The sequence below is a fragment of the Squalius cephalus genome (genome assembly GCF_949319135.1).
Source record: "Squalius cephalus genome assembly, chromosome: 3".
NCBI lineage: Eukaryota > Metazoa > Chordata > Actinopteri > Cypriniformes > Leuciscidae > Squalius > Squalius cephalus.
In genome coordinates, this window is record NC_137124.1 from 5,823,297 (window position 1) to 5,895,385 (window position 72,089).

At 42.8% G+C, this 72,089-nt stretch overlaps 3 protein-coding genes across 3 annotated transcripts; 2 read left to right on the forward strand and 1 right to left on the reverse strand.

Moving 5' to 3' along the window:
* Positions 1-1,542: 1,542 nt before the first annotated feature.
* On the reverse strand, positions 1,543-5,353 carry LOC307155538 (C-type mannose receptor 2-like). Its single transcript, XM_079866242.1, has 5 exons — positions 5,277-5,353; positions 5,060-5,098; positions 4,614-4,967; positions 2,438-2,782; positions 1,543-2,273 (listed from the first exon to the last, which is right to left on the reverse strand). Exons 2-5 carry the CDS (start codon positions 5,094-5,096, stop codon positions 1,912-1,914), a joined length of 1,098 nt encoding a protein of 365 aa, XP_079722368.1. The 5' UTR covers positions 5,097-5,098; positions 5,277-5,353; the 3' UTR covers positions 1,543-1,911.
* A 15,332-nt stretch (positions 5,354-20,685) lies between these two features.
* Positions 20,686-41,630, forward strand: LOC307156257 (C-type mannose receptor 2-like; the record flags this gene model as incomplete). The annotated part of the gene is made up of 7 exons (XM_079867552.1): positions 20,686-20,722; positions 20,815-21,177; positions 22,235-22,579; positions 37,585-37,623; positions 37,716-38,072; positions 39,441-39,785; positions 39,950-41,630. The coding sequence occupies 7 exons, from the start codon at positions 20,686-20,688 to the stop codon at positions 40,309-40,311; spliced, it is 1,848 nt and encodes a 615-aa protein (XP_079723678.1). The 3' UTR covers positions 40,312-41,630.
* Positions 41,631-47,800: 6,170 nt separating this feature from the next.
* Positions 47,801-51,049, forward strand: LOC307155539 (C-type mannose receptor 2-like). Its single transcript, XM_079866243.1, has 5 exons — positions 47,801-47,904; positions 48,020-48,058; positions 48,151-48,513; positions 49,676-50,059; positions 50,224-51,049. Exons 2-5 carry the CDS (start codon positions 48,022-48,024, stop codon positions 50,583-50,585), a joined length of 1,146 nt encoding a protein of 381 aa, XP_079722369.1. The 5' UTR covers positions 47,801-47,904; positions 48,020-48,021; the 3' UTR covers positions 50,586-51,049.
* The last annotated feature ends 21,040 nt before the right edge of the window (positions 51,050-72,089 follow it).

A 72,089-nucleotide genomic window follows, 5' to 3' on the forward strand; every position in this document is an offset into this window, starting at 1 on the left:
TAACTTCTGTATGACCTGGCAATAAACATTTTTGTAAGTGTGTCTATAGTGTGATAGTCTAAACTGATTTTATTTCGGTTGCGGTCGGTTCTATTTTAAGCGGGGTGGGGCGGGTCGGGTGCGGATTTACAAAATCGGACCCGTGCAGGACTCTGCATCAGACTCCGGACAGAAACACACAACCTCTAAAGTAAGAACATGTTTATTCTTCAAACACAATTACACTTTGAGATGTTAATATTGTCTTAATGATTGTGGATTGTGTTATGCTGCTAAAATGTTTACATGATCATGTTTAACTTGATATTTGAGTTTTTCAACTCAGAAATGGACCAAACTCTATATTTGATTCTTCTTCTCATTGGTGAGTGTGTTTGTTGTATTATTTATGGTTTATAGTTTCATCAGGTTTGACCCTGTTATGAAAAGCATTAAATCAAACGCTCTTTTTCACAGCTCTCTGCTCCGTATCTGAATGTGTTCAGCGTCAGTATCACTTTATAAACGAGAAGAAGAACTGGACTGAAGCTCAGAGATTCTGCAGAGAGAATTACACAGATCTGGCCACCGTTGACAACATGAACGACATGAACGAGCTGAAGAAGAGTGTGAATGATGGACGTGTTCAGTATGTCCGGATTGGGCTGAAGAGGATGAGTGTTGATAAATGGCAGTGGTCTTCAGGTGAACCTGCGCTCTATCTGAACTGGAGATCTGGACAACCTGAAGCTGGAGATGAGTGTGCTATGATGAGAAATTCAAATTATATATTATTAGCCTGACTTTCATCGTATCAATACAGAGTTATTCCATTCGGCCTAGCCTGCCTGGTGTCTGCAACAACGAGTAATCCACAGTACACACATAATCCACAAATCTAATCCAAGCAATGGTAATAATCCACATAATGTTTATCAAAACTCAAGCATGGCTGCCACTGATAGTTGCATCGCTTGACTCAGGACATCATACACTGCAAACTCAAACCAAAATAAGGCTTAGATGAATGTAAGACAACACCAGTTCCTCATCAAGGGCATCAAATATGACAAAAGGTTCAGAATAAAACTCATTCACGTTCTTTACCACACACTCTCTTAAAAGGAAGATAGTTCATTAAAAAAAAATTAATTTCCTGATTAATTACTCGCACCAAAGCCATCAAATATATATATATATATATGATCTTCATTAGAGAAGAGAAGTTAGTTTTGGTGGAAAAACACTCGAAGATTGTGTTTCCAAGTGAATGGCGCCCAACCTGGGCCATTTTTGACAGTACAAAATCCATATTTAGGGCTTCAAACACCCAGCTGACGAATAAGGATCTTCTCTAATGAAAAGATTCACCATTTTCATAAAAAAAAAAAAAAAATATATATATATATATATATATATATATATATATATATATATATATATATATATATATATATATACACTTTTTAAACATTCTGAATGAAAATTAAATTAAATTAAATGTATGTTTCATTCAAAAGCCGGAGGGTAATCTCTCCCAGAAAATACAAAATGGACTCATATGAAGTTTCAGGAAGTCCTTTATATGGACAAATGAATCCAACAAACACGATTGCGACTATATATTGTTTGTGGTTGTATATTGGTTTTCAAGCAACATCGGTTTATTTTCATATCAGTAAATTATAAACAACGCAGTGCAAATTTCTACAGATAAGATTTGTGAAAAACATAAAGACACATAAACACACCAGATATGCCAGATTAAGAGATTCTTAAAACACACATATATTGTGTTAATATTTTAGACATCTAAAGAATAGTAATCATTGGTGTTAGACAACTTTGATAAGATCACATTATGTCATGACAATTAACAGAGAAATCAAAAAATAATGAATAATGAACACAAGCATTGACGTCTTCTCACTCCTAAGATCTGCTGCAGATGAAGTTGAGTTTGTGAGTCTCAGGAAGGCTGATCCAGCGCTGATCTCCTCCAGACTGAACTGCTCCTTTTCTCTTCGTAAGGCTGCAGTTTTCCGGTGTCGTTCCGTTCCCTGGAGCCCAGTTCTGATAGCACACCATCTCTCCGCTCAACCAGAGCCACATGTTCATTTGGCAGTAGTTGTGTAAACCCAACCACACCGCCTCAGTAGACGCACGTTTAACCACATTCATCACACGACGCTGCATCTCGACTGAATGAACCGAGACCAGATCCGTATAATTCTGTCTGCAGTATCTCAGAGCTTCAGGCCACGTCAGAGTCTCGTTGATCAGAATCAGTTTGTCTGGACACAAAACAAACCACAAGCAAAAACTAGAGAGAGACTGATCAAAAACAACATGCAGAACAAACACTGTGGAGGAATCTGTCATGTCAGACATGTAGCGTGAACTTTAAGATATCTGGAGGTGATGGATGGATTGTGTGTGTTTGTGAGGATCTGCTCACCTTCATGACACACAAAAGGAAATTGGTTGTTGCAAGAGATGTCATACCATTGACCCAGAGCGTTCAAATAGATCATTGTACAGTTTTCATTTCCTCCAGCATTATTAGGTTCACCAGAATGCCAGTATCTGAATGAGGAGTCACTCTGATCTGACCACTGCCATGAGTCTCTGAACAGACCGATCCAGACATCATTAGATATGTGACTATCATTGATGAACTTCTGAATCTGTTGATTCTCATTCTGGTTCCTCACACTGACCAGATCAGTGTGATTCTGTCTGCAGTAACTCTGAGCGTCTCTCCAGTTCTTCGTCTGATTGACAAAGATGAGTGCTGTGTTCACTTTAAGAAAAACACATGGAAACAGATTCATAAATCAGTTTCTTCATTATTCTTACGGCAGTTTATGGTTTGGAAGTAAAGAGGACCAGTGGTCATCGGAAACTAGTGATGTTACACATGACACTGAAGCTTCAAAGCGCATATCGAGTTTTCAGCGCAATATCTCATGAATCTCCGTGCCGGAACGCGTATTGCTTTCAGAGAAACACGTGATCAACGAAAAATGAAGCCTCACTTTCTGTCCAGTCTCGTGAATGCTTTACTTTGCGTGTCGGAATGTTTGAACCCAGACCACTACTCTACAGGTTTTTGGAAGTTTAAGTCCATTTACTATTTTTATTTTATTTTTTATAAATAGACCTATAGCCTGTGTTACATGATCACATATTCTGGCATATAAACATCATAGAAACCATAAAGTAATTAGACCACCATTTACTTGCATCAAGCAACTTTGTTGGTATTTTTATAAATAGTATTAATATAATTGTTAGATTTCATTTATTGCTACACTTTAATATGTGATTTATATTATCAGAAAACTGAACATTTAGCATTGTCAGGCTTTTATTTCCTCTCAATAGATAAAACAACGGCGCTGTGGACAGGGTTTATGGTGGCTATAAATTTGACCTGCCACAAGATGGCGCTGTTTTCGACACTCTTGATGCTTCCAATCTTTTCCCGGAACAATCGTGGAAATTCTCAGCGCTTCATGAGGCTTCATTTCTCTATCCCTATCAGAAACATGTGTCATTCATAGACTGATTTTGCTGATAACTGTTGTGACAAACTGCTGGCCCAGCCAGACTGCACCAGGTGGAGTTGATCTGCTCATTAGCAGGGTAGACACAGGCGGTGTACGAATACACCATTAAATAGGGCAATATTTGAGGAAACAGCCATTTGTAGTGGTGTGCAAAATCCTGTTTTATATCTTTGTATGCTCTTAAAGTGGTGTTTGTACTTGTGTTTAAAAGTTTTTCACCTGACTGATTGACTGCATCAAACTTTCAAAATAAAAAAGAAAGAGAGTAAAAGCGTGGTCAAAGAGTGAAGTCCAGTTTAATTATTATTGTAGGCTATTGGAAAGTGGCAGAGTTCTGCACACTGAGAACCGTGCAAAATATTGAGGAATCACTTGACAATAACATTAAGTACCATTTAATGAATTTTCATTACAATTTTATTGCAACTTTATATTTCTCCATTACGTGTCCTTACACATTTCTGTGGAAAACTGGATTCAGACACACAGAGCTGAATGAGAGACACATCAAACAGATGAAGATGTTACACTGCATATTAATGTTTGTTAACTAGTCCAAATGTGTCAGTAAAAAAAAAAAAAAAAAAAAAACAATTGTTGGATTGTAGACTTATAATTTAGGCTATTCAAATGATTATTGTTCCAAATTAAATTCCAGTTAATTCAATCATCAAAACAAAATTATTATATCATATTTACTTTCATACACATATCATACTGAAATTTGTTCTTGATGCAAGAGTTTTGTTCATATATATAATTCAAGATGCGTAAAGTTATTGTATGTCTATTATATGTTGACATTATATGCATTCATTAATTCATTACAATTTATTTTGAATTTATAATTTACAGTATATATTGTTGCTGAAAAAAATAAATCTGGTCTCTAATGTCAGATTCCCAGAGTTATCAACAACAGAAGATCAACATGTTCATTATCGGTTTATTTTCTATCCAGAAGTTGAAACTGTGACAAATTTAGTATTGCATTAATTTTGTACAGTATATTGTGCATCTTATAAATTAATATTTATTGTGATTGTATGGAGCTGCACTTACTGTTGTTAGATGAACTGCAGATGAAAGTCAGGCTGTCACTACATGACCAATCTTCCCATTGTCCATTTCTCATGAAAGCACACTCATCTCTGCCTTCAGGTTGTCCAGATCTCCAGTTCAGATAGAGCGCAGGTTCACCTGAAGACCACTGCCATTTCCTCTGCAGCCCAATCCAGACCCTCTCAACACCTCCACCATTCACACTCTTCTTCAGCTCGTTCATGTCGTTCATGTTGTCAACGGTGGCCAGATCTGTGTAATTCTCTCTGCAGAATCTCTGAGCTTCAGTCCAGGTCTTCAACACGTTTATAAAGTGATACTGACGCTGAACACATTCAGATACGGAGCAGAGAGCTGTGAAAGAGAGCGTTTGATTTAATGCTTTTCATAACAGGGTCAAACCTGATGAAACTATAAACCATAAATAATACAACAAACACACTCACCAATGAGAAGAAGAATCAAATATAGAGTTTGGTCCATTTCTGAGGAAGAAACACATTGAAAAACTCAGACAACAAACATTCCCTGATTCATTTTGGAGTAAAAAATGACAATTTCAGTGAGTATCTCAACAGCCGCATGAATGCACTGTACATAATCATTAAGACAATATTAACATCAGAAAGTCTAATTGTGTTTGAAGAATGAACATGTTCTTACTTTAGAGGTCGTGTGTTTCTGTCCTGAGTCTGATGTTTCTGTCTGCAGATTTACACTACGCTATTATTATATCTGCTCTCATCCCTCATTCAGCTCATCACATCATTTGTTTATTTCTGTGAAAACCCCTATTTCATATTTTACTTCCTCTTGTGTGTTTCTCCAACTCTTTCCCCTTATTTGCATCTTGGCGCCTGTCAGTGTGTATCAGTCTATGTTAATATGGACCTTATCAGAAAATTATATACATATGAACATTCATAATTTACATTTGAACATTAATAACTAAACAGTTTCTCTAATGTTATTGCTGGACTGTATAACTCGTGTATCATCCCTGTTCAACTCTATATGTATGTTTGTGTTTCTCTGCTTTTGGTCACTTTTTATCTGTTTGTGTGTGAACTGAACAAATCACTAATGATCTGATTTATGAGGGTTGAGTTCATTAGTGAAGGTGGGTGGGGGGTTGAGGGATTGAGGGATAGAAAAGGACAATATTAAAGCTACAATGTGTAAGATTTTTGTAATAAAATATCTAAAAATCACTTGCACACTGTGATATATTTCCTGCAGTTGTGTACTTACAATATCCCAAAAGTTCCCAGAGATTTTTAATTTCAGAGAAATTCCAATTTTAAATAATGGCTCGTTCCATGCTCACTTGTTGCCTGTCAATGACGTAATATCCGCGTTATCCCTGGTTTCCGCTCGCTCTGCCATAGTAATCATGGCGACAGACGTGGACAACTGCGTCACGTTTAGCTCACGCTGTTGTTGTTTCGTTCAAACATTATAGACCATGGCAAGCAGACTTTGGGACAAAAGGAGAACTAAAACGAGGATCAATATCAGCTGGCGTTTTCGAGATGGCGAGAGCTTCACATCCGCAAATAACTTTGACTTGGCAGAGACGGCGCTCTTGCATATGTACATAAAACTAATCAATGCCATACAGTGCGTGCAGAATTATCATATTTTTGTTTCATTTTTTTTTTTTTTTTTTAGGCACATTTTACCAATTCCAAACCACATTAATCATAATAACTACTATTAATTTTGTATTTAATAATTTATAAGTGAAATATAATTGTTCATGAAGGCTGGAAAGTTCATTTCTAATGTTAGTAAAGGTTGTTGGACTCTCATTATCTCACTGAAATAATATCATCATCTTCTGCTGCTGCTGTTTCAGAATAAACGTGTCTTTATTTCCTCTGTCTAAATACTTGATTGTGATTGGCTGGAATGCGGACATTAAAACATAAAAAATAAGCAAAATCTGTCTCTTTGTGAAAATTCTTTGTTTAATTTCATACTCCTGCCATTTACTGTTTTTTTGTTTTGTTTTGTTTTTTTTCGTGTTAATAAAACATGAACACATCTGCATGTAAACACATCCTCATCACTCATTTGTTTATGTCCACATTCAGATGTTCAGGCTGGACAATATTTACATCTCTGACGTGAAACAGGAGAAACAGAGTGTTATTGTTCTAGTCATATTTCATTCAGTCGTATTCATTTAGTTTTACTGAAACAACAGCAAAGTTACACTATAACTTTGTCCCAATTCAGAGCTGAATCCTTCAAAGTCCAAGAAGGTCGAAGAGGGTGCGGCTGCGTCCGAAAACTTAGGCAGTGACTTGTTGCCTCGCTGCCCTATCAGGCAATGACTTTGCAGGCAGACATGAAGGTACCTCACAAAACTGATTTCAGACACACTTCTTGCGTTTACAGCAAAATCTACAGCAAAAGAGAGCGAGCTTCAGTGAAAACGAAGTGAATATTTAATGACAATAATAGTAATATCTCACTAGAAATGCTCATGAGTGGAAAACGTTTATCAAAAATGTACATTTACACAAACTGACCACCGACCATAACTTTCAGACGCCATCTTTATTATTCTAGCTCAACCGTCACAGAATGGAAAGCACAGAATTATGGGATATCAAAGGCAGTGGAGGATGTATCTATGCTGCCTACACAAATCAATCAGATGAAGGCATCTCAGGAGACGGGAAGTGAAACTAACAATGGATTCGGACGTGCCTCGATGACTTCCGACCTTGGAATGTGTCCTCCGAAGGCAGCATTTACCAGTTTTCAGACACAGCCGTTATTAAACGAGACGATCTAACATATGGAGGATTTCCTGTTTACATCACCAGCTGTTCCCGCCCACCGCTCCTGTCGCCTAGCAACTGTGACAGATGCCATCAGGACACAGCAGAGACGTTTCTGACAGACTTTTAAAGTAACAACATGTAGTTTTTCAACCTTCATAATATATTTCCAAGACCCTTGTGATGGTACATCGACTTACAATAGGTTGAATGACACGTCTGCCAGAGCCTGACGGGGTCTGTATCGCTTTTACTGGCACTATGTAACTTCGGGGTGCGGGTAGTAACCAGAGCTCAAAAAGAACTACAAAATTCGACTGCTTTACGGCATACGTCACTTCGCCAATCACTTCCTCAAATTCGGCCGTGACAGGCCAACCAGCGCGTTTGTTTTCGTGCGTCATGGCTGAAGCAGGAGCGAAACGTAAGAAGTCCAAGGTTTTGTCGGAGTAGAGTCGGAAGAGGAAAAGGGAGAGTGATAAACTGAAAGGCAGGACGAGGATCAATATTGGTCGAGCGTTTGCTCGCTGGCGTGAGCTTATCGTCAGACCGATGCTGACTTGGCCGTCATGCTGTTGAACTAGTAAGTAAATTGCTTGCATACTATCTTTAGTTTTTCTAATCTGTTGTCTGCCTGGCTACGTTACGGAAACTATCTGGTCCTCCATTTATCTTCATGAATCAGTTAGTAGATGAGCGAATTATCAATCTGGTAGTTAGTAAACACTAACATGCTAGTTTTAGATGGTTAGGATGCTATCGCTATCATTCTCGTTCAGATTTGAGCATTGCAATCGACATGCAAATCGCAAATGTTTGAGTTAAAATGTTTAGTCTACTAAACATGTATAAATTATGAAAGGAGGAAGATTAATAATATTATCATTGCCCATATGAAAAAAAACCTGCATGCTTCATATACAGTAACAGCCCGTTCTCATCCCAAGTCGTCATATACTGACGCTTTCAAAATTTCTTCAATATCTGACGCACAAAGCACCCTTTAGCGTCCATATGAGACGCATTACCCTACCACAGACCTAAACCTACCCATAACCGAAGCGTCTCATATTGACGCTAAGGGTGCTTTGTGCGTCGGATATTGAAGAATGTTTGAAAGTGACGATTTGGGGATGAGAAGAATGCGTTGACAGTAACCGTAAATCATTTTACGACAGCGGTAATGGACAATTCCGCTTCCAACCTGTAGGGCGACCGCAGAGGAAAAGTTCCATGTTGTTGCTTTAAATACACTTTTATTTTTGAGATGCTTCACCGCTAGCACCATCGGGTAATGTATCTTCAGCTCAGACAAGAACATGGCCAGGTGAAATAACTATCTAATGTAAATTTAACCTAGTAAACAACAATAAATTTACTTAGATTATTATATTTCATTTCATATTTGAAAGCAGAGGTGGAATGACTCTCTAACAACACCTCATCCAGAGGGACGAACCACGGCCTAGTTGCAGAAGAGGAAATAAATTTCGCCAGTTAACATTTGTTTTTTTGGTTTTCAAGGGAGTCACTATACTCAGCATGCACATTTTTCTCCAGAATCATCCTAAATCAAGAGAAAAGGGAAACTTGTGAGAAATGTTAACAGAAGAATGCATACTTATAGATTAAAAAAGTATTGCTACTTAAGAAATAATTTATCTGAGTACAAGTAGAAGTACTGAAAAATAACATAACTCAAGTAAGAGTAAATAAGTAGTTTGCTGAAAAACTACTCAAGTTACTACGTTGTAAAGTAGGGATGAGCGGGGCACAAATTAACGTGGGGTTAGTTGTAACACACATGGTTGTGGTTATAAAACACAGTTCGTAGTTTTACCCTTGATTTATTTCTTTATTTAACTTATTTTGTAATATGACTAAAATTCTTGGTGTGGTTCTAATGCACAACAAAGCAAATCTTTCACATAAAAACTCGATTTCAATATATGAGAGATAGGCTACTCATTTTGTATTGAATGCTATTTATTCCATATCTATTCTAAGTTAGATCATATGAAACATTATTATTCTAATGTAAAGACAACAAACACAATTTAGTGTATAAAAACTATTAAAAAAAAAAACACAGGACAGGTTTCACTTTTGGATGCTGGCTCCATTTATTATCAAAACAAAAATTAATGACAGATTTAGGTGGGTGCGGGCGAGGGTGAACCTCGCGCCGGACTGTAGAGCGCGGGCTCGTCAGGCAGCGACCACTCGAGGCCGAGGCCTTATACGGCCTACGCTGTCCTCGTCAGCGTCCACACTGCGTTAGGTCCACCAAACGGTCAGCGAGTACAGCGACGATGTCCCCTACGCATCTGTTTCTGCTCTCCAGGGCATATACGAGCGGTGACTCTCTCGATTAATGCTAATTAAGGAGTCCTGCTTCCTGCTTTGCTACTGTTCGGACGCTTTTGCCTACTGCTCCGCACTTTGCTCTATCGCTTTCGTTATTATTACATTTTATCACCTAATTTTAACTTCAGTGAATCAGCACAGTGCTCAGGACGCTTGGATTACTATAAAAAAGCAGAATTAGTTTCATTCCTTCAGAATTCACTGAAGCTTACATTCCGAGGAAGAGAAAACTGAACTGCTTACATTCTGGCGGAAGAGAAAACATTCACAAGGATAAGAGAAAATGCGTCCTTTTGATTCTACTTGCTGTACTAACTGCCAAAAACTTTTACAAAGGATTACAGTTCTTGAAACAAAGCTAATGGTAGGATCAAACCAGACGGAACCCACAACAGAGTTTCATCATGGACAAATACAGCGCACAGCCGGTGAGTGTCATGAATTTAATGCTCCTCAACAGAACATACCTAGTGCAGAGAAACAAGCCGATCGACCTACAAACCGTTGGTACAAAGAGGGGGCAAAACCCAAAAATAGAGGCATTAGACTCTCTCAGGCAAAAATAGTTTCATCTACACCATACACAGCTACAAGGATTACAAACACTGGTCGTCTTCCACAACCTATTCATCTTAAGAACAGATTTGAAGTATTATTGAATGAGGAATGCTCAAATTTGTTAAATGTGGATGAACACAGACAGCCAGGAGCTCACTCTGATACTAACAGGCGCTCAAGGTCAAGCAGACAGCGGCACTCAGCTCAGAGCGCAGCCGAGGTCAAAACATTGATAGTTGGGGACTCTACGATCAGAGATATCAGCTCGAAAGATACAACTACATGCTGCCTTCCACAAGCAACAACCTCTGACGTAAACAGAGAAATTCAAAACATTTTGATGAAACATAAGACTGCAAATCGACTCATCATTCATGTGGGGAAGAATGATATCCATAAAGAGCAGTCAGAACAGCTTAAGAAGGATTTCAATGAACTTTTTGAAACACTCAAAAGACTGAAAGTACAAACATTCATCAGTGGACCACTTCCAGCTAGAGGAAGTAACAGGTTCTCACGGTTGCTTGGGCTTAATTCATGGCTGCAAAAAACCTGTAATATAAAAGGAGTGAACTTCATAGACAACTTTAATCTTTTCTGGAATCAGAGGCCACTGTTTCAACAAAATGGCCATCTTCCAAACAAACTGGGTTCAAGAGTGCTAAAGGACAATATCCTTTTCTCCCTTCACCATCCTTCTGCCAATCCAATCAACCAGAATGGCACACACTCACCTGGACACAGTTTGAATGACCACAGGACTTCACTTCAGGACTTGAATGGACATGCGGCTGACACATCTCACAAAGACAATGATAACACCATGCAGCCAAAACAACTTCTGCTCACGGACACAACTTCAGCTGAGCCCTGCCCACTGAGCTCACCAGAGTCAGACTGTGACATATTAGAAATGTCACAAGATTCAGCTCCCAAGGACAGCATATTACAGCCTCGAATAACAACAGATTCAGCACCCAAGAATGACCAGGGAAGCCAGGACAGCATATTACAGCCTCCAATAACAACAGATTCAGCACCCAAGAATGACCAGGGAAACCAGGACAGCATATTACAGCCTCCAATAACAACAGATTCAGCACCCAAGAATGACCAGGGAAGCCAGGACAGTACATTACAGCCACCAGTAACAACAGATTCAGCACCCAAACACGACCAGGAAAGCCAAGACAGCATATTACAGCCTCCATTAACACCACAGCCACTCTCACCGCTATCACTATCTCCTACATCCCCATTGATGTGTTTCTCAGAGAAAATGGAAAAACTAGTGTATGCTGGAACCCAATTCGCTGGAAGCCCCCAGATATCAACCAGAAAAACATCACTACCACCAAAGTCTATGGGCGCAGCTCGCCCTCTCCCCCCTCCCCCTCCTCCCCGAGCATTAAGGCCCCTTCCACAACGCCAGGGCCCACAACTTCCACCGTCTGCTCGAGGTGTTACAAAATCAACCGATACCAGCTCCAAGTGATTTGTGCCGGGTCCCCGCTGTGATAACAGTAACTTTCTCCAATGTTTACAGAACAAGCGGGAACCCAGTGTTCCTGTATCATCTGTTCATTCACATGTTAGAAAGTCTAAGGCCTTTAAAAGCCGTACAGCAAACCCATCTAATCTGGTGCCTATCACACGACAAACTAAGATTGTGGACACAAAAAGCAAGACTGTTAAGTTAGCACTTTTAAACATCCGCTCACTTAAAAATAAATCACTTCTAGTCAATGACTTTATAAGCACATACAACCTGGACTTTATATTTCTAAATGAAACTTGGCTAGAAGCCAGCTGCAGTGCAACAATTCTCAATGAAACATCTCCTCCGAACTTTACCTTTATGAGTGTCTCCAGAGCTGGAAGGAGAGGTGGGGGTGTAGCTGCTCTTTTTAAAGATGTCTATCAATGTAAGCAAATATCATTTGGTAATTACCCGTCTTTCGAATATCTGGGTATTGTGTTAAAAGGTGCTCCACGGATTTTACTTATCACTATTTACAGGCCTCCAAAATACTCTTCAGCCTTTGCTGAAGACTTTACAGAACTGTTATCAATAATTTCCTCAGAGTTTGACAGTTTCACTATTGCTGGAGATTTTAACATTCACATAGATAATGCAGAAAATAATATGGCAAAAGAAATCAATACTGTTTTAAAAACTTTTGATCTGATTCAACATGTACATGGGCCCACACACAATCGTGGACACACTCTAGATTTACTTATCAGTAAGGGTCTAAACATTTCATTGAATGATATTAAGGATGTCGCACTCTCTGATCATTACTGTATTTTCTTTGATATATTGATCTCTCCTGCCATTGAAGTTAGATCTGTGTCTGTCAAGAAGAGATGCCTAAATGAGAACACTAGTGTACTATTTATGAAGGCCATATCCCTAAGACCGAGCATATCTGCTGACTCGGTTGATTCTCTCCTTGATTCTTTTAACTCGAAGGTTAAAAATGTAATTGATGATATTGCTCCTGTGAAAGTCAGGAAGAATGGTAAACAAAAAGCACCTTGGAGAAACTCAACAGCAGTGCAAATTATGAAAAGACAATGCAGAAAATCAGAGCGCATGTGGCGAAAGACAAAACTTGTAATCCACTATAACATCTATAGAGACACCATTCGTGCTTTCAATATGGAACTAGGCAAAGCTAGACAGACTTTCTTCTCCGATATCATAAACAGAAACCTAAATAATACTCGAAATCTCTTCGCTACTGTCGACAGACTAACAAATCCCCCAAGCCAGATTCCCAGTGAAATGCTCTCCGATAGCAAGTGTAGTGAGTTTGCTACCTTTTTCTCTGAGAAAATCAATAATATTAGAAAGGTGATCAGCACATCCTTGAGTTGCGCTGGGGTCAGTCAGATCAGACTACAACCTGAGAAAGTAGTTACTATGTCTGATTTTGAAGAAATTGATGGCACAATTCTGAAAGAAACCGTTCAGCACCTTAAAACATCAACCTGCGCTCTTGACACACTTCCCACATCTTTTTTTAAAAGTGTGTTAGACTGTTTAGAAGCAGATCTCCTAGAAGTGGTAAATGCCTCACTTTTCTATGGAAGTTTTCCAAACTCCCTTAAAACTGCTGTTGTCAAACCCCTCCTGAAAAAGAGCAATCTGGATAAGACTATATTAAGCAACTATAGACCGATCTCAAATCTTCCTTTCACAGGCAAAATCATTGAAAAAGTTGTCTTCAACCAGCTGAACAAATTCTTAAACTCAAATGGATACTTTGATAATTTTCAATCTGGCTTCCGATCGCATCACAGCACAGAGACGGCGCTCATTAAGATAATAAACGATATTCGCTTAAATACGGATTCAGGCAAATTATCAGTGCTGGTTCTACTCGACCTCAGTGCTGCATTTGACACTGTCGATCACAAAATACTTCTAGACAGGCTGGAAAACTGGGTGGGGCTTTCTGGGACAGTTCTAAAATGGTTCAGGTCATACTTAGATGGGAGAGGTTATTATGTGAGTATAGGTGACCATAAGTCTGAGTGGACGCCCATGACATGCGGAGTCCCTCAAGGCTCAATTCTTGCGCCACTCCTGTTCAACCTGTATATGCTCCCAATGAGCAAAATAATGAGAAAGAACCAAATCTCTTACCACAGCTATGCAGACGACACACAGATCTACTTAGCCCTATCGCCTAATGATTACAGCCCCATTGACTCTCTGCTTCAATGCATTGATGAAGTCAACAGCTGGATGTGCCAAAACTTTCTACAGTTAAACAAAGACAAAACTGAAGTCATTGTGTTTGGAAACAAAGATGAAGTTCTCAAGGTGAACGCATACCTTCACTCTAAAGGTCAAACAACTAAAAATCAGGTCAAGAATCTTGGTGTGTCTTTAGAGTCAGACCTTAGTTTCAATAGTCATGTCAAAGCAATAACTAAATCAGCATACTATCATCTGAAAAATATTGCAAGAATTAGATGCTTTGTTTCCAGTCAAGACTTAGAAAAACTAGTGCATGCTTTCATCACCAGCAGGGTGGATTATTGTAATGGACTCCTCACTGGCCTTCCCAAAAAGACCATAAAACATTTGCAGCTCATACAGAACGCTGCCGCCAGGATTCTGAGCAGAACCAGAAAATATGATCATATCACACCAGTACTCAGGTCATTACACTGGCTGCCAGTTACTTATAGGATTGATTTTAAAGTATTATTACTAGTATATAAATCATTTAATGGCCTAGGACCTCAATACATTGCAGATATGCTCACGGAATACAAACCCAACAGATTACTCAGATCATTAGGATCACATCAGCTAGAAGTTCCAAGAGTTCACTCTAAGCATGGTGAGTCTGCTTTTAGCTATTATGCCAGCCGCAGCTGGAACCAGCTTCCAGAGGAGATCAGATGTGCTCCTACATTAGTCACATTCAAATCCAGACTCAAAACACTTCTGTTTAACTTTGCATTTAATGAATGAGCACTGTGTCACTGTTTGTCCGACTGTTTATACTGTGTCTTATTTTAGTCTTTATTCTAAACTGTTTTAATTATTTTTAGTTCTTTCTCGTTTCTTTATTTTAAACTGTTCTTTATTCTAAACTGTTTTAATTATTTTTAGTTCTTTCTTGTTTCTTTATTTTAAACTGTTTTGTATATTCTTATTTCTTCTGATTATTTTTAATAGTATGTAAAGCACTTTGAATTACCATTGTGTATGAAATGTGCTATATAAATAAACTTGCCTTGCCTTGCCTTGCCTAATGCTCGATTAACATCTAAAAAAGATGGCCGCCAACGGGATTCGAAACTTTCGCCTCCGGATTTCACCGGAAATTGTGAAATACAGAAATAATGAGTTCTTAATCTTACCTTTCTCTGTGCTTTCGCTCCACATGTCGATGGAAATTGGAAGTTGTTCCCTTTGCTTCGGTAATTGATGCACCGCAGAATTTACATGTTGCTGAATGTTTCTTTTTAAGAGTCTTACTGCACACAAATTCTGTGTGGCTCTTATATGCAAACTTAATTATGGATGATAAGGCAGACATTTTCAATAATACATAGTTGAGCTAGAGGCTCCACATCCCATCTGATCTGACCAGGCTCCTGCTGCATTTGCGTGGCGCGAACGAGTCTCAAGTCATGCGCAGTTGCGCACAAGAAAGTCAGCAATCATTGGACGTTTCAATCAAACAACAATTTAAAGAAATATTAACATACAGTAACAATCATGAAATATTTTGAATGGGACTCGAGTGGACTCGGGAATAAGTCCGAGTCCTAATATGTTCGAGTACGAGTCAATTCCGAGTCAAAATGCACACGAGTCCATGACAAGACCGAGACCATTAAAATATGGTCTCGAGACCGAGTCCGAGACCGAGTCCGAGTCTCGAGTACACAACACTGGTTCGTACCAAATATTTCTTAACAATACAGAAAATACAACTACATGAACAGAGTAAATTCTAAAACACTATATGATAAAAACATTTACCTGCACACAGAGCAGTGAAAGAGAGACGATAGTAAGTCGTAATGTTGGTTAAGCTCCACCTATTCAAAATACATTCACCTTGTTAGAAAGCACATGGAAAATGACGCAGATAGAAAGATCGTAGAGTGCATCCAAACGGACATAAAACGATCAAAATACTCATAAATATAAACAAAAAAACACTCTCTACAAATATATCATTGTCTACTGTGAGCAATTATTTTATAAAGTGTCAAACATTTTATATGAAATTATATATTTTTTTTTAACTTTTAGTGTGGAGCGACCACAGAAAGGACTCCCCCCACAGCAGTTCTCTTTAGCCCTGACACAGCGGCCCATAGACATTATAAATACATAGTAAATACCTAATAATAAATAATAATATAATAAATACCTAATAGGCCTTTTTCACGGAGGTTAGAACGCACATCCGGTTCAGCATTTGTTGTGTAAAGCGACTTCCAGTCGAAACAACAGTGGCTGAAGCAACATCGAGGTGTCATTGTAGCATCGCTCATTGCACAAATAATGAGCAGTGACAACCATATTTGAGTTTTCATGCTTTTCCAAGCGATGACTGTCTGACAAAGAAGTGGATGCATGCTATTCGACGCGTAGAAGGCCCGCCGTTTAAGATCCCTAGAGGTAGTCCAAATAGGTGGTTCGTGGAAAAACGGCCATACAAATAAGCTGCCATTGGACGCATAGTGCCCCGGATGGATCGCAGGGCGAATATGGATGACAATTGCCTGTTAAATAGTGGGCATTTGTCACTTCGCGATAACCCCTGCACTAACCTGTCGCCCCGGGAGTAGGTGCTATTCGGACACCTTAAGGGGGTGATAATGGGCAAATGCCCCCATAAACCACCCATGGACCCCCCCCCCCCCCCCCCCCACGACCCCTAAGCCACTCCCACATCCCACTAACCCACTATTTGTCCAATAACCCACTATAGTGGATAAATGTCCAATTGACATTACCCTTTACTACTGCTGGGATACCAGGGCTCCTTTAATAGTATTATACGAGTGTACCTGGCTGGGGAGGGTTACACAACCCTACCCTGCTTATTTCAAATATGAAATGAAATATCAGTTAAATAACATGAGAAATATACAATACTTATTTTAACTGTCTATGGTCTTGTCTCAGCCTGAGATATGCCGGGTGGCTTCTAATTTTTTTTTACAATATTCACTTTGACCTTACTGGACTTCGAATGATTCAGCTCTGAATTGGGAGTCAATTATAGTGTAACTTTCCTGTTGTTGCAATAAAACTAACAGACGAATCTCACTGTTTCTCCTGTTTCACATCAGAGATGTAAATATTGTCCATCCTGAACATCTGAATGTGGACATAAACAAATGAGTGATGAGGATGTTTACATGCAAATGTGTTCATGTTTTATTAACAAACAAAGAAACAGTAAACAGAAGAAGTATGACATTTTCACAAAGAGACAAATTCAAAAAAATGTAACAATGTTTTAATGTCCACATTCCAGCCATTCACAATCAAGTATTTAGACGGAGGAAATAAAGACATGTTTATTCTGAAACAGCAGCAGCAGAAGATGATGATATTAATTCAGTGAGATAATGAAAGTCCAACAACCTTTACTAATATTAGAAATGGACTTCAGGGGAATGAAAGCATGATATGAGCACTTTAATGTCTTTATCTCATCTCTGTTGTGAATGTCTGTCATGTCTCCACCTCAAAACCAGCAATCTCTGCTCTCAGAAGAGGAAAAATATTTTTCAAACCCTCCTCTCAACACAATGGGTGCTTCTCAATATCCCTCCTTGTTTCCTTGCTCATCCGTCCTCCATCATATGGCCTGGAAACCGATCGAGCTCAGCCATCTTGAAGGATATCTCAATTCTCTAATTGCACCGTGAGGAGTCGAGAATCGAGGAGTGAGGAGCAAGGAGTGAGGAGTCGAGGAGCGAGGAGTGATGATTAAGGAGTGAAAAGTCGAGGAGTCAAGGATCGAGGAGCGAGAAGTGAGTAGCGAGGATCGAGGAGTGAGGAGTCGAGGATCGAAGAGTGAGGAGCGAGGAGTGAGGAGTGAGGAGTGAGGAGTCGAGGAGTGAGGAGTGAGGAGTGAGGATCGAGGAGTGATGAATGAGGAGTGAGGAGTCGAGGAGTGAGGAGGGAGGAGGGAGGAGTCGATGAGTGAGAAGTGAGGAGTGAGGATCGAGGAGTGAGGAGTCGAGGAGTGAAGAGTGTGGATCGAGGAGTGAGGAGCGAGGATCGAGGAGTGATGAGTTGAGGAGCGAGGATCGGGGAGTGAGGAGCGAGGAGTGAAAATCGAGGAGTGAGGAGCGAGGAGTGAGGAGTGAGGATCGAGGAATGAGGAGCGAGGAGTGAGGAGTTGAGGAATGAGGAATGAGGAGCGAGGAGTGATGAGCGAGGAGTGAGGAGCGAGGAGTGAGGAGTGAGGATCGAGGAATGAGGAGCGAGGAGTGAAGAGTCGAGGAATGAGGAATGAGGAGCGAGGAGTGATGAGCGAGGAGTGAGGAGCGAGGAGTGAGGAGTGAGGATCGAGGAATGAGGAGCGAGGAGTGAGGAGTCGAGGAGTGAGGAGCGAGGAGTGAGGAGTGAGGAGCGAGGTGCCTAGGAGTGAGGATCGAGGAGTCGAGGAGTGAGGATCGGGGAGTGAGGAGCAAGGAGTCGAGGAGTGAGGATCGAGGAGTCGAGGAGTCGAGGAGTGAGGAGCAAGGCGCCTAGGAGTGAGGAGCAAGGAGCGAGGAGCAAGGAGCAAGGAGCGAGGAGTCGAGGAGCTGAGGAGTGAGGAGTCGAGGAGTGAGGAGCAAGGCGCCTAGGAGTGAGGAGCGAGGAGCGAGGAGTGAGGAGTGAGGAGCAAGGCGCCTAGGAGTGAGGAGCAAGGAGCGAGGAGCAAGGAGCAAGGAGCGAGGAGTCGAGGAGTGAGGAGTCGAGGAGTTGAGGAGTGAGGAGTCGAGGAGTGAGGAGCAAGGCGCCTAGGAGTGAGGAGCGAGGAGCGAGGAGTGAGGAGTGAGGAGTCGAGGAGTCGAGGAGTGAAGAGCAAGGTGCCTAGGAGTGAGGAGCGAGGAGCGAGGAGTGACGATCGAGGACGGAGGAGCGAGGATGGAGGAGTGAGGAGTGAGGAGTGAGGGGTGAGGAGTTGAGGAATGAGGAGTGAGGAGCGAGGAGCGAGGAGTGATGAGCGAGGAGTGAGGAGTGAGGAGCGAGGAGTGAGGAGCGAGGAGTGAGGAGTGAGGATCGAGGAATGAGGAGCGAGGAGTGAGGAGCGAGGAGTGAGGAGTGAGGAGCAAGGCGCCTAGGAGTGAGGAGTGAGGATCGAGGAGTCAAGGAGTCGAGGAGTGAGTATCGGGGAGTGAGGAGCGAGGAGCGAGGAGCGAGGAGTCGAGGAGTGAGGATCGAGGAGTCGAGGAGTGAGGAGTCGAGGAGTCGAGGAGTGAGGAGTCGAGGAGTGAGGAGTCGAGGAGTCGAGGAGTGAGGAGCAAGGCGCCTAGGAGTGAGGAGTCGAGGAGTGAGGAGTGAGGAGTGAGGAGTGAGGAGTCGAGGAGTGAGGAGCAAGGAGCGAGGAGTCGAGGAGTGAGGAGTCGAGGAGTGAGGAGCAAGGCGCCTAGGAGTGAGGAGTCGAGGAGTGAGGAGTGAGGAGTCGAGGAGTCGAGGAGTGAGGAGTCGAGGAATGAGTAGCAAGGAGTGAGGAGCGAGGAGTGACGATCGAGGACGGAGGAGCGAGGATGGAGGAGTGAGGAGTGAGGAGTCTCCTATGCGTAAGTGTTTTATTATATTAATTATCCTCCCCTTCACAACTGTCACAATAATTTTAATGTATACTTTACCTTTGCAGTTTAAATAAACCACACATATTTCAATAGGGTATCTTGCTTTATTATTAAATATGAATTTCTTAAATAACCAAACTTCAATAACATAAGGGCAGATCCTTTGAGCGCTGCTGATGACGCAGTGAAGTGACGCTTGAGTGCTCAAGAATATTCCAATATACAAATAAGCTTTCCTTCGATTCCTTTGTCCTCATTTTCTTTCCTTGCAGTGTTCGCTCATATCCTACAGGAGTGAGCTGAGATGCGAGGAAAGGAAACAAGGATGCACAAATAAGAAATGAGAAGCACCCATACTCTCTCAATAGTCAAACTCACTGCTTCATCTCACACACGTTTCTTTCTCTTTGACTGGAGTCTCAAACAGGGTTTTTTAAAGGCTCCCAGTAACCAGTATCACCAGTCTTCATTAATGAACTCAACCCTCATCAATCAGATCATTAGTGGGTTGTTCAGTTCACACACAAACAGATAAAAAGTGACCAAAAGCAGAGAAACACAAACACACAAAATAAATTGAACAGGGATGTAAGTTTAGTTGTGAATGTTAAAAAATAAATTATTAATGTAAATATGATTATATTTTATGATTAAGGTCCATGTTTAATATTGAATGATATTGACTGACAATATGCAAATAAAGGAAAAGAGGAGGAAAATTTTACAACTAAGGAATTAGAATATGAAAATTAGTTTTAGAGAAATACACAAATGATGTGATGAGATGAATGAGGAATGAGAGCAGATATAATAATCACGTAGTTTAAATCTGCAGACAGAAACATCAGACTCAGGACAGAAACACACAACCTCTAAAGTAAGAACATGTTCATTCTTCAAACACAATTAGACTTTCAGATGTTAATATTGTCTGAATGATTGTGAATCGTGTTATGCTGATAAAATGTTTTTATTACATGATGTTAAAACTTGAGTTTTTTTTTTTTTTTTACTTGGGTTTTGGAGTTTTTCAATGTGTTTCTTCCTCAGAAATGGACCAAACTCTATATTTGATTCCTCTTCTCATTGGTGAGTGTGTTTGTTGTATTATTTATGGTTTATAGTTTCATCAGGTTTGACCCTGATATGAAAAGCATTAAATCAAACGCTCTCTTTCACAGCTCTCTGCTCCGTATCTGAATGTGTTCAGCGTCAGTATCACTTTATAAACGTGTTGAAGAACTGGACTGAAGCTCAGAGATTCTGCAGAGAGAATTACACAGATCTGGCCACCGTTGACAACATGAACGACATGAACGAGCTGAATAAGAGTGTGAATGATGGAGGTGTTCAGTATGTCTGGATTGGACTGAAGAGGACGAGTGTTGATAAATGGCAGTGGTCTTCAGGTGAACCTGCGCTCTATCTGAACTGGAGACCTAGAAAACCTGATGGCAGAGATGAGTGTGCTTTCATGAGAAATGGACAAATGAATGATTGGTCGTGTAGTAACAGCCTGACTTTCATCTGCAGTTCATCTAACAGTAAGTGCAGCTCCATACAATCACAATAAACATTCATTAATAAAAAGATGCACAATATACTGTATACAATTTTAATGCAATACTAAATGCTGCTACTTTTTAATTTGCTCATAAATATAGGAGAGACTGTAGATTTTTGTCACAATTTTAACTTCTGTATAGAAAATAAAACCATATTAAATCTGGTCGATCCAATTAATCTTTTTTGTTGATAACTGTGAGAATCTGACATTAGAGAGCCTAGAGAATTATATTTAAAAAAACTTTCAAACCATTGTTTTGACAAACATAACTTGTAATGATTTAATGAATGCATAATATTTTAACATAAAATAGACATACAACATCTTGCCCCATCTTGATATTTATGAACAAAACTCTTGTCCTGAGAACAAAATTCAGTTCACATCTTGTCAGTTGATTTTATTGTTTTCAACTGTATTACAGAAATATGATATAGTCATTTTGTTTTGGAGATTGTAATTAAACATAAATCATCTCAACACAAACCTGTATAAAATGTCATTCTTAGATGAACTTTAAATGAACTCACATAGACACATTGTCCATTACAATGTGAAAAACCAGACAGACTATTAACAAAACAAACACTAATAGTGTTATTATTGCAACAATATTAATTTGTATGTATTATTAGTCTACAATTCAACCTTTTGAATATTTTTTTTTACTGACATGTTTCTAAGGATTAGTTAAAAAATATATTTAGCTGCAGTTTAACATCTTCATCTGTTTAATGTGTCTCTCATTCAGTTCTGTGTGTCTGAATACAGAATTCTAGAGAAATGTGTAACAAAACATGATGGAGAAATATAAAGATGCAATAAAATTACCACAAAAATTTACAAAGGATACTTAATGTTAGCAAAATCATCATTAATATAATTTGAAATATTTCATCAGCTGTAGAAACAGTCTTTTAATTACACGTGTTTCTGATGCTTCACTGCTCTTATTCACATTAAAACCTATAACGCAACGCAAGAATGATGAACAAACTGATTCATGACTCTGTTTCCGTTTGTTTTTCTTAAAGTGAACACAGGACTCGTCTTTGTCAATCAGATGAAGAACTGGAGAGATGCTCAGAGTTACTGCAGACAGAATCACATTGATCTGGTCAGTGTGAGGAACCAGAATGAGAATCAACAGATTCAGAAGTTCATCAATGATATTCACATATCTAATGATGTCTGGATCGGTCTGTTCAGAGACTCATGGCAGTGGTCAGATCAGAGTGACTCCTCATTCAGATACTGGAGGTCTGATCAACCTGATAATGATGGAGGTGTTGAAAACTGTACAATGATCTATTCGAATGCTCAGGGTGAATGGAATGACATCACTTGCATCAACCAATTTCCTTTTGTGTGTCATGAAGGTGAGCAGATCCTCACAAACACACACAATCCGTCCATCACCTCCAGATATCTTAAAGTTCACGCTACATGTCTGACATGACAGATTCCTCCACAGTGTTTGTTCTGCATGTTGTTTTTGATCAGTCTCTCTCTAGTTTTTGCTTGTGGTTTGTTTTGTGTCCAGATAAACTGATTCTGATCAACGAGACTCTGACGTGGCCTGAAGCTCTGAGATACTGCAGACAGAATTATACAGATCTGGTCTCGGTTCATTCAGTCGAGATGCAGCGTCGTGTGATGAATGTGGTTAAACGTGCGTCTACTGAGGCGGTGTGGTTGGGTTTACACAACTACTGCCAAATGAACATGTGGCTCTGGTTGAGCGGAGAGATCGTGTGCTATCAGAACTGGGCTCCAGGGAACGGAACGAAACCGGAAAACTGCAGCCTTACGAAGAGAAAAGGAGCAGTTCAGTCTGGAGGAGATCAGCGCTGGATCAGCCTTCCTGAGACTCACAAACTCAACTTCATCTGCAGCAGATCTGAGGAGTGAGAAGACGTCAATGTTTGTGTGTTTACTTACATTCACTGTTTTCATTCTTTATTTTTCTTATTTACTTTCATTTGTTTAATTTGTTCTTTAATAATTTATCTTCTAATTATGTTCTAAAAGCCTGTTTTATTTCTCTATGTTAATTATCATGAAATAATGTGATCTTATCAAAGTTTTATAAAACCAAGGATTATTATTCTTTAGATGTCTAAAATACTAACATAATATATGTGTGTTTTAAGAATCTCTTTGCATATCTGGTGTGTTTATGTGTTTTTGTTTTTCACTAATCTTATCTGTATCAGTAACTGTTGAATATGATTCTGTGAGCAGCAGCTCTTAAGAATAATCATTATTTGTGTCTCAGGAGAATGAAATCTGGGTTCCCTTTCGTAAAGGGAACTCCCGCTGCATCGATACTCGATACTTTGGGGAATGCCTTCGGCATGAAGCGTCTGAAGTCAACTATGGAACTATTCCAATCTTGATTGGTGCAACGTCACCCGTGACGTCGCATGTGACGGTGATCCGGAAGCTACAAAAGGGTCACAGGAACCAGGAAATGTTAGCTTCTGGTCTTCAGCAAGCGCTCTATGTCATCTTGTCTGTTCTATTTGGTGTTGTTTGTCCCGTGAAAAGAGTATTATTTATGGCGAAAAAAGATAAGCTATTCAGGCAGTGTGCGTCCCCTTGCCCACGTTATTTAAGCGAGGATGACACACACACGCTTTGTGTAGTTTGTCTGGGAGTGGAGCATGCACAGGCGGTGCTCGAGGGCGCTGTCTGTGCAAACTGTTTTCAATGAAAAAGCTCCGCTCCCGTTTGAGCTTGTTCGATCAATTAGATCAGGCTCGCGTTTCCAGTGCATCAGGTCCCGCGTCTGTTGAGGCAGCGCGCCGCTTGTATGCATGTGATTCGCACGTGGGGCTGGCATATGATACTGAGACGGTTGCGACCCTTTCTCAGTGTTTATTAACCAGCTCCACTGGTCTCGCGCACGGCTCGGAAGCCCGCGCTGCGGCTTCTTCCGACCGTGTTAAAGACACAGCGTTTGATTTATCTGGCTCCGAGGAGTTAGATATTATCTATTAACACTGAATCACGTGGATAGGGGGATTCGCCACCCCATATTCCCGTTAGTGAGGAGTTGCTGGAGGTTGTAATCAGGGCAGTGGTTAAATTAAATGTTAAATGGCCATATAATAAGCAGGAAGCGACTAAGAAAAATAAAATGAATGAGCGCTTCCTGCAGACCCAGTCACAATCTTCGTGTCAGAGCCTTCCCTTTTTCACTGATCTCCATACTGAGGTATCAAGATCGTGGAAAAATCCATTTTCATCTCAATTATTTTCCCCCATGTATATATTTACTCATCCATTAGGGAATCTAATGAAAATGGTTATTAGGTGATGGCTCGGGTTGAGGAATATTTTGCGAAATATTTTCTCCCCGACATTGCGTCACCCCTGATAGCTCAGACACTTCCCTCCAAATCTCGTACATCGAATTTGTTAGGGAAAGCATATATGGCGGTGGTCGAGCTGGTGCATGCCCACACACGATGGGGTTATTACAGGCATACCTGGCTGACCTCCTCAAGCAGGTGGATGATAACTGGGAGGTCTCACTCTATATTACTGAATATCGTAGAGTATCTGACTTATCTCTCCGTATTATTAAAGAGACGGCCCGTGCTATTGGCCGTTCTATGGCAGCACTAGTCGTCTCAGAGAGACATTTATGGCTTATTCGCTTGTGGATCGGGAAGGAAGACAGGGCTTTCCTTCTCGATGCTCCCCTTTCACCTTCTGGCCTCTTTGGCGACGCGGCAAGAACCGTTGTCGAGAGGCTTCAGGAGGCAGAGCGACAATCAGCTATCCCCAGTTGTCAGTCCAGGTCTCATGGGGTTGCTGCCAGGGGGCAGCCTCATGGGACAGCCGCCAGCTCCTCATATTTTGAGAAGGTTTCCTCTCGTGCCCCCCCGTATAAGGCTTGGGGCCAGAAGAAACATTCTCGCACGAAGCTCTCCATACCGAAGACAGGTCTGAGGACTGTCTCTTGGGCTAAGAAGGCTTCAACTAAGAGGTCTTGTCGTAACACGCAGACCCTTATGGGCGTTCCCCCAGGAGAGCGAGTACAGGAGTCTCGCCCCCTTATGCAGCCCTTAGGAAATCGATGTTTGCTTCCCGCCGCCGATGGCGCTTCGGGACACATCGGCTTCCAGCGAACACAAATCGCAGTATCTGCCCGAAGACGTTGCGGCACTGTCGAGTTCGCCGCCTCTCAGGAGGTCTGTAGAGAGCATATTTCGGTTAGTTCCTGCCAGTTAGCTGCTTCAGGTCACCAAAGCCATTTGGAAATTTATAGCCGAGGCCAGTCTCGAGGGACTGGTCCCCATAATGGCATATTTAGACACCCCGAGGGGTCTTCAAAATATAGCCTAGGGGGTCCTGCTTATGGTGGAGATAATATACAAATATTATCTACTAAGGGTGGTTCACATGTCGGCCAGCCCCGAGCAGGGTCGGTTTTTGGAACAGGAAGTCTAGTCCCTCTTAACACAGGAAACCTCAAAGTGGGCTCTTCCTTGGTTACGGGAGCCCGGGTTCTACAGCTGGCACTTCATAGTTCCTATGAGGGGGGGGGAGTTAGGCCTTATTTTGGATCTCAGGGTACTGGATCAACCTCCGAGGGGGTTCAGATTCAAGTTACCGACTGTCAGTCAGACCAGCTCCGAGGACTGGTCTGTCTTGATAGATCCACAAGCTCCTTAACTCCTCTTTCCCTTCTAACCCCATCACAGGAAGTTTCCGAGATCCGCTTTTGGGGGGAAAAGCGCATCAGTTCTGGACTCTTCCAGTCGGCCTAGCCTTATCCCCTCGCACCTTCACTAAATGTATGGACACGGCCCTTGCTCCCTTGAGACTTCAGGGGGTCCGTATCTTATAGATGACTGGCTCATTTTGGCTCAGTCAAAAAGAACTAGCAATTCAACATCGAGATGTTGTTTTGCGCCATCTGAGGTGCGTGGGGTTGAGACTCAATGTCAAGAAAAGTTCCTTAACTCCTCTTCAGAGGACTACGTCCCTGGGAGTAGAGTGGGACTTGGTCACAATGCGGGCACAATTGTCTCCTGCTTGTATAAATACTATTTTAAACACAATGAAGAGTATTAGGTTAGGCCAGGCTATCACTGTCAAACACTTTCAAAGAGTTTTGGGTCTTATGGCTGCAGCTTCCACGGTAGTACCCTTTGGTCTGCTCCATATGAGGGCCTTGCAGTGGTGGCTCAGGAACAAGGGATTTTCTCCTCTGGGAAACCCTTTTCGTACGATCAGAGTTACGCGCAGATGCCTTCGTTCTCTTGTCGTATGGAAGAAACCATGGTTCCTGTCTCAGGGCCCGGTTTTGGGAGCACCATGGGAGAGAAAAACTCTGACCACGGATGCGTCCCTCACGGGCTGGGGTGCGGTTATGGAGGGCCGTTACACCCGAGGTACTTGGAAAGACCATCATCTCACATTGTATATTAATCGCTTGGAGATGTTGGCTGTATTTTTTTTTTTTGCCCTGAGGCACTTCCTTGTAGACCTCAGAGGCCATCATGTTCTTGTTAGGACAGACAATATGTCGGTGGTCTCTTATATCAACCGCCAAGGAGGTTTGAGATCTCGCCCTCTTTGTAGACTGGCGCATCAAATTCTTCTTTGGTCCCAGGACAAATTTCTCTCTGTCAGATCTATTTATATTCCTGGGGTTGAAAATATGGGAGCAGACATCCTGTCGAGGCAGGGGCCGAGGCCCGGGGAATGGTGGCTCCACCCTGAAGTGGTTGAGCTTATATGGAGAGAGTTTGGCCGGGCGGAGGTTGACCTGTTCGCTTCTCATGAGAACTCTCATTGCCCGCTCTGGTACTCTCTCTCACATCCAGCTCCTTTGGGCTTGGATGCCACGGTACAGATGTGGCTGAGGTCACATCTGTATGCTTTTCCCCCGATCGCTCTGCTCCCTGGGGTTCTAGAAAGGGTCAGGAGGTACGGAGTGAGACTACTCCTTGTAGCTCCGTACTGGCCGGCCCAAATTTGGTTTTCGGACCTTATTAGTCTCTTGGAGAGTCCTCCATGGAAAATTCCTATTAGGAGAGATCTTCTGTCTCAGGCTGATGGTATATTATTTCATCCCCGACCAGAGTTATGGAGACTATGGGTCTGGCCCCTGAGGGGGTCCCACCCATAATTAGGTTGCCCTTTCCACCGAGGTGGTCAGGACATCCATACTAGAACCCCACTCTACTAGGAACTAAACAATTAAGTTAGGGAGGGCATTGAACCCAGTTTATTACTGCCCACTGGCTTCAGTACTGGTGTTCCATCCCGCTCTCTAACGGGATCTCCTGTTCATGCTTAGGGCCTCTGTGGCGGCCTCAGTGCCCTCCGCAAGCCTCTAAGGGTGTTCTCGAAAGGACGTTCCCACTGAAACTCCATGTTCCTGTAGATTGGAGGATGAATCCTGTCATCCAGCCTATTGGCATCAGGCTGATGGGTTATCCCTGGCACCCATCATGTCCTGTGGGTGAGGTATACAAATATATATTTGAGATATATAAGTATATATAGGAGAATCTATTGAGTCTGCTTCCTGCTCGTCTTACTCCCTGGAAGAGTGGTGGTGCTGCCCCCTCTTACTTGCTAGCGTGGGAGCCACTCAACGTTATTTTTGCCCGGTACTGAGGTACTTGTAGGCAATGTTAAGATTCTTCAGGTATTCCATCCTCCATCGCATGTGTCGGATGGTCAAGGTCGTAGCCTTTGAGGTTCCTACATTAGGACTCAGGCTGAGAGGAGTCAGTCCATCTAGTTATGCATCAAGGGTTAGGAGCTATTCCCTTTATTAAGAGTACAGTTGGTTATCTAAAACCACTCATATTTGAAGTACAAGGTGCGCTTCTGCCTTCACCTCTCATCTAATATTTTCTACTGTCTGGGGCTCCCAGCCATGAGGTCAGTCGAGCCTCCGGCTCCAGACCTCCCCTTCTTGCACCAAATCTTATGACAAGCTAGTTTGGATCTGCCCTCTACTCATTCTATCGTCCGTGAGTGTACCAGATGCTTTATACCAGGGCGTTTTTTCTCTCAGTGTGGCGGCGTGGGTATTCGTTCCCCAAAGTATCGAGTATCGATGCAGCGGGAGTTCCCTTTACGAAAGGGAACGTCTCGGGTTACGTATGTAACCCTCGTTCCCTGAGTAGGGAACGAGACGCTGCATCCCTCGGCCACACTTTTCGTGCCCCTGAGAACGACTTGCTTTGACCAATTAGAAGCTAACATTTCCTGGTTCCTGTGACCCTTTTGTAGCTTCCGGATCACCGTCACATGCGACGTCACGGGTGACGTTGTACCAATCAAGATTGGAATAGTTCCATAGTTGACTTCAGACGCTTCATGCCGAAGGCATTCCCCAAAGTATCGAGTATCGATGCAGCGTCTCGTTCCCTACTCAGGGAACGAGGGTTACATACGTAACCCGAGACGTTATTCTTAGAAAGGCAGAAGTGAAGTGATGTCACAATAAACTGTCAAATAAATGTAATAAATATGTACAATTTTTATTTGATTGGTTGATATTTAGGATATGATGTTACTTACAAAACATGCACATTTCAGTTTCCTTGAATAAATTAGTGGTGTGAATCTTTGGGTCGACAGCAAATCGATTTGATTAATGATTCATAGGAGTGATTTTCGCAAATTCAGAATGATTCGATTTGAGATGATTTACAATGAGATACAATTAAATGAATGATTCGATTCTGGATTTCTAAAGTGCATTCATAAAATTATGTAAATGCTTCCCATAACGTTTCTTATTCATGGTGTGAATCACACAGAAACCTTAGGCGGGTCAGAGAGTCATATCAAACCCCTTTTTTCCATTGATAGATCTTAGTTCTTAATGATGCTACATCACTTTGTTGTATTAGCCTATAAAATGCAAATATGTAGCTAGGTGGATGAGGCCTGTCATCCAGCCCAGGGTCCCCACGTGGGACCTGGCAGTGGTTCTTGAGGGGTTATCCCTGGCACCCTTCGAACCCTTGGATGATGTGTCTGAGAAATTTGTATCTTTAAAGGTAGCCTTCCTGCTTGCTATTACGTCCCTAAAAAGAGTCGGGGACCTGCAGGAGCTATCCGTTGCTCCCTCTTGCCTCGAGTTCGCTCCTGGCAGAGTAAGGGTTATTCTCCACCCTAGACCCGGCTATGTGCCTGAGGTGCCGACAAATGTGGCACGGTCTATAATTCTTCAGGCATTCCATCCTCCACTGCATGTGTCGAATGAGCAAGCTCAACTACATTTATTATGCCTGGTCTGAGCCCTGGAGGCCTATGTTCAAAGAACTTTGGGCTGGAGGAAGTCAGACCAGCTATTTGTGTGTTTTGGGTCACCTAAGAAGGGTTCTCCTGCTTCAAAGCAAGCTATCAGCAGATGGATAGTAGAAACAATTTATTCAGCTTACGAGGCGCACAGCTTGCCTTCGCCTCTTCTGATAAGAGCCCACTCAACCAGAGGAGTGACTTCCTCTAAAGCTCTGCTAGCAGGAGTTTCCCTTCATGAGGTCTGTGATGTTGCAGGCTGGGCCTTCCCACACACCTTCATAAAACATTACAGTCTGGATCTGCTCTCTACACCGGGTTCACAAGTTCTCTCGTCTTGAGTGTGCCAGATTGCTTCACACCAGGGCATATATCTCTCAGTTTGGCGCAGTGGGCATTTCGTTCCCCAAAGTGTCGATTCTCGATGCAGCGTGAGTTCCCTTGAAAGGGAACGTCTCAGGTTACGACTGTAACCCTCATTCCCTGAGAAGGGAACGAGACACTGCATCGAGAATTGACACTTTGGGGAACGAAATGCCCACTGCGCCAAACTGAGAGATATATGCCCTGGTGTGAAGCAATCTGGCACACTCAAGACGAGAGAACTTGTGATGTGGGTGCATGATCCATCTGCCTAACAGTCACGAGCGCCGTTTGGCATGTTGGGCTTAATCATGGATGATTACTCATGGATGAGTCATGTTTTCATTGCAGGAACATGACCATCGCAATGTTTAGATCGAAACTCAATGATCTCCGTGTGGGTAGAGTCCACTCTGCTACACCCCAATCTATCTCTTCCTCGAGAGGGGATACTTTGGCTGGTGGCCAGGGTGATCTGAGGGGCTCTGGCGGAAGATGTCATGTCACAGCATCACAAGGCGGGCTTGATTCCTCTGGAAATGAGGATTCGACTGTGTTGCCTCCCTCAGGAGTGCCAGCTTTAGCCGAGTCAGATCCAGAGCTGACGGCCATGCTTTCCCAGGTAGCTGAAAGCATTGGTTGGAATGGTGCCACCCTCCCCCCGAGTGCTGTAGGCTTGACGATTGGTTCCTGGGCATGGCGCGTGCTGCACTACCAGCAATCGCCCCCAGTGCCTTTCTCCCGGAAACTCGACCCCCATGCAGGGACGCTATGCCTCCCATGTCCGGGCTGGTCGATCCGCCGTGGACGGTACTGACCTCGCTCTACGGGCGACATCGGTACCTGCGTGATCCTTGGGCCAGGTGATGTCCACAAGTGTGGTCCAGGAATGGGCTCAGCCAGGTTGATATGAGGGTTGATGTGATCTGAGAACTCGTTTTCTCAGCTTCCCCATGTCCCAAGCTGGGCTCTTCTACAGTGTGGTTGAGGACTGCGCCCAACAGTCTTTGACCCCCCAGAAGCAGACTGAGGCCCTTTTGCACCGACGGTCATCCGTACGTGTGGTTTCCTTAGTCTGCTTCCCGCCAAGGCCGCCTCCATGCGACTCCTCCCCCAAGCCTTCACTCCTTCCCCCGGTGGAGGGCCGGGGGAGAATATTCTAATTTCTAAAAACTGATGGCCCTTCCTCTGAGCCCCAAGAGGCCGTGGATGGCAGTGTGTGACGCTCCGCTTCGCCACAGTCGTTCCCCTCTGTCGCCAGACCCATGTCAGAGCAGGCCCCCGTGGAACGCTGGTTCTTCCCTGGCCTCCTCTTGTCTGGGCCAGTTATTCCGCCTCGCTGCCCCATAGAGGGAACCGATCCGAAAGGTATACTTTACCGTTGCAGTTTCAATAAACCACACATATTTCAACAGGGTATCTTGCTTTATTATTAAATATGAATTTCTTAACCAGACTTAAATAACGTAAGGGCAGATCCTTTGAGCGCTGCTGATGACGCAGTGAAGTGATGCTCGAGTGATCAAGAATATTCCAATATACAAATAAGCTTTCCTTCGATTCCTCCGTCCTCATTTGCTTTCCTTGCAGCGATCCCTCGTATCCTACCATTGTTGAGATTCATGTGCTGATTGTTAATGTCTGTGTGTGTCATCGTAGATTAACTTTTCGTGCTCATGTTTGTTAAAATCTTTTAACTGATTGTTATCTCATGCTGCAGTAACACAAGTTTTGTGATGTGAATATATTAATGGTACAACACAGTTGTTAGATTCAAAAGGCATCAGTGAATCAGTCTATTTCATGATGATTATATCAACAGGTAATCATCATCACCTGATCTCGTTTCACTTTAGATTTCTTTGCTGCTGCAAATGTGTTTGACAAACACACTGTCACAGCGGCCAAAAAAGACAAAATATATATTAAGTGTAAGAGCCCAACTAAACCTAATCACTGTTATGGTGACTTCCAATGAAACACAGAGTTAAACCCCTGTTAATTTTAAAGGAACACGCCGACTTTTTGGGACTTTAGCTTATTCACCATATCCCCCAGAGTTAGATAAGTCCATACATACCCTTTTCATCTCCGTGCGTGCTGTAACTCTTTCTGACGGACCCACCGCTAGCTTAGCACAAAGACTGGAGGTAAACGGCTCCAGCTAGCATACTGCTTAGAGCCCTGCACGGGGCAAAAAATACAGCCCTAACCGAGACCTGGCCCGTGGTGTTCAAGCCCTTATCCGGCCCCAGCCCGAAAACGTCTGCAATTTTTCAGCCCGAACCCGAACCGAGACCAACATCAATATCACTTTAAGCTCTCTCTGACGCGCGCTCTCTGATGTGCGCTGTCTCTGCTAGATGCACACACAAGCTAACTACTAGGTAAAATTTTATTATAGGCCTCAAACATAACTACTACCACCGACAATTATGCCCACAAATATTAATACAGACTGTCCATTACAGAGAAGCATAAGCATGCAGTAGAGAATATTATATAGCCAAATGTGATCCAGCAGTCAATAAAGATTTACGGCCTACCTTTTTTTGATGTTAAGTAACTTTACTGAAGAACAACGTTTCAAAGAACTCTTCGCCAACTGGCTAACGTTAAATAATAATACAAATATAATAAATAAATAAAAAAATCTGTTGAACTGAGTAGGCGCTCATTCACTGTTTACTCGCGAGTGTTGTGAAGAAAAAGAATAGCATCCACTGTTGAAGGCTTCAGGCTTGGTAATCAAATTAAAACTCTTTCAAAATGCAGCTTTTCCTGAAGTATTGGGAACTTTTAGTAACTCCCCACTCTCCAACTTCTCCCTGATGCTCTGCATTGTCAACTGTCACCTAAATTTGACTCGTGTAATCTCATATTGCGTTGCATATTTAGCTATAATATTATCAATATAACAATATTTCACACAGTAGCCAGCGCTCTGCACGTATATTATGGGCACGATGAAAGGAGAGAAGCTAAATGAGCCCAAGTCCGACCAAAGCCTGATCTGTAAAAACAAAAAACAAAAAAACACACGCCCGACTGCTTCCAATAAGATAACGCCAACATATTCCTATTTACATGTTGTGATTTGTATAGTCACAGCGTGTACAAATAACAAGGAGGCGAAGCACTGCTACTTCTGCGGAGTGATTTACTCCAACTCTGAGCAAACTCTCTACTCCTCACCACGGGCTTCTCAGGCGCTGCGAGCAAATCACTCCGCAGAAGTAGCAGTGCTTCGCCTTCTGAGAATATAGTTCCCAGTATGTATATGGTTAGAAGATGGTTGTGTCTCATGTGACCTTGTTAATTGTACACGCTGTGACTATACAAATCACAACATGTAAATAGGAAAATGTTGGCGTTATTTTGACACTTATTGGGAGCAGTATGCTAGCTGGAGCCGTTTACCTCCAGTCTTTGTGCTAAGGTAGGTTAGCGGTGGGTGCGTCAGACAGAGTTACGGCACGCACGGAGATGAGAAGGCTATGCATGGACTTATCTAACTCTGGGGGATACGGTGAATAAGCTTAAGTCCCAAAAAGTCAGCGTGTTCCTTTAAAGGTTAATCTGAAAATGTATCTGTTATAGCCTATCTGTATAGGCTAATAATTGATTATAATTCGTTGTAATTAATTATCCATATTAGATACAAATACATGGGCTATGTATCCCCTTTTTGGGTGATTTAAAATATGTAGGTAATAATTGATCATAACCAATATGATTAATTATTAATTATATATTCAATTTTGAGCTAATTCACTACATCAATTAAAATGATCCTTTCATTCTGTGTTTTTACAGATAAAGAAACACTAATGAAGAAGAAATGCAATCATATCATATTTAATCCAGCGATGTACTGATACTGACACACACTGTAAAAATTAAAGGTGCCTGGAGGAACCTTTTGGGGTTCTTCACTTTGCCACACCGGCGGAACCGTCTGTAGATACTCTAGGCACCCTTTAAAAAGGGGTGGTTCTCTGAGGAACCACACAGGTTTCCTGAGGAACTCTTATATGAAGCACGGTGTGGAACCACTGTGGGTGCCTCCAGGAACCAAATTTCATTTTTTTTTTTTTTTTATTAAATTAATTTCATGTTGTTACTACGGTTACCATAAACTTAAATTATAATAAACAAACTGAACCAAATTCAAAATAAGAATTGTTTATTACATATTTTAGATCCATTTTAATACATACACTTCAATGCACTTGGGGAAAAAAGCTAGTAATAGATTAATATCAATGAATACACACAAAAAAATTTTTATAATACATAAGTAACATGAATAATCAACCATGTGTATACAATAGGCTACACAAGAAAAGACATCTCAACAAAATGCATAGAAAACACATGTTCCATGTAATAAATCAATATAAAAAATTTAAATTGACTAATTAAAAATGTCCATCTTCACTTAATTTTAAAACGTGTTTCAGTTCGCTTAAGTCTGACGTCACTGTTTCCAAGTCCAAAAGCTCTCTCAGATGCCAAAAACAAACAACAAACAGTGCTAATATGCACTCATTGTTCTGTAATATTCCTGAAAATTATGATCCTAACCTTGATCTCTATTCCGAAATATCTGATGGTTAGTTATTCAGCTATTTTAAATCATAAAATGTTGAAGTCTGGGATGCCGTAAGACTGGAGACTGTGATGTACACTATGGCTTTTGAAAAGCTTAAATGTGTGACTTCAATCAACAGTTCCCATAAATGGTTGTTGAGTATTCTCAATATCTAGAAACAAGATAGAGGAAGTAGAGGCTTCGACCCGGAAACAGTATTCCTTATGTCACAACAAGCAGAAAACATTTTCCATTTGAACAGAGTTAAGGTGTAGTAAAATGATCTGTTGTTCTGTGAATGTTCACTGGTGAATTCAGTCATTTCAATAAGAATCCACACGATCAGCAATTTTATGTGGTGCTTCATACATTACAACGCTACACTGCTGACAATGGCCAATGGACCTTTGTGCCTGTGTAATTTCACAAAATTCACAAATGTGACGCACCTTTACTCACTGCAACATAAAATGCAAACAATAATACAATCTTCACAAGGGACATGTGAGGTACTTTACGAGTTAGAAAAGTGAAAAGGTGCATCAGCTTCATTTTCTGTTTGGTTTTCCTCTTTTCTGGTGGATGGTCCAGGCACTTCAATGATTTTCAGGTCTACAGGAGGATTTTTATTCTTGTTCAAACTTGTATTCAGCTTACCGAGATCCCTGCAAGGTACAAAATTTACTGTTAGTAAGCTTATTAAAGTGATAGTTGTGAAATTTAAATAATTTCCTCAGCCTTGTGACGTTCCAGACCTGTTTGACTTTCTGTCTGTGGAACCCAAAAGCAGATCTCAGGCATAATGCAACCCCAGTCACCGTTAGATTTAACTGCATGAAACACAAGCAGAAAAAAAATGTGTAAATCATTCATGAAACCATTCTTATGCACACTTGTCTAGTTCAATTCAAAGCAACAATTTATGTAAAAATGGTTAAGCTCCAAAAATGTCCCAGAAAAGATCCTAAAAATAATCAATGAATTCACAACTCATGTGTTTGTGGTTTGTGTTGTACCGGTAAGTCTTATTAAGCCATTTAATAGCTTTTTCCTTTTTTTGTCGAAAAAGACCAAACTTGAAGTTATAATTCAGGGCTCAAATGTCTTATATTCAAATGCATATGATTAAGGTATAGCCTATAAAAAATGCATAGCATTATTGGCTCCAAACCTGTGATATTACATGAATGTAACATGAATGAGATTTGAAGAGCATGAGGGAAGAAGATTTTCAGAGAATAACTGATTAAAAAACACAAGTACACAGTCAAACAATACAACTGCACACAGAGAAAGTTCATAGTAATAAAGTACTTGCATGTGGTGCAGGTACTTACTGTAATTCAATGTTGCCACTGAAACATTGTAGCCTACTGGTTGTTCTGGGGAAACAAAATAACAAAGCTGATTATTCACTACATAATATTTATTGACGACTAAATGGATTCAAAATGGTATTTGAGAGAATGAGGGCACCTGTAGTAAGTTAGGCTAAACAAAAACAGACCAAACTATATTAACCTGCTTTTGTTATTCATAACAAACACCAATGACGACAGCAGGAATCAGCTAAATTAGTTAGGCTGTAGGTTATATCAGCAATTTGAAGACACAGTTGTACAGAATATGTTGAATTGAATGACTAACTTTAAATCAATCCAAGACAATAAGTCAATAATTTCCATTTGGTCATTAGATCAACGTAGAAAAAATATCGTAAATGTTTTTCATACCAGATAAACCTTCATACCAGATAGGCCTACTGTACAATAAACGAGTGGTAAACACTGTAAAAACGTAGTAATGTATAATACATTTAGTTTATATATATGTGTGTTCGAATATATAGTGAGTATTTATATTTCTTTGTCGAGTTTACAAACCTTGTAACGGAGAGCCGAACAAACGGCGGAAGATGCCGCAGGCTTTGATGAGGAGAGCCGTTACTTTCAAACTCGATGACGTCGATCAGCTGAGCTTTGTTGCGCGCGAGCAGCGCGAGCACCACTGAAGCGACGACAGCAGAGGAATAGCAGCAGTTTCGTGACTGAATAAAACCTTTATCCTCCTGGTTCTTCTTCTTCAAATAATAATTTATGAAGAAGTAAAAAATATTATTTTATTACTATTATTTATTCAATAATAATTAATGATTTTTTTATATTATTATTATTTAGTGTTGTTGTTTAAGGTTTAAATTAATCAATAAAATAGGCCTATACTAAATAAATGTAAGCTACCCAGGTGAAAAGACGTAGGCAATGTATTAAAATGCATTAAAGTAGGTTATATTTGTATTGAAGGCCTACTAAAAACACACTCAAGTACATTTTTTAGTAGCCTACGTATTTTTCACCTGGGTATATATACTGAATCAAACTTAAGTAATAATAGGATAATAATAATATCATTCTGGCCTCACTGAACCATTGGGTTCCTCCAGATGCTGGCTTATAACATAAGAGATCCTCCAGGAACCACTTAAATGTTAAAAGATCTTCCGATAACCCTTTTATCACATTCAAGTTCCTCTATTTCCCCCCAAAGCACTTCCAGGTCTCATAGTAATAAAAAGGTGACTCCAGAACCTCTGAACTAAATACAAAGTGCTTAAAGGATCCCATAAGTTCCAGCAAGAACCTCAAATGTTGTCAATGCTCCTCCAGTAACCCTACTATAGGAGAAAGAGCTTTGAGGCACCTAAATTACATTTTGAAGTTCCTTGAGTATCCGACAGGATATTTGAGGCTCCTTTAGTTTTTACAGTGCAGGTGTAAAAAATAAAAATATTCTACACTTGTTTTCCTGATTTGAATAGATGTGCGTTGCACATACAGAGGAAGTAAAATATGAAAATTTGTTCTAGAGAAATAAACAAATGATGTGATGAGCTGAATGATGGTTGAGAGCAGATATAATATTCACGTAGTTTAAAGTTGCAGACAGAAACATCAGACTCAGGACAGAAACACACGACCTCTAAAGTAAGAACATGTTCATTCTTCAAATAACTTACAATATGACTTTGAGATGTTAATACTGTCTGATTGTACATTGTGTTTTGCTGTTAAAATGTTTTTAGTACATGATCATGTTTTACTCTGAAGATGAAGTTTTTGAGTTGTCAATGTGTTTCTTCCTCAGAAATGGACCAAACTCTATATTTGATTCTTCTTCTCATTGGTGAGTGTGTTTGTTGTTTTATTTATGGTTTATAGTTTCATCAGGTTTGACCCTGTTATGAAAAGCATTAAATCAAACGCTCTCTTTCACAGCTCTCTGCTCCATATCTGAATGTGTTCAGCGTCAGTATCACTTTATAAACGTGAAGAAGACCTGGACTGAAGCTCAGAGATTCTGCAGAGAGAAATACACAGATCTGGCCACCGTTGACAACATGAACGACATGAACGAGCTGAAGAAGAGTGTGAATGATGGAGGTGTTCAATATGTCTGGATTGGACCGAAGAGGACGGTTGTTAATAAATGGCAGTGGTCTTCAGGTGAACCTGCGCTCTATCTGAACTGGGGACCTTATCAACCTGATGGCACAGATGAGTGTGCTTTCATGAGAAATGGAGAATGGCATGATTTGCTATGTAGTGATACACGGCATTTCATTTGCAACAACAGTGAGTACAAACACCCAATGTAAAAAATATTTATTTAACAAAAGATGCTTTTTATAAAAAATTGAAATGCATCAGTAGTAAACACTATAATTAATGTAAATGAAACACATAAAAATGTAGTATTTTCCAAGCCAAATCTACTTGTGTAACATTGTGGCAAATATAATACCTGAAATGTTAACAGAAAAAATAACAGAAAGAGAAATTTCTAATTATAATCTACCAACCCTTAAAGGGAAACTCCACTTTTTTTTGGAAATAGGCTCATTTTATAACTCCCCCAGAGTTAAACAGTTGAGTTTTACCGTTTTTGAATCCATTCAGCCGATCTCCGGGTCTGGCGGTACCACTTTTAGCATAGCTTAGCATAGATCATTGAATCGGACAAGACCATTAGCATCTCTCTCAAAAAAATGACCAAAGAGTTTAGATATTTTTCCTATTTAAAACTTGACTCTTCTGTAGTTCAATCGTGTACTAAGACCGACGGAAAATGAAAAGTTGCGATTTTCTAGGCTGATATGGCTAGGAAATATACTCTCATTCCTGCGTAATAATCAAGAAACTTTGCTGCCGTACCATGAGTCCAGCAGGCGTAATGATATGACGCAGTGCCTGAAAATAGTCCACCCTATAGTCTACCGAGCTGGGGACTATTTTCAGGCGCTGCGTCATATCATTACGCCTGCTGCACCCATGGTTTTTAAGAGAGATGCTAATGGTCTTGTCCGATTCAATGATCTATGCTAAGCTATGCTAAAAGTGGTACCGCCAGACCCGGAGTTCGGCTGAATGGATTCGAAAACGGTAAAACTCAACTGTTTAACTCTGGGGGAGTTGTAAAATGAGCCTATTTCCAAAAAAAGTGGAGTTTCCCTTTAAGCCGATGCACACAGTACAATTTTGGCCACAATTTCGCCGTCTGAGACAAATTTTGCAAATCCTAAAATATTACTCTGATCCTATGCTACAATCTGAAGTATGTGATCATTAGTTTGGCATGTTCACCGACAGCCGGTTAATGACCGTTGCTGTCCATTTTTACCTCCAACGAAATTATGTCAGTGTCAGAAGATTTGACTCAAAGTCTTGCAGTGTGACTTACCATCAAATTGTCTTCATTTTTCAAGAAAAGCCATGACCAAAATGAACGTAAGAGATTTTCTCTGCCACCTTTTTAATCATGTTCGTACAGTCTGACAAGCAACAATCATAAAGGACAGTGTGCATTTAGTTTAAAAAGCTCATTTAATCGTTCGGTAGCGCAGGCATGTCTGATGCTTTCACCACTGTGTAAACAGTTAACAGCAGCATAAGAATGATGAACAAACTGATTCATGAATCTGTTTCCATGTGTTTTTCTTAAAGTGAACACAGGACTCGTCTTTGTCAATCAGACGAAGAACTGGAGAGACGCTCAGAGTTACTGCAGACAGAATCACATTGATCTGGTCAGTGTGAGGAACCAGAATGAGAATCAACAGATTCAGAAGTTCATCAATGATAATCACATATCTAATGATGTCTGGATCGGTCTGTTCAGAGACTCATGGCAGTGGTCAGATCAGAGTGACTCCTCATTCAGATACTGGAGGTCTGATCAACCTGATAATGATGGAGGAAATGAAAACTGTATAGTGATCGAACCGAACGCTCTGGGTCAATGGCATGACATCTCTTGCCTTAACCAATTTCCTTTTGTGTGTCATGAAGGTGAGCAGATCCTCACAAACACACACAATCCATCCATCACCTCCAGATATCTTAAAGTTCACGCTACATGTCTGACATGACAGATTCCTCCACAGTGTTTGTTCTGCATGTTGTTTTTGATCAGTCTCTCTCTAGTTTTTGCTTGTGGTTTGTTTTGTGTCCAGATAAACTGATTCTGATCAACGAGACTCTGACGTGGCCTGAAGCTCTGAGATACTGCAGACAGAATTATACGGATCTGGTCTCGGTTCTTTCAGTCGAGATGCAGGAGGAGGTGATGAATGTGGTTAAACGTGCGTCTACTGAGGCGGTGTGGTTGGGTTTACACAACTACTGCCAAATGAACATGTGGCTCTGGTTGAGCGGAGAGATCGTGTGCTATCAGAACTGGGCTCCAGGGAACGGAACGACACCGGAAAACTGCAGCCTTACGAAGAGAAAAGGAGCAGTTCAGTCTGGAGGAGATCAGCGCTGGATCAGCCTTCCTGAGACTCACAAACTCAACTTCATCTGCAGCAGATATTAGGAGTGAGAAGACGTCAATGTTTGTGTGTTTACTTACATTCACTATTTTCATTCTTTATTTTTCTTATTCACTTTCATATGTTTGATTTGTTCTTTAATAATTTCTGAGTGAATCCAGTAATTTTTTTTTTGTATGTTAATTATCATGACATAATGTGATCTAATCAAATTTTTTATTACATCAATGATTATTATTCTATAGATATCTAAAATACTAACACAATATATGTGTGTTTTAAGAATCTCTTTGCATATCTGGTGTGTTTATGTGTCTTTATGTTTTTCACTAATCTTATCTGTATCAGTAACTGTTGAATATGATTCTGTGAGCAGCAGCTCTTAAGAATAATCATTATTTGTGTCTCAGAATAATTAAATCTGTTTTATTCTTAGAAAGGCAGAAGTGAAGTGATGTCACATTAAACAGTCAAATAAATGTAATAAATGTAACATCTATATTTGATTGCTTGATATTGAGAATATGATGATCATACACATTTCAGTTTCTTGGATTAAATTAGTGGTGTGAATCTTTGGGTCGATTTGAAGCGAATCGATTTCATGAGTGATTTCCGCAAATTCAGAATGATTAGATTCGAGATGATTCACAATGAGATACAATTCAATTAATGATTCGATACTGAATTTATAAAGTGCATTCATAAAATTATTTAAATGCTTCCCTTAACATTTCTTAGTCATGGTGTGAATCGCACAGAAATCTTCAGTGGGTCAGAGAGTCAAAATCAAAACCCTTTTTTCCATTGATAGATCTTAGTTCTTAATGATGATACATCACTTTATTTTATAAAATAAAATCTATAAAAACATGCTTTTCGTAGAAATTTACATAAGCCAAGAATTAAAAAGGCTTTAATTATTGTTTTGGCTTGCAAGGGAGTCACCATTCCAAGCAGGTACTTTTTATCCCCCAGATTCATCCTAAATCAAGAGAAAAAGGAAACATTCATAAAGCATTTTTACACAGGGAAAATGACACAGCCAGACCAACACAAAATCTCCCAGAAATCATATATTTAGATGCCTAAAAATGTGGTTTAAACAGGATCTGACAAAACTTGGATGACAGCAAAAACACAAAGTTAAAAAGTATCACCTCATCTGTTGGTTGACTTATTGTTGTGGTCTTTCTGTAGGGTTAGCGCTGATTTTACTGTATTTTTATGTATAAGTTGGTTCTTAGCGTTTCTGTAACATTTCCTCTAAAACGCCTAAAAAAGGCAAACCCAAAATAAATTGCATGCTGTTCTTGAAACATTTGGAGTATATGCATGGTTTTGGTCTCTTTTGAAAGGGGACACTTTGAGGCCACCCAACACTAAGGCTTGGGAAGAAGTGACCCCCCTAGTAGAATGAGCCATGATGCCTACTGGTGAAGCTTGAATGCGCGCCTCATAGGCAAGGGCAATAGCATCCCTCACCCAATGTAAAATTGTCTGTTTTGTGGCGGTCGCCTCTGTTACGGCCTCCATGACAAACAAATAGTTTATCTGACTTACACCACTAGCTAGTGCGGTAGACGTAGGCCTGAAGAGCACGGATTGGACACATTCTGTGAACACTCTCCCGATCCTCCTTTGTGAACAGCGGAGGAAAGAAGGCCTCAAGAGTGACCGGATGTTCGGTCGTGAAGGGGACCTTAGGCAGGAAGTCAGGATGAGAATGCAAGATTACTTTAACCATTCCTGGGGCAAAGTTTAGGCAGGATGGCTAGACCAACAGAGCCTGCAAATTGCAGATTCTATTTAAATAAGTGATAGCATTAAGGAAAACCATGTTTAGAGTCGGAAGCTTGTCAGGCATCAACTCTAGAGGTTCAAAGGGGGGTCTCAACCAGACCCTCCAGGGGCCGGTTGCACCAGCTGAATGTACACTCAGTCATAATATTAAACTTAACATAAAATGCGTTTTAAGTCCTTCGTAGAATTAATACCTGTTGCACCATCTGGGCGTAGCGCATGTCTGAGATTAAATCTTACACCTAGTCAAAGGTAGGTGTAACATGAGAAGTCTTGACTTGTTTCCATGGTGAAAATACAGATAAATAAAAATGTTGAGACAATGGCGCATCTGGTATACACGCTACACGATCAGTGGGCTTTCCAGCATGAAAGAGTAATGCATCAATCCTCTAGATATATATGAAGGCAGAGAACTTAACGTTTTCGCTTTAGCAGGGTTAGAATTAATCAATGAGTTATCACTGCAGTTGCAACACGTAACAGACATTAAAGGAGCTCTGTCCCCAACACTGCAGGTGCTAATTATTTTTTTCTTCGATTTTATGCCAATGCATGCATACCAAAATATGCATACATTTACTGAATAGCTCAATTTTTTCTTTTTTCGCAGTCTGGGTAATTTAATTTTTTTTTTTTCTGGCTCAGCAGTCATTTTTCATCTATTCATTGGAGCCAATAAATTAAAATTTGTTGTAACCATAGTAACGTGGACGGCATCTTAACTATCAGTGCGGTAGAACATGTCAGCGTGTACACGCATAGTCTACACTAAGCGTATCTGCGCCTAGTCGTAGTTTTAGATGGTGCAACAGGTGTAAATATTCATCGGAAAGCTGGACATAACTAATAACTAATAAGTCCAGCGTAGAGCTTACACTCAACTTTGTTACGTCCAGCTGATGCAACCGGCCCCAGGTTGCTAAGGTCCCCAGTTCAGATAGAGCACAGGTTCACCTGAAGACCATTGCCATTTATCAAGCTCCATCCTCTTCAGCCCAATCCAGACATACTGAACACCTCCAGTGATTGATTTAATGCTTTTCTTCCATTTAATTTCAGTGATACTTAACTTTTTCTCTTTTTAACCTCTTTCTATCTCTTTTTTTAAAAAAAGTGAAAGTAAAAGGTGAAGGCCAAGTATGGTAACCCATACTCTCGGACTGCAATCACCCCTCCTCGACCCAGGAGCACGGCAGCGAGCTCTCCGTCTCAATCGCTCCAGCTCTTCCTCCTCAGATAGCCACCGGCGGTCACCGCTCCTCGACCCAGGAGCACAGCAGCGAGCTCTCCGTCTCAATCGCTCCAGCTCCACCTCCTCAGACAGCCACCGGTGGTCGCCCATCCTCGACCCAGGAGCACGGCAGCGAGCTCTCCGTCTCAATCGCTCCAGCTCCTCCTCCTCAGACAGCCACCGGCGGTCACCGCTCCTCGACCCAGGAGCACAGCAGCGAGCTCTCCGTCTCAATCGCTCCAGCTCTTCCTCCTCAGATAGCCACCGGCGGTCACCGCTCCTCGACCCAGGAGCACAGCAGCGAGCTCTCCGTCTCAATCGCTCCAGCTCCACCTCCTCAGACAGCCACCGGCGGTCACCGCTCCTCGACCCAGGAGCACAGCAGCGAGCTCTCCGTCTCAATCGCTCCAGCTCCACCTCCTCAGACAGCCACCGGCGGTCACCGCTCCTCGACCCAGGAGCACAGCAGCGAGCTCTCCGTCTCAATCGCTCCAGCTCCACCTCCTCAGACAGCCACCGGTGGTCGCCCATCCTCGACCCAGGAGCACGGCAGCGGGCTCTCCGTCTCAATCGCTCCAGCTCCTCCTCCTCAGACTGCCACCGGTGGTCACCCCTCCTCGACCCAGGAGCACGGCAGCGAGCTCTCCGTCTCAATTGCTCCAGCTCCTCCTCCTCAGACAGCCACCGGCGGTCACCGCTCCTTTTCTGCTCGGCCTCCTCAGCACCGCGAGATCCCCCTCAGCAGCGACGGCTCTCCCACAGCGTATCCCTCCTTCCTCCCGGGCTTCGGCACCAATGTAGCAAAGTATGTTGTCATGGGAAGGAGGAGGCGGGAACCGGCAAACATTCACCACATTTTAATAATCAGAAAATAAATAAACACAAAGTGAAAGTAAAGGCGACAACCCCTCATGGACGACTGCCGCACACAAGATTAAAATATCAGATTTGTCTAATTTTACATAAACAAAAAACAGAGATCAAAATTTTACTTAAGAAATGTACTTGCTATGGTTAAATAAACATTCAGTGATATCTTCCACAGATTTTTTTTAATTTTGGCACATTCTTTCTCTATATAATGTTGATATGGCAACTACTGTAGTAAATACACTAAGTTTCGTCATGCTGACATTTGTGGAAAGTTTTCAACCATGTGTGTTACAACTAACCCCATGTTAGTTTGTGCCCCGCTCACCCCTACTTTGTAACGTAGTAACTTGAGTAGGTTCTCAGCGAACTACTTATTTACTCTTACTTGAGTTGTTATTTTTCAGTACTTCTACTCAGGTAAATTATTTCTTAATGTAGCGGGACACCCTCTTTTAAACAAGGAGCAAGTATAGAAACAATACCTCTAGCTTAAACATGACTACGCCACCCTGTTTACCAGGGAAATATTATGGATCTAAGATTTTACACAAGACACACAGGAACGTGATTGTCAAGAAGGGCTAGAGACGTGGATACCAAAAATACAAAAAACTTTATTTAAATACTCACAATAATTTTAAAAGATATCAAAGCTGGGACATCAGCATTCACCATACAAAGGAGACCGAGGCTTGACGGCAGATGCACAAACTCAGTAAGCACAAGGCTTCTATATCACTCTCAGCACCCCGTGTACAAGTATCAGCACACACACTGCACTAAAGTCAAGAAATAGCCACACAGCACTCTGTGACGAGCCCTCCACCACCGCGTAAGGGCCTACTAGCGGCCTGCCCTGAAGCCTCGGCTCCTGTAACGAGCGCAAGAAATTACTATAGGTCTCAAATTACAACAATGACACTCACTCCAAACATGCACAAATCAAACAAATACAACACTGCAAAACTCAAATAAACCAATCAGAACAGTCAGTAACACAATGATAAATGAATATACTGGAAAAGGTAGAAAAATAAATACCAAAAAAAAAAACAAATACCAAAGACAATTAAACCAAATACAAAACAATTGGAGTAGTGTAGAAGACACCCAGCAGTCACATTGGCACGTACTGGAGAACGAGTGGGCGTCACACAAGACGCTTGACTGCGCACACACACGTGTGTTGGAAGGGAGTTTGTTATCGAGATAAACTTAACAGCGTCAAATCAGCATTGCCCACCAGGCGTCGCAGAACATCTATTCCTCCTAAAAATACAAACATAAGCATACTTGCAATACATAAAAGAATGAGCTCTGTACAAAAGTGGACGTTTCACATACCTTTAAATTCATAAACCCGTCGCCCATCCGCGCCACGCATACACAGGAAACGGGACACAACATCCCCCGAAGCACGGGAATGCAAAGGGGAAGCAGCCGTCGCTCAAAGCTCACGCCACAGCTATGAATCACACAGTCGTTACGACAAATCACATACCTGTGTATTAACTAAGCAGCCCACGCACACACATAAGGTTACCTCAAAGCATCATGAGACACGGGACTGCAAGAGAGGCATACAACGTGAGAGCCGGAGCCGCCAACAGCCGCGAACTATCCCGAAGCTATGAACCAAACAATAGTTTACACAAAATCCCACATCTGTGTTCACTATCTAGCTCAAACAGCACTACCTCAAAGCGAAGCGCTACAGGAACAGGCGGTGTCCGGGCCATGACGCACCACGCAGACGACACACCTAAACAGTGACTCGAAACCCTTTTTTATATGGTCCCGCATAGTTATGATTGAACTCACGCCCGAACGCATTAGATTAATTAGACGCAGTAGTACATCCCACTACATTAAGTAGCAATAATTTTACTTGAGCACAATTTTTCTTTTCACCACTGCACAATAGTTAACATGAAAATATACTTTTAAATAAAAAATTCCATAGTTGGCTAATTAATTGGAAACCAACTGCTGCAACTGGGCCGTAGTTCATCCTGATGGATGAGGTGTTGTTAGAGAGGTGTTCCACCACTGCTTATTTCAAATATAAAACAAAATGTTCATAGTTAAATAACATAAGAAATATACTTCTTTTAACTGTCTATGGTCTTGTTTCAGCCTGAAATATGCCCGGTGGCTTTTAAAAAACTAAACATGACACCATCTTTATATTTAAAAGTCTGTCAGAGACGTCTCTGCTGTGTCCTGGTGGCATCTGTCACAGTTGCTAGGCGACAGCAGCGGTGGGCGGGAACAGCTGGTGATGTAAACAGGAAATCCTCCATATGTTAGAGTGTCCCGTTTAACAACTTTTGATTCGACCTTCGTGGAGTTTGAAGGATTCAGCTCTGAATTGGGACTCAGTTATAGAGTAACTTTCCTGTTGTTGCAGTAAAACTAAATGAATACAAATTAATGAAATATAATGAAATATGACAAGAACAATAACACTCACTGTTTCTCCTGTTTCACGTCAGAGATGGAAATATTGTCCATCCTGAAAGTCTAAATGTGGAAATAAACAAATGAGTGATGAGGATGTGTTTACATGCAGATGTGTTCATGTTTTATAGACAAACAAAGAAACAGTGAAAAGCAGGAGTATGAAATGAAACAAAATAAGAATTTTCACAAAGAGATGAAATCTTAAAAAAAACAAAAACAATATTTGAATCTCTTCATTCAAGCAATCATCACTATCAAGTATTTAGACAGAGGAAATAAAGACACGTTTGTTCTGAAACAGCAGCAGCAGAAGATGATGATATTATTACAGTGAGATAATGAGAGTCCAACAACCTTTACTAACATTAGAAATGGACTTCAGGGGAATGAAAGCATGATATGAGCACTTTAATGTCTTTATCTCGTCTCTGTTGTGAATGTCTGTCATGTCTCTGTAGTAGACTGGTTTCTCATGTTGTGAAATGCAGTTATGTGATTGGTTCTTAAGGTCACGTGGCTCGGGGTAATCAGGAAGCTGCAGAGCAGTGTGTGTGTTGATGCTGATGTTTTCTGCCAGTTTTCAGTAAAACATTATTGAGGGATTTAAACTACCGTCTCCCGTGCCTTAATCGAACCCCAAGATATTACAGTCTCCTCCTCAACACCAGCAATCTCGGCTCTCAGAAGAGGAAGAAAAAGAAGAAATATAAGAGCAAAAACAGTTTTCAAACCCTCTTCTCAACACAAACTCTCTCAATAGTCAAACTCACTCTCAAAGGCTCTCAGTAACCAGTATCACCAGTCTTCACTAATGAACTCAACCCTCATCAATCAGATCATTAGTGGGTTGTTCAGTTCACACACAAACAGATAAAAAGTGACCAAAAACAGAGAAACACAAACACACGACACACTGAACAGGGATGTAACACGAGTTATACAGTCCAGCAATAACATTAGAGAAACTGTTTAGTTATTAATGTTCAAATTTAAATTATGAATGTTCATATGTATATAATTTTCTGATTAAGGTCCATATTATATTGACTGATACACACTGACACAGACGTCAAGATGCAAATAAGGGGAAAGAGTTGGACAAATACACAAATAAGGAGGAAGTAAAATATGAAATAGGGGTTTTGAAGTAATAAACAAATGACGTGATGAGCTGAATGAGGGATGAGAGCAGATATAATAATCACGTAGTTTAAATCTGCAGACAGAAACATCAGACTCAGGACAGAAACACACGACCTCTAAAGTAAGAACATGTTCATTCTTCAAACACAATTACACTTTCAGATGTTAATATTGTCAAAATCTTTGTTAAAACAAGATGATCATGTTTTGAGTTTTTCAATGTGTTTCTTCCTCAGAAATGGACCAAACTCTATATTTGATTCTTCTTCTCATTGGTGAGTGTGTTTGTTGTATTATTTATGGTTTATAGTTTCATCAGGTTTGACCCTGTTATGAAAAGCATTAAATCAAACGCTCTCTTTCACAGCTCTCTGCTCCGTATCTGAATGTGTTCAGCGTCAGTATCACTTTATAAACGTGTTGAAGATCTGGACTGAAGCTCAGAGATTCTGCAGAGAGAAATACACAGATCTGGCCACCGTTGACAACATGAACGACATGAACGAGCTGAAGAAGAGTGTGAATGATGGAGGTGTTCATGATATCCGGATTGGGCTGAAGAGGACGAGTGTTAATAAATGGCAGTGGTCTTCAGGTGAACCTGCGCTCTATCTGAACTGGGGATCTGGACAACCTGATGGTGGAGATGAGTGTGCTTTAATTGGAAATGGAGAATGGCATGATTGGCCATGTAGTAACAGCCTGACTTTCATCTGCAGTTCATCTAACAGTAAGTGCAGCTCCATACAATCACAATAAACATTCATTTATAAAAGATGCACAATATAATGTGAATAAAAATGTGAAAATAAACTGATATTGAACACATTTTGATATTTGTTGTTCATAACTGTGGGAATCTGCCATTATGAGCCTAGAGAATTATATTTTCAGCAAACTTTATACTGTAAATTTTAAATTGAAAAATATCAAATCATTGGTTTCACAAACATACTGTAAATTGTAATGAATTAATGAATGCATAAAATTTCAACATATAATAGATGTACAACATCTTGCCCCATCTTGATATGTATGAACAAAACTCTTGTCCTGAGAAATTCAGTTCTTGTCTTTTCAGTGTGATTTTATTGTGTTCACTTGTTACACGTATTACAATAAAACATGTAATAAAAAAATATCTTAACACAAACCTGCAAAAATCGTCATTGTTAGATGAACTTTAACTGAACTCACAACGGCAAATTGTCCATTACAATGTCAAAAACCGATCAGACTAGAAACAAGACAAACACTAATAGTGTTATTATTGCAACAATATTAATTTGTATGTATTATTAGTCTACAATTCAACCTTTTGAATATATATTTTTTGCTGATATATTTCTAAGGAGTTAACAAACATTAATATGCAGTTTACATTTACATTTATGCATTTGGCAGACGCTTTTTATCCAAAGCGACTTACATTGCATTCAAGGTACACATTTTACATTTTGTCAGTTCTTGCTTTCCCTGGGAATCGAACCCATGACCTTGGCGTTGCTAGCGCCAACACTCTACTTTTTGAGCTACAGTAAAGCCGAAGAGAAAGCCGAACAGATGAAGTTTAACATCTTCATCTGTTTGTCTCTCATTCAGCTCTGTGTCTGAATCCATTATTCCAGAGAAATGTGTAACAAAACATGATGGAGAAATATAGTTGCAATAAAATTATCACGGAAATCCACAATGGATACTTGATGTTATATCAGCAAAATCATCATGAATATAATTTGAATATTTAATATATCATCAGCTGTAGAAACAGTCTTTGAATGACACGTGTTTCTGATGCTTCGCTGCTCTTATTCACATTAAAAACCATAACGCAGCATAAGAATAATGAACAAACTGATTCATGAATCTGTTTCCATTTGTTTTTCTTAAAGTGAACACAGGACTCGTCTTTGTCAATCAGATGAAGAACTGGAGAGACGCTCAGAGTTACTGCAGACAGAATCACATTGATCTGGTCAGTGTGAGGAACCAGAATGAGAATCAACAGATTCAGAAGTTCATCAATGATAGTCACATATCTAATGATGTCTGGATCGGTCTGTTCAGAGACCCATGGCAGTGGTCAGATCAGAGTGACTCCTCATTCAGAGACTGGGCTTCTGGTGAACCTAATAATGCTGGAGGTGTTGAAAACTGTATAGTTCTCGATCCAAACGCTCAGGGTCTTATTCCGAACAATCAGGGTCAATGGATCACTCTGGGTCAATGGTATGACGGCTCTTGCGACAACCCACTTCCTTTTGTGTGTCATGAAGGTGAGCAGATCCTCACAAACACACACAATCCATCCATCACCTCCAGATATCTTAAAGTTCACGCTACATGTCTGACATGACAGATTCCTCCACAGTGTTTGTTCTGCATGTTGTTTTTGATCAGTCTCTCTCTAGATTTTGCTTGTGGTTTGTTTTGTGTCCAGATAAACTGATTCTGATCAACGAGACTCTGACGTGGCCTGAAGCTCTGAGATACTGCAGACAGAATTATACGGATCTGGTCTCGGTTCATTCTGAGGAGATGCAGCGTCGTGTGATGAATGTGGTTAAACGTGCGTCTACTGAGGCGGTGTGGTTGGGTTTACACAACTACTGCCAAATGAACATGTGGCTCTGGTTGAGCGGAGAGATCGTGTGCTATCAGAACTGGGCTCCAGGGAACGGAACGAAACCGGAAAACTGCAGCCTTACGAAGAGAAAAGGAGCAGTTCAGTCTGGAGGAGATCAGCGCTGGATCAGCCTTCCTGAGACTCACAAACTCAACTTCATCTGCAGCAGATCTTAGGAGTGAGAAGACGTCAATGCTTGTGTGTTTACTTACATTCACTGTTTTCATCACTTTTCTTATTTACTTTCAGGTTTAATTAGTTTTTTGGTAATTTCTGAGCGAATCTTCTAATTATATTTTAATAGTCTGTTATATTACTCTGTGTTAATTATCATACCATAACGTGATCTTATTAAAGATTTCAGACATCATTGAATATTCTTTAGATGTCTAAAATACTAACACAATATATATGTGTTTTAAGAATATCTTTGCATATCTGGTGTGTTAATGTGTCTTTATGTTTTTCACTAATCTTATCTGTATCAATAACTGTTGAATATGATTCTGTGAGCAGCAGCTCTTAAGAATAATCATTATTTGTGTCTCAGCAGAATTAAATCTGGTTTATTCTTAGAAAGGCAGAAGTGAAGTGATGTCACAATAAACTGTCAAATAAATGTAATAAATATGTCAAATGTATATTTGATTGTTGGTGTGTTTGGTTGATATTGAGGATATGATGTCACTTACAAAACAAGCATATTTCAGTTTCCTGGAATAAATTAGTGGTGTGAATCTTTGGGTCGACAGCGAATCGATTTGATTCATGATTCAAAGATTTTCGATTCAAGAGCAATTTTCACAAATTCAGAATGATTAGATTCGAGATGATTCACAATGCGATACAATTAAATTAATGATTCGATTCTGAATTTCTAAAGTGCATTCGTAAAATTGTTTCAATGCTTCCCTTAATGTGTCTTAGTCATGGTGTGAATCACAGAAACGTTCAGTGGGTCAAAGAGTCAAAATCAAATCCCTTTTTTCCATTGATAGATCATGTTAGTTATTAATGATGCAACATCACTTTATTTTATTAGCCAGACTTCTAAATGTCTAATAATTGGAACCTGTATTTGTCCATAAAGCTTCTTGTTTATTATCTTCTTTTTTGTAAAACAAACCAGTTGAGTTCTCTTACGAGAGGTCTCTCGTACTGCGTAAGTATCTTACGCTAGGGGAAAATCTCTTTTCCGCGAGATATTGAAGCCAAAAAATTATCCTTTAATTTTGTATCAATGTAAAACGCGTTGCATAAATGCAGGCATAGGCGAGACAGCTCGCGCGCCTATTGGCTGCTCTGCGGCAACTGCATCAGCCTATCGAGCGAGGCCTATCGTGACGTCAGATCCAATGAGGGCGCTTCGCGCCCACTGCGTCACATCCCGCCGGAACGGGCGTGGCTTAGGCCTATAAATAAGGCTCGGAGGCAGCTGATATCTGATTTTTCATCTCTTCAGCGGAGCTCACGCATCGCTGGATCCGGAGAGAGAAGCCACGCCGTCTGAAAAAGCCTTTTCAGCAGGACGAGCCATTCTCTGAAGTCGCTGGCCGTGCCGCCTTCTATCGCCGTTCCCGCTGCGCTATCCGGCGCCAATATCCTTTATCTGCTATGTGTTTTGTGTATGTGTGTGTGCTCGCCGCCGTGACACACACTCCCATAGCACTAAAAGAGCCGGGTGTCTTTTTCAAGACGCCCCTCCCTTTACCTCCCCCAACCGTTTCCGTCGTGGATTTCGACCAGAAGCCGTGGGGGATGATTACCTGCTCTCCCTCTGTTCGAGCCGCGCAAACCACGCCGTTCACAGGGGATGTCAGGAGCGGTCGGTCTCGGGGCTAGCTTTCTCTCTCCCTCTGTTTGAGCCGCGCAAACTGTGCCGTTCACAAGGGAGGCCGGAAGCGGACGGTCGGGGTTAGTTTTTCTTTACGTTACAGAGAAAGCTACCCTGCCTCTGCGCCGCATTCACGCGTCACTCACCGGCGAAAGGAGAAAAGAGTGTTTTAGTCCTGCCTAGGCCGGACTGACCTCAAATTCTCACACATTTCTCAGTCCCCTGAGTCAGGCGACTGGAAATATCAATATTGCAGCAAACGAGCCTGTTATAATTCAAGCACGCCTGCAAACAAACGCCGAAGAAAACATGTTGACGCTCTCTTATATGCTCGTGCATCTGAAAGCCTATGTGTTCCCCCCCTGTGGCTCAGTGGTGGAATCTTAGATTTTTCGCACGAGAGACCGGTGTTCGAATCCCGGTCTGACGGCGGATAATTATGCCGTCAATGCTTCGCTCTGTCAGTTCCCTGAAAGGTGACTGCAGATGTGTATTTTGCAGCCAACGAGCACGTTGTGCAAACCGCTCGCCAGCACCCAAACACCGTCTCTACGGTTCCCGTGCGTCACTGGCGAAAGGAGAAAAGAGAGCGTTTTAGTCCCGCGGCGGCCGGACCGACCTCCATCTCTCACGCATTTCTCAGATCCCCTGAAGTTCGGGCGACTGGAAATGTCAGTATTGCAGTGAACGAGCCTGTTGTAATACATGCACGCCTGCAAACGAACGCCAGCGTGTTGACGCTCTCTGATAATACTCGTGCTAACTGACTGACTATGTATCTTCCCCTGTGGCCCAGTGGCAGATTCCTAGTCTTTTGCGCGAGAGACCCGTGTTTGATCCCGGGTCTACCAGCAGTGAAAATTATGCCGTCGATGTTTTCGTTCTGTCAGTTCCCTTGATAGCGACTGCAGATACGTATTTTGCAGCCAACGAGCATGTTGGACAACCCGCTCGCCTGCACCCAAACACTGTTTCTATGGCAACTTCTCGCTCGTTCAGTTCCAGATAAATGCGACTGTTCCAGTGTATTCTGCAGTAAACAAGTTGGCGACACAGCCCACTTGCCTGCACACAAATGCCGCTTTTACGGCTACCCAGATAAATCCCATAAGAGTGTATTTTCTGGTGTTCCGGCCACGGCCGATGGTGTTATGAGTGTAGAAAAATGCCCACTGCTAGATATAAGACAGCTGAACAAAGTGCTTGTGAAGCGACAGTTCTGAATGCTCAAAACCAGAAAATTCTCGTGCAAATTCGCAGAGGAGACTGGTTTATGTCAATAGATCTGCAGGACTCGTATTTTCAAATACAGATGGCGTCACGTCACGGGCGACATTTGAGATTCGCCTTCGAGGGCCAGGCATATCTGTACACAGTCCTAGCGTTCGGCTTGTCCCTAGCACCCCGTACTTTTACGATGTGCATGGACGCAGCGCTTACACCCCTCAGACTCCGGGGCATGTGAGTATTGAACTACTTGGACGATTGGCTGATTCTAGCTCAATCACACTCTGAGCTCATAGAGCATAGGACCATTTTTCTTGCATACATCAAGAATCTGGGTCTCAGAGTCAATTGGGCAAGAGTTCTCTGTTCCCCAGCCAGGTAATATCTTTTCTGGGCACAGAACTGGACTCGCTGTCTATGATAGCGCGACTGTCACCGCAGTGGGCACTGGATATTCAGCGCGCAGCGAACTCTTTACGCTGCAGCACGTCTGTCCCGCTCAGAAATTTCAGAGGATGCTGGGTCTCATGGCCTCAGCATCATCAGTACTTCAGCTGGGCTTGCTTCGCATGCGCCCGCTACAGCTCTGGCTGAAAGCGTGAGTACCGCACAGAGCGTGGACTTCCGGTCTGCTTCGTCTCAAGGTCAATCAGAAATGCATCACAGCTCTGAAACCTTGGAAAGCAACCGACTGGTACCGATCAGGTGTAAGCCTGGGGACTTCCTCGAGTGTTAGGGTGGTGTCTACGGACGCATCCACCTCGGGATGGGGAGCGCTGCTCGAGGGCAGACCGTTCTTCGGCCAGTGGTCAGAACGGGAGAAGCTTCTGCACATAAACTGCCTGGAAATGCTGGCAGTAGACAACGCGTTGACACGTTTTTGTCCCCAAATAAGTGGACACCACGTCCTACTCCGCTCGGACAACATGCCAGTGGTGTCCTACATAAATCGCCAGGGGGCCTCGAAGGTCCCGAAACCTGCACAGGCGCCTCCTGGTGTGGGCTCAGCGCAACCTGCGCTCGCTGAGAGCAGCGCATGTGCCAGGGCTTCTAAACATAGGACCAGACAGGCTGTCCAGGAACAACGTTCCGACAGGCGAGTGGTCTCTACACCCACAGACAGTCCAACTGCTGTGGAGGAAATTCGGCAGAGCGAAGGTAGACCTGTTTGCGTCTCAAGAAAACGCTCACTGTCCGGAATTTTTCTCCAAGAGCAGGAACGCGCTGGCTCACGTTTGGCATAGAGCGGGCAGCTTTTCCCCCGTCTCTCTCCTGCCCCAGGTGATTGAACGGATCAGGGAAGAGGGATACTCAGTGCTGCTCGTAGCGCCGCTCTGGAAGAGCCAACCTTGGTTCCCAGTTCTGATGCAGTTAGCAGACACTGCCCCGTGGCCAGTGCCAGTGAGGAGGGACCTCCTCTCTCAGGCCAGGGGTTCGATTTGGCATCCTCACCCGGAGCTGTGGTCCCTTCATGTATGGACCATCAACAGGTACCCGCTGACTTCCCAGAGGGAGTGTTAAATACTATCACTCAGGCGAGGGCCCAGTCTACTCGACGGCTCTATTCCTCGAAATGGTCAGTGTTCTCCGGCTGGTGCACAGCTCGGGGCATTTCACCCCCAGACTGCGGGGTGACTGAGGTTCTCTCCTTCCTACAAGAGCTGCTGGATAAGGGCAGGACCCCTTCCATGCTCAAAGTTTATGTGGCGGCTATAGCAGCATTTTTTTTTCTAAAACAACGCTTGGTCAGTCAATAGGAAGGAACGATTTAGTCATCCGCTTCCTTAGGGGAGCCAGGAGGCTGAATCCTCCCAGACCTCCTTCAGTCCCTGTGTGGGACCTTTCTACGGTGTTGGAGGCCATGAAAGGTGACCCATTCGAGCCTATCCAAACGATTGATTTTAAACACTTGTCTTTCAAAACAGTGTTTTTTACTGGCTCTCGCTTCAGTGAAGCGCATAGGTGACTTACACGCGCTCTCCGTGAGCGCGGCATGCATGGAGTTTGGGCCAAATGACTCGAGAGTCATACTCAAACCTAGGCATGGTTATGTTCCAAAATCCCTCAACACGTGGGATCCCTCAATCCCACCGTTTAGGGCTCAGGTAATTTCCTTGTCAGCCCTGCCGGTCTCTGACGAGGAAGGGGACGCAAGCTTTCTTTGTCCAGTTAGGGCGCTAAGAGCTTATGTGTCTCGCTCGTCTGCTTTTAGACAGACAGAGCAGCTATTTGTTTCGTTCAGCGGGTGTTCCAAGGGACTAGCTGCATCGAAACGGAGCCTATCCAGATGGATAGTTTATGCTATAGCGCTGGCATACACTACCAAGGGCCTGCAGTGCCCGTTGGGTGTCAGAGCGCACTCCACGAGGGGCATGGCCTCGTCGTGGGCTTGGTCCAGTGGGATTGCCTTGCAAGGCATATGTATGGTGGCAGGCTGGGTCTCCCCATCTACATTTATAAGGTTTTATAACCTAGAGGTTCCCGACTTACAGGCCAAGCTGTTGTCGGTCTAGACGAATCAGTGCTGTCTGTTTCGGATTTTTCGATTCAGAACACTGAGGCCACTGAGCGCTGCTCACTGTTTGACCATATATTGTGTGGGCAAATTGCGTAAGACCCGCATTTTTCCTCATCAGTTCAGGCCGAGTCCCACCTTGTCTGTATGATGTCATGTTAAGCACTTGCGTCTATGAACGCTGCTGTATGTGGGATAGAGTGGTCCCCCCCCCCTCTTTCCAGAACTCTCTGTGAGTTCCCTTGGTGATTATGCACTATGAACCCCGGGCGTTTCGCCTTCAGGTTTCTTAGTGTGAGATCCCAGCACGCACAGCGTTTTACACTGGGTCCCCTAGCGTAAGATACTTACGCAGTACGAGATACCTCTCGTAAGAGAACGTACTCGGTTACTAACGTAACCTCGGTTCTATCTAGAAGAGTACTGCGTATCTTGCCGTGCGTGCAACATGTTCTGGTTCGTTACGGCGATGAAAAACCAGATATCATCTGCCTCCGAGCCTTATTTATAGGTCTAAGCCACGCCCGTTTCGGCGGGATGTGACTCATTGGATCTGACGTCACGATAGGCCTCGCTTGATAGGCTGATGCAGTTGCCGCAGAGCAGCCAATAGGCGCGCGAGCTGTCTCGCCTATGCCTGCATACTGATGCAACGCGTTTTACATTAATACAAAATTAAAGGATAATTTTCAATATCTCGCAGAAAAGAGATTTCCCCCTAGCGTAAGATACTTACGCAGTACTCATTCCCTCTTCTAGAGAGAACCGAGGTTACGTTAGTAACAGAGTACGTTTTTGCCACTGATAGTCTGAAACTCCATTTATTAGCCCAATTTCAACTGTCTGTCTGACTTTGCTTACATGTTTTATGTTCCAACCCATATAACCCATAATCTGCATACAGTGGTTCTCTTACGAGAGGTTCTCTCGTATTCCGTAAGTAAGCTTACGCTACGGATAAAGTCATCTTTTCTCGAGATATGAAGCCAAAAAATTATCCTTTATTTTTATATTTATTGTCAACGCAGTGCAGCAGCTAGCAGAGCTAGAGCGGGCTATCTTGCGCGCTCATTGGTTGCTGCGCGGCAACTGCTTTAGCCTACCAGTGAGCCTGGCGTAACGTCACGCCCAATGAGACAATATCCTTTTCATTGCTTCTTGTGTGTTTGTGTGTGTTCGCTTCGCGACACTTACTAAAAGAGCAGAGGTGTTTGTTGCAAAATGCCTCGTATTTCCTGCGGCTCGTGCCACTCTCATCTCAGCGACAGAGACCGCCACGTGATCTGCGCTCTCTGCCTGGGACGTGACCATGCAGCCACCGCCTTGTCTTCGGGCGGCTGCGAATTCTGCGAGGAACTGCCGATGTCGACCCTGCGGGCTCGACTCGCCTTGTTCAATGTGGACACCGCTCCTTCTGTCTCTGGGCCGCGTAAGAAGAAACGCCGCTCGCAGAGACCATCGGAGCCCGAGACACAAGCCAGGTTTTCGCCGGAGCCTCTCCCGCGAACCTCGCTCTCTCCCTCTCCGCCAGCCGCCGGCTCCCGCCCGCGATGCCGTCGTCTCAGGGGATGAAGCGGATGAGGATGCCATCCTGGACAGCTGTTCTTTACTGGCGTCAGTAAAGCTGTTCTTTACTGGCGTAACCATATCCCTCCGGTGGAACAGGCGGTCGCAGCGCACCTTTGCCCCCCATCCGCGAGATGGCGCTCAAAGTCTGCCCTCCTGTCTAAAGCCTGCAGGACTACTTCAGCTTTCGTCAGCCGCGCCTTCTCCGCCGCTGGACAAGCTGCTTCCGCCCTGCACACAATGGCGGTTCTCCAGATTCTCCAGGCCGATCTCCTCCGCCAGCTGGCCAAACCGCCTTGACAGACCTGCGCAGCGCGACGGATCTCTCCCTTCGCGCTACCAAGATCACAGCTTAAGCTATCGGACGATCCATGGCCTCGCTTACGGTTTCCGAGCGCCACCTGTGGCTAACGCTCGCCGACATGGGTGAATCTGAGTGGCCCGTCTTCCTCAACGCCCCGCTCTCTCCCACCGGCCTCTTCGGCCCAGCTGTGAGTGGCCTTGTGGATCGTTTTTCGGAGGTACAGAAAGCATCACAGGCCATGAATCTCTTCCTGCCTCGCCGCTCGAGTTCCGCTGCAGGCCGCTCTCACACACAGCCTCCTGCACGCAGCTCTACTCAGCGCTCTTCTCGTCCTCCGCCTTCACAGCAGCGTCAGCGTGGCCGCCCAAGGTCGCCCGAGCCTGCGAAGTCCTCCTAGCACGCGCAGGGAGGAAAAGACGTCTGAGTCCCGCTGCGGCCGGACCACCGTCAAAGCGCACTTGTTTTCCTCTGCCAGTCCACTTAGAAAAGGCTACTGCAGTAGTGTTCACCGCAGCCAACGAGTCAGTTATTCAACTCGCTCGCCTGCACTCAAACGCCGTTTTTACGGCGACCCAGAGAAATCTCAGAAAGAGTATAAAGTCTGGTCATTCGGCTCACGCCGACAGTGTTATGAGTGTAGTAAACATGCCCACACACCAGTGTTCATTTCTACACACAAGCACTTCCCAGTGCCCACGCCTACACATTGCCCGCTCTGTCTCACATATTCGGGGATTAGATCTCATAAGACCCCCTGCCACCGGCCATGTTGTGAAAAAGAGTCCCGTGCCCGCTTACGAGCGCTCACACTCGCTAGTAAACACTCTCACGCCCACGCCGCCTTCGCACCACGGGCTACTCATGACAAAACGCTCTCAGTCCCAAGGGACCGTGTTACCGAGCGCTGTGCAGCCGGTTGTCGCTATCAGCGAGCGTCCGTACGTTCCCCAGCATCGACAGCGCGCGCACCGCGCTTACGCCGCTACAAGTCCCCTGCCCCGCGCAGTTCAGCGGACGGGACCTAGAGGCTATTCGACCCCTAGCCATGAGTGCAAAAGCATGGGAGGCTATCCCGGGCGTGTCGAAATGGGTGCTGGATACTGTAATTCGGGGCTATTTGCTGCAGTTCGCTCGCCGTCCTCCGCGCTTTCGGGCTCGGACCAAGACGAAAGTGAAAACAGAAGCAGCCCATCTGCTTCATACAGAGATAGCGCAACTGTTACGCAAAGGGGCGATAGAACGAGTTCACCCTTCCTTAACCGAGGCAGGCTTTTACAGCCGTTATTTCCTCGTTCCCAAGAAGGACGGAGCTCTCAGACCTATATTAGATCTGAGATATTTGAACAAAGCTCTCATTAGACGGCCGTTCAAAATGCTCACGACCAGACAAATCCTCGCGCAAAGCCGCCCGAGGGACTGGTTTATTTCTCTAGATCTGAAAGACGCATACTTTCAGATTCAGATTATTCCCCGTCACAGGCCATTCTTGAGATTCGCCTTCGACGGCCAGGTATATCAATACACCGTCCTTCCGTTTGGCCTGTCTCTAGCACCCCGTACGTTTACGAAGTGCATGGACTCGGCCCTCGCTCCCCTGAGAACACAGGGGATGCGAATTCTGAATTATTTGGACGATTGGCTCATTCTAGCGCAATCAGAGGAAGAACTCATTTCCCACAGACTAGCGCTTCTCAGTCATTTGGAAAGCCTAGGCCTTTCGGTGAACTGGGCCAAGAGTTCATTAATCCCCAGCCAGTCAATCTCCTTCCTGGGAATAGAACTGGACTCAGTGGCTATGACGGCCAGACTGTCAACAGAGTGCACGCGCCGTGTTCGACGCCTCGCCGCGTCCTTTCAGAAAGGCAGGCGCTTCCCCCTGAAAACATTTCAGAAGTTGTTGGGCCACATGGCTTCAGCTGGAGCAGTTCTGCAGCTGGGCTTACTGCGAATGCGCCCGCTCCAGCTCTGGCTGAGAGCGAGAGTGCCCCGCAGAGCGTGGATTGCCGGCTGCTCGCGAGTCAGTGTGACTCAGGGCTGTGTCTCAGCCCTGCAGCCCTGGCTGGCAGCCGAGTGGTACCAACGGGGAGTTGCGATGGGAGTCATCTCACACCGAAAAGCGATCTCGACGGACGCCTCCAACCTGGGTTGGGGGGGCGCTTTACGAGGGCAGACCGGTCTATGGCCTTTGGTCAGACCAGGAGAAAAGCCTTCATATAAACTGTCTGGAGATGCTTGCGGTCGAAAATGCACTGAAACATTTTCTCCCATACCTGCAAGGACACCACGTGCTCTACGAGGCGGCTCTATGCGTCTAAATGGTCTGTGTTTAACAAATGGTGCGCGAGGAAAAATCTAAACCCTCAGTCATGTGGGGTCCCGCGGGTTTTGGGCTTCCTTCAGGAGCTACTGGACGCGGGCAGGTCCCCCTCCACGCTCAAGGTCTATGTTGCGGCTATTGCAGCGCCCGCCGACTCGGCACGCGGCCGCGCATTAGGAAGGAATGAACTCATTACCCACTTCCTCCGAGGAGCCAGGAGGTTAAATCCTCCGCGGCCCCCCTCGGTCCCTATCTGGGATTTGTCTTTGGTCCTAGAGGCCTTAAAAGCTTATCCCTTTGAACCTTTGAACTCTGTGGAGCTGAAATACCTTACGTTCAAAACCGTTTTTCTGATAGCTCTGGCTTCAGTGAAACGCGTGGGTGACTTACACGCGCTATCAGTTAGCGCAGCGTGTCTTGAGTTTGGACCTAATGACTCCCTAGTCATTCTCAAACCGAAGCACGGTTACGTCCCCAAGGTGTTGGGCACTCCTTTCAGAGCACAGGTCATTTCCCTCTCGGCCCTGCCGACCTCTGGCAGCGAGGATGATAGTAACCTCCTTTGCCCTGTTAGGGCTTTGAGGTGTTACGTCACGCGCTCCGCCACCTTCAGGCGCTCGGAGCAGCTTTTTGTTTCATTTGGAGGGCGCACCAAGGGTCTCGCCGCCTTGAAACACAGTCTGCCCAGATGGATAGTGGACGCTATTGCAGCAGCTTATGCGTCCAAAAACCTGCAGTGCCCTTTGGGCATCCGGGCTCATTCCACCAGAGGCATGGCCTCATCGTAGGCATGGCCTCATCGTGGGCGTGGTCCAGTGGAATTTCCATTCACGCCATTTGTACAGCGGCAGGCTGGGCCTCCCCGTCTACATTTGTTAGGTTCTATAACCTGGAAGTTCCCGCCCTGCAGGCTAAACTTCTATCAGTCTAAGTCGTGTGTACGCCCTGCTCAGACTTCTGCGCGCAGGCCAGTTACTCGATTTAGCTCTTCTGGTTGAGCTGCACCAGTAAGGGTTGTGTCAGAAGATGTGTAGACCAGCAGTGCCGCTCTACTTCCCCTAATGTGTGCTTATGAACATGTGTTGGCCCGCTCTGCTGGCCACCTATTTTCCCACCTTCAGTGTTCCCCGGGCTTCCCTGGGAGTTATGTGTGGATGCTAGGCACGTACGGCGTGGACAAAGAGTTCCCGTAGCGTAAGCTTACTTACGCAATACGAGAGAACCTCTCGCAAGAGAACGTTAATGGTTACTGAACGTAACCTCGGTTCTCTCTAGAAGAGGGAACGAGTATTGCGCAACCTGCCGTGCTCGCGCCACGAGCTCATGTCGCTTCAGTCAACGGAAACCAGAGATTTAGCCTCCGAGCCTTCCTTATATACGCTAAGCCACCTCCCATTCTGGCGCGCTGTGACGCTCATTGGGCGTGACGTCACGCCAGGCTCACTGGTAGGCTAAAGCAGTTGCCGCGCAGCAACCAATGAGCGCGCAAGATAGCCCGCTCTAGCTCTGCTAGCTTCTGCACTGCGTTGACAATAAATACAAAATTAAGGATAATTTTTTGGCTTCATATCTCGAGAAAAGATGACTTTACCCGTAGCGTAAGCTTACTTACGCAATACTCGTTCCCTCTTCTAGGTTCCGTTCAGTAACCATTAACGTTTTCCAAAGCATATCATATGCATTTATGGAAGATGCCAGAACCAATGAGGTTTTTATTATTTATTCATTGACTTATTTGTTAGTTTGTTTTAAACGAATATGGTGGCCATGATTATTCTTACTGTAAAGTGCCCTTTCGGAGGCAGATTTATCCTGTTTGGGACAGTGTTGTTCACTTTCAACACTCCAAATACACAGCGGTGACGATCGACGCGAGAACCAATCAAGACGCTGCGCTACAGGCTGTGGTAGGACGACATACTTGATTAATCCAAAATCAAACCACCGAGGTTTGTGTGCAGCTTCTTTATCGTAATGGTGATCACTGGTTTCACGAGGGGAGATGGATTCAAATGAGGGAGGACATGATTAGAAAAACAAATACGACTTAAATTGCGACCTGTTCTTCAAATAAAGCAATCAAATTAACTCAGAAGACTTTGAATAGTGCACATGAATCATGGACTACATTTTATGCTAGGTTCATGAGTTGACATTTACATTTCACTAAGGTTGAGAACCGAAAACCGGTTCTTATCCAGAACCCGTAGTGTTTTTTTTAAAAAATACTGTGCAAAATTCCTAAGTTTCGGTTCCAAAAACGGTTCTGGGCCGATGTGTGGGCGAAGTGCTGGAATCTTATCATTTAATAGTGACGTCTCACACTCACCTCATGAATATTAAAATAGTAATGAAAGCACTCATGCTATCGTCAGAGCCATATAGAGAGAGAGTTGCGACAACTCCATTGACTACAATGGAACGCTTTTTTTACAGCAATGGCGGCTCGTAGAGCCTCTCAATAGTTCCCGGAAGTAACAGCAGAGCGGTAGAACAGACCGTTTGTGATGCACTTTTAAAAGGTAAGACGTTTAAAGAATAAGATTGTATATTATCAGTACATCTGAATCAAATAAACTTGTGTTTTAAAGCATGCTAGTTGATTACGAAGCACTTCCTGGAACTATCTGAGGTCTACGCGAATCACGTGACAACTAAGCATTTTGAACTTCCGTTGTCGCAACTCTCTCTCTATATGGCTCTGGCTATCATATACGTTTTGAGAGAGAGAGAGAGAGAGAGAGATTTTTTTTTTTTTTTAGATTCACAAAGTTTTTATTTACAAAAATTAATCTTGCTACAATGATATAGCCTCCAAAAAACAGAAACAAAACAACATCAACAATTTTTAAATAAAACAAACTGTGAAAATTAATCAAAATTTCAAAAATGGCACATAGAGCATCATTACAGCTCCAAATATTTTCAAAAGAAAGCAGATCATCAATACTTTATAATAATCAAAATCAATTAAGATTCTAGATTGTACCAAGTTAGAAAAAAACAATACAACAGTGTTTTGTATTACATCCTGTTCAATTTTTTTTCTCCTACTCAAATAGATGGCCATTTTTGCTTGTCCCACCACAAAATTAAGCAGTTGACACACACACTTTTTTTAGGACATATTTACATCCTAAAATGAAAATATCTTGTGAGAATACCTCATTATATTTTAAAAAAAACATCTTTTAAAACAGAAAACAGTGGTTCAAGTCTATAACAGTTTAAAAAAGCATGAAACATAGTTTCTCTGTCATCACAAAAAGGACACTTATCAGTGCTTTTAGGATTTAAAACAGAAGTAAAAGCATTGACTGCATTAACACCATGAAAAATTCTCCATTGTAAGTCTCCTGTTTTTTGGTCAATGGTGGTTTGTAAAAAATTCTCCATTCTGTTTTTTTGTCTTCATTTAACTTAAAAAAAATCACGCCAAGGTGTATCTATCTTATTATTCAACTTGTTCTTGTTAAAAACAATTACACAGTATTTATACAAAAGCTTTCTGTCACAAGAAAAAAAAAATCAAAACTTAAAGAATCAACTTGTTCAAGATAAAAACCAGCACACCCATCCAGCTTAAGAGAAAAAAACAAACCCGGAAAACACTCTTCCGAGTCTGGATTACACAGTTTGTTTTTATAGTCCAATAGCAAAAGTCTCTCTTGATCACTTATTGCAGATTCCAATCTCTGAAGAAGTTGTGCTATAACGCGAGTAGAATTGATTCCAAGACATCGAGATGTTGCTTCCTTGTTTTTAAAATCAAGTCCAGCTACTTCCAGCAAACGGCCAAGAGTCACTATTTTGTTGTCAATAAGTGCTTTGTTTATTCCGGGAAGGAAAAAATTGTTTGTTAAGTCCAAACGCTTCCCATGGATTAAAGGCTCTTCCAATAGCCAGTAAAGAGATTTGGAGTCTTCCACTTTTTGAAAAGTAAAAAGATTCCACACTTTAAAAACATTACTATAAAAAACAGGTAACATAGGAAAACGTCTCGGGTTACTGGATGTAACCCTGGTTCCCCGAGAGAGGGGAACGAGACGCTGCGTCGAATACAACGCTACGGGGAATGCCTTCGGCATGCGTTATCTGAAGCCACTATACAACTATTCCAATCTGGATTGGTGCGCGTCATGACGTTGCATGTGACGGTGACCCGGACGCTATATAAGGGTCACAGGAACAAGGAAATGACAGCTTCGAAAAAGGTTCAAAGCAGCTGTTCTCAGGGCGTCCCGAAGGTGGGGAGAGGGGACGCAGCGTCTCGTTCCCCTCTCTCGGGGAACCAGGGTTACATCCAGTAACCCGAGACGTTCCCCTTCGTTACGGGGAACTCCCGCTGCGTCGAATACAACGCTACGGGGAACGAGTACCAGCTAGCCCCCACAGAGAACAAACGCCCTGGGTGTGAAGCATCTGGCACACTCAAGAGCACTAAAGCAAGGGAGAGTGAAAGATCCAACTGTGCTAAGAATTTTATTCTTTCTTGTTTGGTGTACAAAGGGAAGGTCGCATCAGCAACCTCGATATTAAGGTCCAAGTAGATATGCCTGATTAATGACAGGCAGAACACTTAACTCCTAACACCTTTTTAGTGGATAATCTCTGGAAGCCTAAGAGGCTCTCTTGCTTACACCGTACATGCAACGAAGGATGAAGAGCCTGAGGAATTTTTAGAATAGCCTCCGGTACCTTGGTCACCGGGGAGAAATATCTCAAAGAAAGCTAACAAACTCCCATTTAATATCATATATAGATATACTCTGCGGAGCCGAATAGAGGCTCTAAGCAATTTAATATGATAGCCTGCAGAGACAGAGTTCATCCAGATTTTGATCACCTAATTGAAGACATTTACATTTACATTTATTCATTTAGCTGACGCTTTTATCCAAAGCGACTTACAATTGCTATATATATGTCAGAGGTCGCACGCCTCTGGAGCAACTAGGGGTTAAGTGTCTTGCTCAGGGACACATTGGTGTCTCACAGTGGATTCGAACCCGGGTCTCTCACACCAAAGGCATGTGTCTTATCCATTGCGCCACACCACCCCCGGCTAGCAAAGATCATTGCTAAGGACAGGGTAAAATTTATAGATCCCACTATACTAAGAATTTTATTCTTGTCTTTTTGGTGTAAGAAAAAGGCTGAGTTAACAGCCTCAGAAGTGAGGTCCAATATATACATATGCCTAAAAAGGCAGGACACTGACTTCAAGGCACCATTAGTGGATAACTCTAAAAGCCTAGAAGGCTCTCCTGTCACACTTATAGCAACGAAGGATGAAGAGCCAGAGGAAATCATAAGATAGCCTCCGGTACCCTTATTGGTGACCGGGGAAATTTCATACTAGAAAGCTAACAGATTTCCAAATATGTAGATTTTCTTTTAATCTAAACATATTTACACTGACCTGTCAGCCTGCAAGGATAGCAGGATTCATCCTAGAAGGCTACAGGGAAATATGGAGGTCATGGGACGACCCGGGTGGACCACCCTGAGAGCATACAGAGGCCGTAGGCGCTATAGCGGCTCTGAGCGTGGACGAGAGGTCCCGATTAGAGTATAGAAGAATCCCAGTACTGAAGCCATAGGGCAGTAAAAGGCTGGGTCCAGCTAACTCAATTAAAACTTCCTGAGCCGGGGAGTTCTGGAGGTAGATGATCTGATGACCTCGGCCACCAGATCAAAATTTTAAAGGGTTCTGGGCCTCTCAGGGGCCAAACCCAAGATTCCAGGACTGGGGAGACGGATGAAATAGAGTTCCCTCTGCCCGAGTAAGAAGGTCTCCCCTAGGCAGTAACTGCCATGGGGGGTCTGCCAGGAGACTGACAAGATCCGAAAACCCTATTCGAGAAGGCCAGAGTGGAGCCACGAGAATAAATCTACTCAAAATCTTCTGACCCTCTCCAGAACTCCAGGGAGCAGAGCGACCGGGGGAAAAGGCGTACAGTCGTCGCCTCGACCACGTCTGTACCATGGCATCCAGACCCAACAGGGCTGGATGCGAGAGAGAGAACCAGAGCGGGCAATGAGAATTCTCATGAGAAGCGAATAAATCTACCTCCGCCTGGCCGAACTTCTCCCATATAAGCTCCACCACCTCGGGGTGGAGCCTCCATTCCCCTGGCCTGGGCCCCTGCCTCGACAGGGTGTCTGCTCCCACATTATCAACCCCAGGTATATACATGGCCCTCACAGAGAGAAATTTGTCCTTAGACCATAATAGAATATGATGGGCCAATTTGCACAGAGGACGAGACCTCAAGCCCCCCTGATGGTTGATGTAGAAGACCACCGATATATTATCAGACCTAACAAGGACCTGATGGCCTCTGAGGTCTGGAAGGAAATGCCTAAGGGCAAAGAATACTGCCAGCATCTCCAGGCAACTGATGTGCCATGCGAGGTGATGGTCCTTCCAGACCCCGCGGGTGTACCGGCCCTCCATGACCGCACCCCAGCCCATGCGGGAAGCATCCGTGGTCAGAATTTTTCTGGGACACGAAGCTCCAAGCACCTGGCCTTGGGACAGGAACCGTATGTCTTTCCATATGACTAGAGAACGAAGTTATCTGGACGTAACTCTAATCGTACGGAAGGGGTTGCCCCTTGGGGAAAACCCCCTGGTCCTGAGCCACCACTGTAGGGCCCTCATATGAAGCAAGCCGAGTAGAATCACTACTGATGCGGTTGCCATAAGGCCCAAAATTCTTTGAAAATGTTTGACAGTGATGGCCTGGCCTAACCTGATAGCTCTAACTGCAGCCACGATACTTCGAATACGTGGCTGGGTCAAGTGAACTCGCATAGATTGCGGGTCCCACTCAGCTCCAAGAAATTTTATTCTTTGAAGAGGAGACAGAGAACTTTTCTTGACATTGAGCCTTAGCCCCAAGCACTGAAGATGACGCAAAACAACATCTCGATGTTGGATTGCTAGCGTCTCTTGTTCTGCCAGAATAAGCCAGTCATCTATATAATTTAGGATGCAGTTCCCCTGAAGTCTCAGTGGAGCAAGGGCAGCATCCATACAATTTGTGAAGGTGCAAGGGGATAGAGCTAGGCCGAAAGGAAGAACCCTATAATGGTAAGCTTTTCCCCCCAAAAAGCGAACCTAAGGAACTTTCTATGATAATGGATGATGAAATTATGAAAATAAGCATCCATGAGATCTATTGTCACAAACCAGACTTCAGATCTGATTTGCTGAATGATACTGGGTATAGTGAGCATTTTGAATCTAAATCTCCTCAAAGATTTATTCAATACTCTAAGATCTATAATAGGATGAAGTCCACCATCCTTTTTCGGAACAATGAAGTAACGGCTGAAAAAACCTGAATCCCTCTCCTGATTAGGGACAATTTCTATTGCTTTTGCTAAAAGGGATTCATCTTCATTTTCCATCACCTGGCACTGATCTGAGAAAACCAGTGTGTGTAATACCCCATTGAAATCGGGTGGTCTCACTTTAAACTGGATCCTATATCCTTCTTTAACTATACCCAGGGTCCATTTAGATATATTCAGAAGGCCTGACCAGGCGTCTAAATAATCTACAAGAGGAATCAATTTCTCTGGGTTAGTCTCAGGTGATATAATGTGCTTATCGGTGGTCTGAAGCAGTTTACTGGCAGGAAGTAACCGATGAATAATCTAATAGGGGGATCAGTCCCTCAAGACTGACCTCCTTTTTTTTTTTTTTTTTCTTAGCCCGAAAGGCAGTCCTCAGACCTGACTTCGGGGCTTTTTTTTTTTTTTTGTTTTTTTTTTTTATGAGAACGTCTCCTCTGACCCCGAGCCCTGTACAGGGGGAGGGGGAGGGGAAGAGGTGACCTCTCAGAATATGAGGAGCTGGCGGCTGTCCCATGGGGGCATGTAGGCATGCACCAGCTTGACATGCCGCCGTATAAGCCTTCCCTACCAAATTCGATATAATATTTATATTCTTTTTAATTTGGAGGGACAAATTAAATAAAATGACTTTACCTCTAAGTCATCAGAGGTAATACGGTATCTGGGAGAAACATTCTTCTACCCCCTGCATCATTAAATTCCCCAGTAATTTTCTTCTTCAATTATTCCACAATCTCAATACCTCAGTATCGATCGTTTGAAAAAAGAAAGACTCTGACACGAGGATTTTGACTGGGTTTGCAGGAAGCACTCTTCTTAGTCTCTTCCTGCTTATTAAATGACCATTCATTTAATTCCATTACAGCCCCAGTCTTTCTCCAGCAACTCCTCATAATGTGGTGAATAATTGTGGTTCAGTGTTGATAGTATCTGACTCCTCAAAATCAGATAAATCAAACACCGGGTCTTTAACACGGTCGGAAGAAGCCGCAGTGACGCGGGGTTCCGAACCGTGCGCGAGACCCGTAAACACTGCTCCACGTGCGAACCCGATGCAAACAGACAACGCGCTGCCTCGACAGACGCGAGCTGATGCACTAGGAACGCAAGCCTGTTTTTATTCTTTTTAAACAGGCTCAGGCGGGAGCGGAGCATTTATTTTCAGAGTAAACTCGGAGTCTACGCGCTGCCTCGGCAAACGCGAGATTCCCAGTCACAGAATGCTTTCAGTTTGCACAAAATAGACAGTGCCCTCGAGAACTGTCCGTGCAAGCTCCGCTCACAACCGAACACCACAAAGCAAGTGTGCGCCATCTTTGCTTCTTTTATTTTTCTTAAATCAAGGAGACGCACACTGCCTTCGCCATAGTAGATTTGATAGACAACACCAAATAAGACGTACAGTTTGACACAGAACGCTGCTGAAGAACAGAAGCTGTCATTTCCTTGTTCCTGTGACCCTTATATAGCGTCCGGGTCACCGTCACATGCAACGTCATGACGCGCACCAATCCAGATTGGAATAGTTGCAGGGTTCTCAAGTTTGATCAAAAGCTTGGAGTGAGATCACATGTGGTTGGGGGAGGAGCCTAATGGAGGCCCGCCCCCACCTGTCCCCGCCCCCCAATTTTAACCATTGTTAACCCGCACAAATTGAAATTATAACAATTGGTAAATCTAATAAATGACAGAGCAATTCATCACATCAAATATACTCTTTAATGTTATATTTCAAAATTACAAATAAGTTATACAAAAATTACAAAAATATAATGAATTGCTCCAAACAGTTTGGAAAAACAAATATTTTTGCATTTTGAATATGTCTAGTCGAAACGGTATAATGATTTATTGTGTGGTGGGACATTGTGAACAAATGACATATTAGAGTATTATTAAGGTGTGTGTGTGTGTGTGTGTGTGTGTGTGTGTGTGTGTGTGTGTGTACACAAGAGTACACACTCCAGCTTATGAAATGTGTTTTGTGTTGTAAGTGTTTGAAAAATACAAATGCAATGGCAATGATTAATGTATGTTTTGACAGGATATATATTACCCAGAGCACTCTGCTTTAATACGTATGTAGCCTTAATGTAACTAGAAATACTATTAATACAGTATAATATATAATTTAAAATAAAATAAAATAAATAAATTTAAATTTATTTAAAATAAAATGAAGAGATACATCTTCATTCCTTCCCATACCCACTAACATTTCCCTTAGTTTCAGATAACGTAAGCTAGCCAAACTGAGCCAAAGCTTCTGGCCTGGTTGCAAAGTAGTTGTAGAGTTTTTGACTGCATCAATAATAATGTATATGATGGGCTATAGGCTATATTAAATGTTCTAGCCTAAAAATGTTAGACGAGCTTTCTTCCAACTTACCTTCTCCATCATCACGACGTGTGTTCGCGCGATGTTGTTGGTTACCTAGTAACGAACGTACGGTGGCCGAGAATGTTCCGTCAACTTCCGTGTGTTCGCGCATCTGTGTTGCCTATTAACGAACGCAATCTGGCCAAGATACGCGCTGGCGGCAGGAAACTTCACTTTGTGTGCCCGCGCCTCGTATACAACGTTATATATAAAGCTTGCATGACATGACATGCTTGGTTGGCATTGCCTTTTCAGCGTGAGAAATACACGGTGTGGCGTGTGAGCGTGTGAACTAGTTGAATTGCGTGTGTCTCACGGCCAATGCGTGAGACTTGAGAACCCTGAGTTGTATAGGGATCTCCCAGTCACGTGACCCCTAGCCGTGTGTCAGCCATTTTGACGGTATACATCCGTCAGCTACTCACATTGGCTATACTGTCTATGGACTGTCTAATGGCAATAGATCTATTATTAGGGGTGGGTAATATATTAGGGAGTATATTATTATACTAATAATATAATTATTAGTATAATTGTTTTATAATTAGCCTAAATATTGCAATACTTTGCGCTACAGTATTGATATAATTGCGTGCGCAAAATATCTCGATACTGAACAGAATCGAGTTTTCCCCCACCACTATTATTAGCTTCAGCTAACTCTTCACGTCATGTCATCGCACTTATTAGCATCACAAAAATATATATCAAGTATACAAGAGGAAGATAGGAATCATAGATCCATATGAAGCACCGCAAGTTCTTTTTACAGGCATTTAATGTGTAGAAAAACTTCCTGACATTGAGTTCGGTGCCATTTACAGCTGACGTTAACTTAACTTACCTTATTCACTTCCCATCACGCTACACCAGAGCTTCATTAAAAGCATACAAAAGCAGGCTATCGGTTGTCATGGACATGTTACAAAAACTGAATAGACGTAAAAAGTCAAGTAACCTTGTATAATTTCATCTCAACTTTATTGTATATTTTACATGCACTTTTATTATTTGTTTACATTTTTCTTCTTGTACCTTATATCACAAACAGTTGGAAGCCAAGCACCACCATCAGCGTTTTGCCTGTATATTGCCGCCAACCACTTGTTTCTCCGTTTTGTTTCTTTCGGGATACGGTATAAAGATAGGCCTATTCCTTTTGTATGATCACGTATCTGATCGCATCCAACTGCACAGCATCGCTCGGGCATGATAGAATATCGCGACGAGCTGCAGTATCAATGTAGTTTATACCAGAGCCCGTCTCTGTTTATACTGTCTATGAGTATCACCGGCGGTTTAGCATTTTCTATTCCGTCAAAATGGCTGCTCCAAATGGCGTGACGTCACGCGGGATGTCCCTATAGTGGCTTCAGATAACGCATGCCGAAGGCATTCCCCGTAGCGTTGTATTCGACGCAGCGGGAGTTCCCCGTAACGAAGGGGAACTTAATTTCAGTGGATCCAACAAAACAATTGTCCTGCCCAAATTAAAATTACCCAACCTGTTCAAAATCAACCTTGCTACAGCATTCCAGTTAAACACATCTGAAACAGTTAAAAGTCTTTGCACAAAATGTAATCTGAAAGCAGCTATTCTACTCTGCAGATGTGTCAGTCCCTGACCACCTTCTTCTTTGGACAGAAATGAAACACTTTGCGGGATCCAATGCACCTTATCCCAAAAAAAATCCACAAGCAGTGCTTGTAGTTTTATTAACAAAGTTAATGGGGGATCTAAACAAGCAAACTTGTGCCACAGCGAAGAAGCCACTAAATTATTAGCAATTAAAACTCGCCCTCTAAATGACATTTTTGGAAGCAACCATTTCCATTTCTCAAGTCGACCTTTAACCCTCTGGAGTCTGAGTGGTTTTCTGGGCCCTGGGGGTGTTCTGACATGCTCTGACATTTGTGCTTTTTTCAGTTGCTTATAAACATATTAATGGCAAAGGTGTAAATTCACTCTATATAGCACAAACAGGACTACAATAATATGTGAGCCACATGTATGTACATGCAGGGGTGCCGCCAGAAATTCTGGGCCCTATGGAAACCAAAATTTTTTACCCCCTACATTTTTTTACAGATAAAATTTAACCCAATAAACATGCCCTGTATACTTTAAAAAAGATACTTAGCACATTGCGTAGTTAAAATGTCTAAAGA

What these genes read in the sequence shown, in the direction of transcription:
- LOC307155538 (XM_079866242.1), bottom strand. Translation starts at nt 5,096, where the DNA reads ATGGACCAAACTCTATATTTGATTCTTCTTCTCATTG. An exon ending in CTGCAGTTCATCTAACAACA is followed by an intron (nt 2,783 to 4,613) that starts GTAAGTGCAGCT and finishes TTTTTCTTAAAG; the next exon opens with TGAACACAGCACTCATCTTT. An exon ending in TCCTTTTGTGTGTCATGAAG is followed by an intron (nt 2,274 to 2,437) that starts GTGAGCAGATCC and finishes TTTTGTGTCCAG; the next exon opens with ACAAACTGATTCTGATCAAC.
- LOC307155539 (XM_079866243.1), top strand. Translation starts at nt 48,022, where the DNA reads ATGGACCAAACTCTATATTTGATTCTTCTTCTCATTG. An exon ending in TTTGATTCTTCTTCTCATTG is followed by an intron (nt 48,059 to 48,150) that starts GTGAGTGTGTTT and finishes TCTCTTTCACAG; the next exon opens with CTCTCTGCTCCGTATCTGAA. An exon ending in TCCTTTTGTGTGTCATGAAG is followed by an intron (nt 50,060 to 50,223) that starts GTGAGCAGATCC and finishes TTTTGTGTCCAG; the next exon opens with ATAAACTGATTCTGATCAAC.